Source organism: Neltuma alba, unplaced genomic scaffold, assembly GCF_004799145.2.
Source record: "Neltuma alba isolate B1F8T4 unplaced genomic scaffold, ASM479914v2 tig00005505_pilon, whole genome shotgun sequence".
Taxonomy (NCBI): Eukaryota; Viridiplantae; Streptophyta; class Magnoliopsida; order Fabales; family Fabaceae; genus Neltuma; species Neltuma alba.
The window spans coordinates 74,690-145,152 of NW_021634135.1; the positions used below are offsets into that span (position 1 = coordinate 74,690).

General features: G+C 33.4%; 7 protein-coding genes, 1 long non-coding RNA gene and 1 pseudogene across 11 annotated transcripts; 6 read left to right on the plus strand and 3 right to left on the minus strand.

The window, feature by feature from the left end:
* Positions 1-1,932: 1,932 nt before the first annotated feature.
* Positions 1,933-5,609, minus strand: LOC114747892 (gamma carbonic anhydrase 1, mitochondrial-like). The gene is made up of 5 exons (XM_028936235.1): positions 5,352-5,609; positions 4,091-4,234; positions 3,677-3,802; positions 3,450-3,601; positions 1,933-2,450 (listed from the first exon to the last, which is right to left on the minus strand). The coding sequence occupies exons 1-5, from the start codon at positions 5,464-5,466 to the stop codon at positions 2,172-2,174; spliced, it is 816 nt and encodes a 271-aa protein (XP_028792068.1). The 5' UTR covers positions 5,467-5,609; the 3' UTR covers positions 1,933-2,171.
* Positions 5,610-7,242: 1,633 nt separating this feature from the next.
* On the plus strand, positions 7,243-10,281 carry LOC114747893 (protein RER1B-like). 2 transcript variants are annotated; one of them, XM_028936237.1, is made up of 5 exons: positions 7,243-7,312; positions 7,490-7,593; positions 7,766-8,140; positions 9,938-10,118; positions 10,233-10,281. In XM_028936237.1, the coding sequence occupies exons 3-5, from the start codon at positions 7,791-7,793 to the stop codon at positions 10,251-10,253; spliced, it is 552 nt and encodes a 183-aa protein (XP_028792070.1). In that variant the 5' UTR covers positions 7,243-7,312; positions 7,490-7,593; positions 7,766-7,790; the 3' UTR covers positions 10,254-10,281. The 2 variants fall into 2 exon arrangements, with proteins under 2 accessions (XP_028792070.1, XP_028792069.1); XM_028936236.1 differs by lacking the exon at positions 7,243-7,312 and having other exon boundaries at positions 7,327-7,593.
* A 1,478-nt stretch (positions 10,282-11,759) lies between these two features.
* LOC114747888 (uncharacterized) lies at positions 11,760-12,456 on the plus strand. Its single transcript, XM_028936233.1, has 2 exons — positions 11,760-11,871; positions 11,996-12,456. The coding sequence occupies exons 1-2, from the start codon at positions 11,760-11,762 to the stop codon at positions 12,229-12,231; spliced, it is 348 nt and encodes a 115-aa protein (XP_028792066.1). The 3' UTR covers positions 12,232-12,456.
* A 10,029-nt stretch (positions 12,457-22,485) lies between these two features.
* On the minus strand, positions 22,486-25,932 carry LOC114747896 (uncharacterized). Of its 2 annotated transcripts, XM_028936242.1 has the most exons (8): positions 25,696-25,932; positions 25,228-25,488; positions 24,946-25,119; positions 24,744-24,850; positions 23,820-24,115; positions 23,321-23,442; positions 23,077-23,179; positions 22,486-22,993 (listed from the first exon to the last, which is right to left on the minus strand). In XM_028936242.1, exons 1-8 carry the CDS (start codon positions 25,819-25,821, stop codon positions 22,950-22,952), a joined length of 1,233 nt encoding a protein of 410 aa, XP_028792075.1. In that variant the 5' UTR covers positions 25,822-25,932; the 3' UTR covers positions 22,486-22,949. The 2 variants fall into 2 exon arrangements, with proteins under 2 accessions (XP_028792075.1, XP_028792074.1); XM_028936241.1 differs by having other exon boundaries at positions 22,486-23,179.
* A 109-nt stretch (positions 25,933-26,041) lies between these two features.
* LOC114747889 (ABC transporter E family member 2-like) lies at positions 26,042-38,437 on the plus strand. Its single transcript, XM_028936234.1, has 7 exons — positions 26,042-26,143; positions 36,129-36,430; positions 36,536-36,731; positions 36,811-36,996; positions 37,126-37,392; positions 37,698-37,943; positions 38,311-38,437. The coding sequence occupies exons 1-7, from the start codon at positions 26,042-26,044 to the stop codon at positions 38,428-38,430; spliced, it is 1,419 nt and encodes a 472-aa protein (XP_028792067.1). The 3' UTR covers positions 38,431-38,437.
* A 5,401-nt stretch (positions 38,438-43,838) lies between these two features.
* On the plus strand, positions 43,839-54,339 carry LOC114747890 (aspartyl protease family protein At5g10770-like; annotated as a pseudogene).
* Positions 45,218-47,143, plus strand: LOC114747897 (uncharacterized). The gene is made up of 3 exons (XR_003740419.1): positions 45,218-45,308; positions 46,645-46,741; positions 46,908-47,143. It is a non-coding gene; the product is annotated as an uncharacterized LOC114747897 (long non-coding RNA).
* A 10,383-nt stretch (positions 54,340-64,722) lies between the features above and the next one.
* Positions 64,723-66,697, plus strand: LOC114747880 (aspartyl protease family protein At5g10770). Its single transcript, XM_028936225.1, has 2 exons — positions 64,723-64,952; positions 65,246-66,697. The coding sequence occupies exons 1-2, from the start codon at positions 64,787-64,789 to the stop codon at positions 66,511-66,513; spliced, it is 1,434 nt and encodes a 477-aa protein (XP_028792058.1). The 5' UTR covers positions 64,723-64,786; the 3' UTR covers positions 66,514-66,697.
* Positions 66,698-66,888: 191 nt separating this feature from the next.
* Positions 66,889-69,882, minus strand: LOC114747881 (tubby-like protein 8). 2 transcript variants are annotated; one of them, XM_028936227.1, is made up of 9 exons: positions 69,410-69,882; positions 69,199-69,313; positions 68,515-68,691; positions 68,361-68,416; positions 68,173-68,269; positions 67,980-68,069; positions 67,829-67,894; positions 67,611-67,678; positions 66,889-67,499 (listed from the first exon to the last, which is right to left on the minus strand). In XM_028936227.1, exons 1-9 carry the CDS (start codon positions 69,880-69,882, stop codon positions 67,424-67,426), a joined length of 1,218 nt encoding a protein of 405 aa, XP_028792060.1. In that variant the 3' UTR covers positions 66,889-67,423. The 2 variants fall into 2 exon arrangements, with proteins under 2 accessions (XP_028792060.1, XP_028792059.1); XM_028936226.1 differs by having other exon boundaries at positions 67,802-67,894.
* Positions 69,883-70,463: the final 581 nt, after the last annotated feature.

Sequence of the window (70,463 nt, forward strand, 5' to 3'; positions counted from 1 at the left end):
ATAGTTGTTGAGACAATTGAAAAGGGTATTTACTTGTTCCACGATCCGTTAGCTTTTCCTTGAATCATTGGGTTTAGACATTATTTCGAGGATCTTTAATCATTTCAAAAATGACAGCAACATACCAATTTTTTTATTTCTTTCCATCAAATCCAAGTTCTGAATTCAACTTATATTACAGATGTAATATGTTACATCCAATCCATGCATCCAATCCAAATTCTGAATTCAACACACCGCCTTTTATTTTGGTTTCTAATTCAACACACTACCTGTTATTTTGTTTTCTACACACTCCCCGCTTTGTTTTCTAATTCAACGCACTGCCTTCTTTTTTTTTTTTGTGTCTGTTTTCTACACACTGTTATCCTTAGAAAACAAACAAAATAAAAGGGTTTGTAGATAACAGTGTGTTTGTTTTCTACACACTGTTACCTTTTATTTTGTTTTCTACACACTCCCCGCTTCCCATCGCATCCCATCAGATCTTTTTCTCACAAATAAATAAATTTCCTTTTTGTCTTTCCCTCCTCCTTCTTCTGGAACAAAAGAGTTCTTTTCCCTCTTTTTCCTCCTGGGCTGGAGAACAAAAGACTCCTCTGCTCCAAGGTTCAGGATAACACTTGACACAGATTTTGCAGTGCATGCTACGTTGGTGCTCCGTCGTTTTTTTAAATTTATTATGGTACTTTTTTTTAAAAGTCATCTTAATATAAAAATTATTTTGACATTCAATTTATTGCTAAATATAAAATCTTAATATATCTTCTAAATATAAATGTTAATTAACTAATTTGAATAGATTAAAAAAGTTTGTTAAGTTAGTTATTTGTAATAAATAGGCGTAATCTTTCTTAATTACCTTTGTTAATCATATGTATTAGTTAGAACTATTATTTTATTGAACATTTACTTACACAACTACTACAAGAGTTACTTTAAAGAAAATTAGATAAATAGAAGAGACAAAATGGATTGGAGTCTTATATTTAGGATCAAATTAAAAGTCAAACTAACTTTTATATTAAGTATCGGAAGTAGTATTATTTTAAATTTTAATAATTGCACGTCTATTAACCAAACTTAGGAACACCAGCAGATCGTTCATACGCACATAACTATAGCACAAGTATTGTTATAAAGAAAATGTTCATGCCTTAATATGCCATCAATAAAATTGTACTACCTTCGATTCTTAGTATAAGAGTTAGTTAACTAATTTAAATAGATTAAGAAAATTAGTTAAATTAGTTATTTGTAATAACTAGGTATTGTCTTTGCTAAAATACCCTTACTAATTAAATATCATGAAACATTTAACATATACAACTATTATAAGAACTAACTTTTAAAAAAATAGATAAAGATAAGAGACAACTTAAATTAAAGTTTATATTCAAGACCAAATTAATAGTCAAACTAATTCTTATATTTATATTTAGGATCAGAGCAAGTGTTAACAATTTTACGAACATGACATCAATCAAAGAACGTTAGTGACATTAACAACTTTGAGAACCTAACATCAACTATGGTTTTTTTTTTTTTTTGCACCAGACTGACATCAACTATGGTTAATCGCATCAACGATTTTGATAATTTATCAGTTTCTTCTTTCCCTCTCTCGCTACATCATTTTATTCTTCACAAACTTCTTCATCCCCACTAAGGAATCAATTAGAGATCAGTAGATTGGTTCAAATGTCGTTTATAAGCTCAACCGTTAGCACCTACTCCCTTACTCGTGGTTCTTTTTTTTTGGTCTTTTTTTTTGGGGGGGGTGTTCCAAATGAAAGTCACAAGTACACACGATTAAGATACACCTGCCCTACTGTAGTAAAGTCACTATTATTTCAACGTCACTTTATTTCAACGACAACTTCATAATTTAATAATCACCTGAATCGGATTGCAATAAACATAAAGGACTTCTGTTTCCAAAGTATAAAGTAAAACTGAAATATTAGGGAACCATTTATCCCTAGACTGGGATAGGAGATGCATGTCTAGCCTAATCCACGTCTGATATTATTAAGAATGACAATAATCCCTCTTTCACAAATTCCCAGAGAGCAAAAAAAAAAAAAAAAAAACACAAGAATATCCCTCTTGCTTTGATGCCACTTACAAGATTGTGATTGGAAGAAACATTCTTTGAGGCGAACTCATTTTTAAGAAGCTTTTTGTGCATTATTAGGAAGAACATTATCCGGTAGAGTAAGCTCTGGAGGGACTTCACGAACAACGCCAAGCATTGCATCGTACTCTTCATCTTTGCGTGCAAATTTCTTCCTCAGCACTTTTTCAAACTCAATTTCGTCAAAAGACTTGGCATTTTCAGCTGCATGGACCTGTGCAAGGTTTGTATAATTGGTGGCCGATTGTGAGATAAATGCTATCTCTTCATCGGTGAGCTTCCTCAGGAACTTAGCCGGATTGCCTCCCCACACCTGCACCAAAGGCAAGCTTGTGCTAAAGAAAGAAGCATGACTGAGTATTTCTTTTCATCCCACAACACATATTGACTTCTTTCTTTGACCTAACACAACACATACTGATGACTCTGGTCTAAAAGACCATTGTTTTACAAATAGAATCACAAGCACTTGTTAGGATAACATCATCATGTACTCAAATAGCTTCTATCTTCTACTCTATCCAACCTCGTAATAATGCTGCAGAAGGCATCCAAATGATTTCTACAAAGCTGACAAGAATATGAAAATCTACTTTTAAAATTGAAATCCTTATAGGAAGTTAAATTAGAAACATGACATTGTACCAAACGATATTTCTGAAACCAGACTGATTCTTGAATCGATGAAAGGTCTCCACTTCATAATTTATCGAGCTGAATGTAGTCACAGCACAATTTAACCAATTACGATATATACTTATGTGATACTCCTCCGGTCCTTAATATAAGACCTATTTAACTAATTTGATTAGATTAGGGAAGTTAGGTAAATTAGTTAATTATAAGAAATATGATATATTTTTCTTAAAACACCATAATCATCTCTCTTAATATCCTCACTCCCTCACTTACTTGATTATGGTTGAGGGAGTATCTATAAGGGTAATTTAGAAAAAAATGATAAATATAAGAAATAGGTTTTATATTTAGAATTAAAATTAACTTAACAATTAGGTTCTTCAACCACCAATATCTCTATTCCAACAGCATTTTGACAAATCAATTATGACTTGAGAGTATTACTAAAGATATTAACAAGAGTGTCGCTAACGGATGTACAATTTGTATTATAGAAAAGTTAGCTTCTGGAGGTTATGCTTCACATGGTTAGTATTACGCTGGTCAGCTAGACAATAAACGGGAAAAAATTGTAAGAACAATGAAGCAGAAAGAAGCGTGAGTTCTCTCTCTGTTCCATGAATAGGATATAAGTTTTAGACAAAGGAAACTGATGTGATTACTAAAAGCATACCTCTCCGCAGGGAATCCTAGTATTCTGTCTCACAAGGGCTCCAGCAGCAACCATAGCATTTTTCTCAACAACGACACCATCAAGTAGTGTTGCACCCATACCAACAAAGGCCTCATCCTCAACAGTACAGCCATGTAAAACTGCACTATGACCTACCCAGTGCAAAGCACAAAAGCTGGTTACAATATAGTAGTGTGATTATTCATTACAGAAGAAAAATTACTCACCAACAGTAACATTGTCCCCAATAATAGTTGGCAACACCTTCCCACTTAAATTTGACTTTGCCACATGGACCAAGGAGTTATCCTGTATGTTAGTCCCACTTCCAACACTGATGCTGTTCACATCACCTGCGCATGATGTGAGCATCAAACATTACCACCATGCGTATCTACAAAATATAGACCTGACAGAATTTCATGATTTGATTTTCATTAGATAATCAAAGATACACAGGTTCCCAATATATGAAAGCTGCTGAGCTAAAGCTTTCTTTTCTTTTTTGTTTCTCTCTTTTCAGCAAGGGTACCCCATATAAAGTCGTGCACAACAGGTTATTGAAAAAGATTGTAGAAGCATTTGATGCGTGAAATCTTTAGAATGCTTTTACTTTCCATTGATCAAGCAAACAACCTTACCTCTCAAGACACATCCATACCAAATTGAGGACCCTCTTCCAACTTGAACATCTCCAATGATGGAGGCACTTGGTGCAACAAAGGCCTCCTTATCAACTGCAGGAGCCTTATCAAATATGTTCATCAGAGTTCGATGCCTAGACACTAAACAAAAAAAAAAGAAGAAAGAATAAGATCACTTTACATGTTTCATGGTATAACGAAAAACTGGTGAAGGAAAAAAAAACCATAAACAGAGACCAGAAAAGGAGGTGTTTGTGTGCACACACACATAAAGCAAATCATTTCATTTTCTTCATATATCCTTCAATTTCATGAAGCAAAAATGATTAAAAGAGGAGGAAAAGGTGATCATGCGAACAAAAAAAATGAGGGCAAGTTAACAAATTAAGAAAACTTGAGAGTCTAAGAAAGATAATGCATTGCTGGGTGGTGGTTGATCATAGGAGCAAAAAATCTCGTAATTAGTGTGTCCTAATCTAGCTAATATGTCAGCAGTTGAGTAGTATTCTCTGAGGGTGAAATATACACAAACATTCCAATTTCTGGAGAGAGCAAATCTGGCTTCTTCAATAAAATCAAAATAAGGGCGGTCAAAGATAGTTCCTCTCATGATCAGTTTTAACTGTGAACAGAGTCCGTGAAAACAGTGATATGCCTCAAACCTTTCTCCTCTCATGAGCAAATTTAGTTTTAAAGCACTGTAAGTCTGTGACCACAATTTGATATGTAAAAGAAAGGAATACTAAAACAAGCTATTGTCAATCATCAATATTAATCACATAATCTCATTCAGGGTTGCTGACTGGAAACTTCCGATGCCAGAAACAATCCTTTGATGACTTGATGTGTTCATCGTACTAAATTGTTCGTCTCAGTATTATGGCCCAAAAGCTTTCGGTATGACCGGTCTCTCACTGACGTCTCAATGTGGTCGGAGACAAAGAAAGTAGAAGCACAGACTATTCAACAAAACGACATGAGATAAGGTATTATCTCATATTTAGAATGAACACCCCTCGTCATCCCTGCAAAGTCTATTCAGCAGCGCGATTCCAAATGTGATTCAACTAGCATTGATCTATGACACCAATTACCAACTTTGTAAAACTACGTTGACAAAAAAGAGACAGCACTTTTATAAAATCGACCAAAAACATCTACCTTGAAAGGGGGATTATAGATTTTTCCGATTCACAAACGAACTGAATAGGAAATTGGATCTGCAAGCTCAGAAAGAGAGGATTAAAGAAGGGCTTACGCTGTTCTTGGAAGTAGTAGTTGCCCTGGAGGCGACAACCGAGCCGATCAATAGCCTGCCCAGTCTCACGAATCCAGAATCCTATGGTGTATATTGCTTTCCCTAAAGTTCCCATATGCAATTTCCACTTTTGACTACCAGTGGAGTAGCAAAGAGATACAAGCTTCTGCAAGTTCAAGCTCTGTTTGCGTTCGGCGTGCTCGATGTGTAATCGAAGAAGGAAATGGAGGATAGCGTTAAGAACCAGAAGGCATCCTCCTCCTCGCAGTTCCAGTGGTAGGGTAGTATATTCCGTATAATGGGGAGGGCAAAATGGGGTTTTAAAATTGCTAGGTACATTTCATGAAATTTGAATTAACATTCTGGGTCAATTCTCATGGATTAAAGTGTAAATTTACTTCAAAAATTATAAATTTATTCTAAAAATTTTTACTTACCAATATTAGTTATTCAAAAGCATTTTTTTATACAAACTTATTTTAAAAAATTAAAATGACAATAATATTATTTCTTATATTTTAAAATATTAACTATTAATATAATTATTTTAATATTCACTATTTTAATATTCAGTATAAGTATTTTAACAAGAGGGATAATATTACTACTGTTTTCAACCCTCAGGATAAATTTGCAACTAAATAAAAATATTCAGGACAAATTTCTATATTAATCCTAATAATATTAACTTATTATACTACAAATATAAAAAGGAAAAAAATCAACGTGGTTCAGTGTTCACTAATTATTAAGAGTTTTTTTTTTTTGGGTAAAAAGATACTAAGACTCTTTTAAAAATACTAAAGGATAAATTACGGCAGGTGAATTTTAAAATATCAAATTAGACCCTTTGTACTATTTTGAAATTTTAAAATATTGTGAATTGACAACATTGTCCTCACTTTCAGTGATTACTTTCATATAACTATTAACTACTTTAATTTAATTATTGACTACTTTTGTTTTCAAATGTGATTACTTTTATATAGTTATTGACTATACAAGAACAGTAAATAACTAAACAAAAAGTAGTCACTAGATGTCCAACAACACTTAATGTATTTTTTGAATTTTTGAAACAAAAGTAGTCAATAACGAAATTAGAGTAGTCAATAGTTAAATAAGAATAGTCACCAAAATTTTAAAAATAAAAATAGTCAATCGTAATATTAGAATAGTCAATAACTAAACAAGAGTAGTCATCAGGGTGTTAAAAACAAATATAGTCAATAACTAAAACAAGTAGTTAATATAGAAAAAAAAAAGTCACCAGAGCTCCAGCAACCCGTCACCAAAGTTTCGACGGCCAGAAGTGCTTAGAAATGCTGAGATGACAGTATTTTAAAAGAATTGTAAGAAAAATAATAAAAGTATTTGTGTAATTTTACAAGATTTAAAAAATTTCAAAATGGTCAAGAGGTTTGAATTGAAATTTTGAAATTTACGTACACTGATTTGTCTTTAATAATTTTTAGGGTATTTATTATTATTGTTATTATTTTTTTGGATACAAATTATTAAGACTTTTTAATAGGTAGTATTACCTCTGGTCTTTAATATAAGATCTTATTTGACTTTTATCTTATAAGACCCTAATCCACTTTGTCTCTCATATTTATTATTTTTTCTAATATAATCCTTCTAATAATAGTAATTTTAACTAATAAACTTGATTACCAAGAATATTTAAAAAAAAAACACATATTTATTACAAATAACTAACTTAATTTATTTTTTTAATTTTTTTAAATTAATTAATTAGTTCTTATAATTAAAACAGGAGATAATTTATTTTTTTCCAAAGTCTTGAATCTCAACTGGAAAACGGTTCGTTTCCGTATCCCGAAGGAAGCAGCCCATCAAAATTCTGAAATGGTATGGATTGGTGGAAAACGACCTTTGGTTCATTTATCGAAAGTCCAACAACAACCGACCTTGGTTTGCTTCCAATTTCTTTGAGGGTGAAGCTTTCACTCTGCCATTTATTGATCATTCGATGGACTTCTATTCGGATTTTGTCGAGAATAATCTAAAATCTTACCGAAATCTTATTTGTTTATTTCCCCTGTTGTAAGATGTAAACTTCATCATGATTCGTCTTACCAGTGGATTTGATGAAATTGATTGATTGATTGTAGGGCTTACATAAAATTGAACCCTGTTTCGAACGCAGAAGGCTGTAAACTTGTCGGTGGTGTTCAAGCTTACTCGGCTATACTTCTGGCTGAATCGTTGAGAAAATGTATGGTTTTTTTGTTCGCAGTTTCCCCCCCTCCTTTACTCTTTCTAATTAGGGAGCAAAATTTTTTTTCCCGGGATTGCATTAATATTGCGATTATGATTCACACGCATTGCGAAATATTTTGTCATCCTGGTTTTCTGAGGGCGTTGAAATTTTCTGTGGGACATAACAGCTGGAGCTTACAAGACTAGCTTTTCATGGAAGGAGCTGGAAGCGATATCCCCTCCGTTGTCGCACCTCTTGCTCAATGGAGGAATGATTTTTCTAGGGCGTTTCAGTACTATTTGGATCGTTCGACTCCTCACACAGTTCAGAGGTGGCTGGGAACTCTTGTTGTGGCCGCTATTTATGTATTAAGGGTTTACTACGTTCGGGGGTTCTACATTGTGTCCTATGGCCTAGGCATCTATATACTGAATCTGTTGATTGGTTTTATGTCGCCCAAAGTTGATCCTGAGCTCGAAGTTTTGGACGGGGCTTCATTGCCTACTAAGGACTCAGATGAGTTTAAGCCATTTGTTCGTCGCCTTCCTGAGTTCAAGTTCTGGTAATATCTAATATGACCCTTACTGAAGTTATTATGAAACTTTTAGCTAGCATGGTTCTTTTGTTAATGCTTACGTTGGGGTAGCAAAGTGGGCAGTGAGGATGCTTTAGGATAATGTTGGTTCTGTTAGTTACGTATATGCTGTCCCCATTTCTAGGAACTCTGATGAAGTACCTCAGAATATTGGTGTATTTATTGGTAATTATGTTGTTTAACCAATGAGACTCTTGCAGGATAGTTGAGTTTTTTTTATTATTTAAGCTGATCACATGATGAATCTTTGCAAGGTATGTCAATTTATAAACTTCAGGAAGCTTCATTTAGTTTGCGAGGCCCCGGAGAGTAATCAACTTAAAAATTTGTACAAGGACAATTAGCTCACAAAGAGGCAACCAATAAACATTTGTCATACTCATTGTATGTGCTAACTTCTTTAATCAAAATCGCTGAGGACAGAATGATCTGGGACTTTCTCTGGCTGTAATTGAAATTGAATGCTAGTTGAAGGAGCTGTAAGAGGCTACGGTTTTTTCCACCCTTCCCATTGATGTTGTGATTTTTGAACCTTGGGTTGGGATGCTTCATTTCATGTTGAATCAAATGTGCTAATTTGATCAGAGCATGTTGGCGATGGAAATGAAAATTATTAGAAATTTGTGCTTAGCGTATGCGAAATGCTCAATCCATACCTCCGGGTGGTTATAGGACAATAAATTATTACCATATTGAAAATGAGTTCTCCCTTCACAACCTTCTCCATTGTCTAGAGTAGAGGATTCCTATTATCATAAGGTTTCCCTTTCACTTATTTCTAAAATGTGTGGCATGCAAACTAGCTGTGGAGTTTCTATTTGTAAAGATAACAGAGAAGGCTGGACATGATTAATCATTCATCTTATTATTAGTTATCTACCTATGTAGGCTTGACATATATTCACCCGTGCATGTTGGACATTATTGTCAGTCATTGAGGAGTCTATTTTAAGTTCTGACACACTGAGACGGTCTTGGATGTTCATAAGCATACAGTTTAAAGCAATCACTTCAGATTCTTTGTGCTTATATCTTTTTTCTTAATAAATAGAAGAAACTTTTCGGTACTTGTAATTAGCTTCTTTAGATTCATTTGTCTTTGGTAAACAAGCTTCTAGTTCTCGGACCTAAAGATAAGTTTGCCGACCAAAAGGTTTTTTATACCTATATATTAAAGGTTTCTTTAAGTAATCTTGTTATAAAAGAACGACTAAACTTATTTTCGTGTATGGTATGGAGTCTGAGCAATGTGTTACATGGTCTATGACTTGTGAATAATGCATTAGCCTTTATGTTATATACATAATGATATACTCCTCCGGTCCTTATTATAAGACCCAATTTGACTTTTTATTTGGTCCTAATTATAAGACCCAATCCATTTTGTCTCTTATATTTATGCATTTTTTTCCAAGATAATCCTTCTAATAATGATAGTTTTAGCCAATATACTTAATTAGCAAGGATATTTTAGGAATGACAACACTTATTTATTATAAATAACCAACTTAACTTACTTCCTTAATCTCCTCAAATAAGTCAATTGGGTCTTATAATTAGGACCGGAGGAGTATTTATTTAGAGTTTATTTAGTGGGAAGCTTTTTGGAAGCTTGAGTGGATTCAGTAATTGTCCCCTTGTCACTAGTCTTTTATGGTGGGGGTGATAGGTCACTTGCTTTTATTAAATTGAACTTCTGCAACAATATTTTTGAATGGAAGACTCTGATATGTTGTGTTGATTTTGAATTAATTCATGTACCAGGTATGCCATAACGAAGGCTTTCTGCATTGGCTTTCTTATGACATTCATATCTGTGCTTGATGTCCCTGTTTTCTGGCCCATACTTCTCTGCTATTGGGTTGTCCTCTTCATCCTCACAATGAAGCGCCAAATTATGCACATGATTAAGTACAAGTATGTCCCTTTCAGCATCGGAAAGCAGGTGAGAGCTCTGGCTTTTTGGCATTTTTAACCATAGGCAACCCTGACTTGATTTCTATCTGATCATCTTTAGTCTTCCTAATTGAGTGAATCCTTTTTTGTTTATTCCTGACAGAGGTACTCAGGGAAGAAGTGAGCCATTCCAGGGACTGAAACTTTGAAGCTCCGTATGTCCGGACAGGAAATCAGTTTAGGTTGTGGGTCTTTAGAAGTTTTAGTATATATGTAGGTCAATCATTCGTAAGAAGTAATAGATGGTTTGTTAATTGATGGACTCTGAATTGTGATTCCAAGACTTACTTTTTGAAAGACTTATCTGCCTATGTTTCTTTGTGTGTCCAAATATCCTGGCTGTGTCTTGATTGAGAAGGGAGTTATGAAGTTCAAGCTTTTGGACTTGTATAGGGTTTGGATATTGGAATGTTTACTTGTTTGCTGGCAGGATAAGGTAAAAAGAGGATAGAAGAAATAGAAGTATTCCTCTAAAATGTTCGTGCGATTTGCATGCATCCTGATGCGGTTGACATTGAATTTGGATCTTCAGAAATTAAATATATGGGCCTGATGTTCTAGGTAATGTTGTAACAGTGGAGTTAGATATCAAATTTAACCACACAAAACAAAAGAGGTGGGTAATGAATCAATGTTTTAACCGTTACACTTCTAGTCCGATAGAGATTAAATCTTAAGTCCAAAGTAATTTGGAGAGACTGAGCTTATGCATAATAATAATAATAATAATAATAATAATAATAATAATATACACATACAATAAAATAAACAAAATAATTGACATGAATTTTCAATATATACAGGCAATGTTTTATTTTATTATTGGTTTTTTATTTAAGAATATATAATAAGTATTTAAAGTCTTCCTCCTGAAAATTAGGAAGAAACAAAGAGTCAAAACCCCACATCACTTTTCTATGTCAAAACAGCCTATTTTGTCATCACATACCACCTCCGGCTCTTAATATAAAAATTAATTGACTAATTTAAGTAGATTAAAAAAATTAGTTAAGTTAGTTATTTTTAATAAATAGATTTTATTTTTCTTAAAATATTCTTGCTAATCAAGTGGATTGGTTAGAATTATTATTATTATTACAAGGACTATTTTGAAAAAATAAATAAATATAACAGACAAAGTGGTTTAGGGTTTTACATTTAGGATAAAAATAAAATTAAAATGAGCGCTTATATTAATGATCGGAGTTAGTATTTGAAAACAATGTTTCTTCTTTAGATCTTTTAACCCTAATCGTACTTTTATAAAGTTTGCTTTCTTTTCATTTTTTGGCTGCATGGGGAGATTCTCCGTTGAAGAATTGGTCCAATTAAACCAGCGGTGTCTACTAATAACAAGCACCCCACAACTGCGAAAACAAATGGCCAGCTTTTAGTTGTTAAACCCTGACTCTGCATGTAATAATAATAATAATAATAATTATAATAATAATAATAATTACATAATTATCGAATGGGATACTAAGTTTTACATTGTATTATACAAATGTTGTTTAAACATGGCCAGCTAAGAAAATCATCTTCCCCATCTCTCCTCTCTGCGAACCACCGGATTCTTGTCTTACATGCCCCACAAAGTTCAGTCCTTTACTTCTCATTATTATTCCAACAAATGAGTGAAAGAACCTTAATTCCAATATTCATCTTCTGGGCTTTTCTCACAATCATCACTCCCACACTTGTTCTCTTGTCAGAGAATTCAAAGCCAGACTTTGATTTATATGGTAAACATGTCCACCGGCCTTCAAGAATTTGCTATATTTCTCTTGCAGGCTCACATATATGTCATCCATACCTGAAAGTTTCTTTCTTTCTTCCTCTCTCTCTCTCTCTCTTTCCAATCTGCAGGGAATTCAACGGAGGTGGCACCGCCGTGGACCACGGTTGCAGCAGCGGAGGAGTTAGCCCCTGCACCAGCACAAGCACTAATTGTATCATTACCGACCGGAGCTAACTTGACGGCGGTCGGCGGCCATAATGGAAGTGTTGCAAGCAATAAAAGTGATGATGGACTTGCACAAGTGTTTCCCAGAAAACACCTCAAGCAAATGAAACTCCCATCCACACAGCTGGCTAGCAGCTGATGAGAATGGCTTTGGATCTCAGGCTGACGATCTGATGTGCTCAGGAAGGAAGGAATATTGCAAATTGGTGAGATAAAACGTTAATTTATTGTAGCTTCTTTCTTTGAAGTTTAGACGTTTTATACAGTGGCTTGGCATGGGTTGTTTAGCAAAGCGAGAGAGTTTTTTCGACTATTGGTTTGAAAATGGAAGATGGCAACACAATTAGACAAAAAAGCCTCGGAGTCGGCCAAAGGCCTTGGGGTTAGGGGCATGGATGCTTCAAAAGGAAGACATCGCGGATTCTATTCTTTGTAAAATATTACTCTTCCGGTCCTATTTATAAGATAAAGAAAAAAAATATGTTTTAGTCTTATTAACAGGATATTGAAAGAAATTTTTTATATGGATATATAATTTTACCCTTCATTTATTATTGTGTTAAGTTTGTTTATATGAGATATGATGCATATTACATAGGGTAAATTTGAAAAATTGTTAAATTTTAAATTAGAGTTAATAAAGTTTAAGGTTTTTACATGTTAGAAATGATTTATAAATAGGACCAGAGGAGTAACTTAGTATTTACATCTTGGGTTCAAAAAGTATGGATTAATTTTTTTGATTTTTGAAAGTTTTTTTTTCTTCAGGAAATTACAAACCAGACTAATCAGATCGGGAATTTGAGAACCCATATGGGCGGCTACCCTACCACTTGCACTGCTGCATACCCAAAGGATCAAGCCTGTGACCTTTGGTTAAACTGGAATAACCCCTTACCCGTTGATCCAAGTGCTTGGTGGTTAGTGAAAGTATTTTTTTTAAAAAAATATAGCTGCACAAATAACACTAGGGACAATGACAAAAAAAAAAGCTGAAATTTTATAAATGTCAAATATTCCGTCAATAAAAATTTATTATCATTTGTAAATTCAGACTCATCAATACCGAATAAAGTTGTATTACCTGATTTGGTATTTGTAATTTTCAGTTTTTTTTAGTTATTCTCCCATAACGCTATGCTTATTCAGAAAGAAAAGGTCCATGAAAATCTGATTGGTGTAAATATGTGCTTAATATATTTATTTCATCTTATTAGCCTTTCACAGTTCACCTGACTAGTCACCGGCTTGTAAGTATGAGAGCTTACAACTACTTTATGAGGACATCGTCTCCTTATTACTTGCCCATTTTTTCCATTTCACTCTGTGTTATTCATGCTTCTCTATTTTAGTATGCTAATATGTTAAATGCTTATGTCGTGTGATATAATGGAAGTTGTTTTAATTTTAACAAAAAAATAAACAAATAATTTATTTATTTAATTTACCTCATCTCCCAAAGCCTGTGCCGTGTGGGCTTTTTTTTTTTTTGGGACTTAAACCTCTGCACTTCACCAAATCATATATTTACAGATAAAATTTTTAGCCTTTTTAAAATAAGAAATAATATAATTTTTGGTCCTTTAAATTTTTTTTTATTAGTGTTATCTCTCAAAGTTTTATCATTAATCGTCATAATTCAATTAAAATTTGGACCATTTTGCTTGTTGAAGGATCAAAACCTATGATTTAAAAGTTAAGGGACTAAAACTAAATTGATGACAAACTTGAAGGATTAAAAATTTATATTAACTCTTAAAATAATAATTGTTTACCAATATTGGAAATTAATAATCAAATAAAAATGTATAATATGTTAAAGTCTATAAATTAGATACAATGCGTTTTATGCAAGATAAAGGGAAAGAAGGAAGGAGGTAAAAATGGAAGAAACACAGATGATAAGATGAAAGAACTAATGTGGCACAAATTTATTAAAAATAATAATTTATCAAAAATGTCTATAATTTATAAAGACTTAAGTACGATCATTAAAATAATAATGACTCAAACATAAATAAAATAAAAGCTAAAGTATATTATTTGTCCTTTAACTTTCTATAATATTTTAATTTGATCTTTTAATTTTAAAAAGTATGTTTTTATAATTTAATTTAAAATTTTTTAACAAAAAATGATGATATTGAAATTTTGAATGTTGACAAACCATTCTCAAATACTAATATATCAAGTTTAATTTTCAAAATAACCATAATTATTAAAAGATCAAATTAAAATCTTGTATACAGTTAAGGAATTTAAAGTATACTTTTACCTAAAATAAAACCTAAATGAAAATTAAAATAAAAAACCCTAACTTAAGCTTCAAGTAAACAAGAACATAAAATAGTAAACAATCTATTAAAGCCTCATAGGTCATAGCAAACCATAAAAAAAATAAAAAATAAAAAAAATCATGAAATAAATTTCCTAATTTCCCATCAACAAGTTATCTGGAAACTCTATACATTGCAATCGTCCATCATATCCATTATCATAAATACAAAAATTTTATCAAATTATACTATTCCTAAGTCATTTACAGTTTGACTCACTTCAAATTCATATAATCCATGCAAAAACGTGTGTAGTAAAATATAAACATAAAAAAAAAACAAATGATATATATATCCAAGCGATGAAAAATCTATAAAAAATAAATCTTTATTATATGTGTTATTATATGTGTTTTAAGTTGCCTTATTCAGATGGCCATAAAATTACATTTTTTGTGAATTAATATTTTGTGCTATATAATTTATTTTTGGGTTAACGTGCAAATTTACTCTAAAATTTTTTTATTTTGGAACGCTAGGTTTTGGGAAGCTTTTTTTGTTTGTTATAAAAGTTTAAAATCACAGCAATGTGCCTATAAGCCTCATTGTAAATTTTCAGGATTTATTGACGGTAAAAAAACTTTTTTTTAAGGATTTATTTTTTAATGGAATTTATTTATTTATTTTTTTAGTATGTCATGCACATGTTGCCACGTCATTTGGAGCTCACCTCCCGAAGCGTTACACGCTCTGTAAAACGTGGCGCGATGTGTGAAGCCAGTAGACCCCACATCCAGCCCTTTATGACATTCAAAAAGCCCCAAATATTGCCTTCGCTCTCTTCTTCCTCGGGAGCTGGATTTTCTGCTCCGAGTAGCCTCAGGTGTGGTAACTACTTCTACTTCCTTCTCTTCGATTCCATTGCCTTTCTGTACTCCTTTCTCTTTGTTCTCTTAACGCAAAATTCTCTTCAATTTCAATGTGAGTAGCGTCGTTTTTGGGTTTCTCGGATTATTCCAAGCTCTCACGATTGATTTTTCGCGTCAATACCGACTCCAGTCCGGCATTTCTGTGTTTTGAATTTATCTTTATTTCGTTTCTAATGTCAGCTTCTTCGCATTCTTGGATTTCTTCCCTTATTCTCTTGAGGGTTTTTTGCTTTCTTCTGAATCTTCTAGATCGGGTGTTTCTTGAGTTTCAATCACTTTTTTTGTTTCGTCATGAACCACTTTTCTTTCTTTCTTTTTTTCGCTTCTCGATAATGCGTGCGTTCACACGCATTACCATTGCTCATGCTCTTCAATTTCTGGGTTTTGAACTTTCTTCTTCTCCAATGCATATATCTATATTAGAATGCAACATGGCATGGGGTTGTTTCTTGTGTTCGTTCTTTCTTGCAAGAGTTCGGGCATAGATTTTGTAATGGCAAACTGATGCTTTTATCTCTTAAGTTTCTTTCTCTGCTTTCGGGCGTCCTTGATTGTAGTGGTGAGGATCATACAAAGTTGAAAACATACACTAAGAGTTTTGTGGGTTTAAAATTAAAAAAAAAGTTTCATAATAACTAGATGATTTTTCTGTATGCTTGTAAAGAAGAATAGAAGTATCTTTGCTGATTCTTCAAGCTCGCAACTTGCATTTCGGTGTATAACAGACTTAATAGAGATGTGACTAATTTAATCTTTTTCTGTATTCTTCCAATATCTTTATTGCGCCTCAACATTCGTTGCCTTCAATTTGTTTGAGTTTCATTCTAATGTTTACTTTTTAAAATACTGATGATTTTTTTTTGCAAAAAAAAAAAAAAAACACTGATGATTTTTGTCTCTGTGATGTGTCTTCCTTTTCAAAGCTGAATTGCCCAAGTAATGGCAATGGACAATTTGAACGAGGAGGACAAGCTACAAGCTTCTACTTCTCTGCCACAAAGGAATCCAGAACAAGGGTGTAATTTATTGACCAACGATTCTGCTAACATTGATGGGGTTGGTAGTGACTGTCGACATAATGATAATGTGCCTTCAGTATCTCGGTCTCATAACAGGGAAATAGTGCCAAGTGGGGGAACTTAATGACTAATTCCTCCCAGATCAATAACCCTAGCAATTTTCATATGCATCGTTACCTACATGAAGGAGATCATCAATCACTCTTACATAGACCAAATTCAGGATTTTTATATCAACATGCTCCCTTCAATCTAAATAGTTCTGAGAGGCTTGACAGTGGTAGAAAAGCTGCAATTGTTGGAAATGGTTCAGGTGGAAGACCACAAGTCCTCAAGCCTATTGCAAAATCAATGGATGGTAATATTAGTCAGCCTCCCCTTGGTTTGAATTTTGGAATGCCTATGTTTAGCCCTAACCAAGGTGCAGTTTCATTGAATTCTCCTGAAAAGCTTGAGGAAAGACATACGACTTCTAATTCTAGAAGCAACACTAATGCGGGAATCAATACTAAACTCTTTGGAATCAATCTTGCTGGTGAATCAAAGAGGGGAATTGTTCCTCCATTTAGTACTGATCACTCTAAAATGGATAGCAGAAGATTCCTACACCCTGATTTTGACATGAATGGTGCCTTTTCTGGTTCTCAGAACAACAATGAAGCCATATATGATTTACCTCAGAATGCAGATGCCTGGATGCACAGCACTGATAATTACAATCGTAGACCCGGTGTAAGATTAGGGCCACCATCATTACCATCAGACAGCAATCAGATTATGCAGTGTGACATCAAACAGACCGAAGCTAGTGAATGTACGGTTTTCTCTTCACCTGGGATGGTAAGTAATCTGCCTTTGTCTGGGCAACCACCAGAATTAATTGTAGACCCGGTTGTAAGATTAGGGCCACCATCATTACCATCAGACAGCAATCAGATTATAAAGTGACAATAAACAGAGCACAGCTACTGAACGTACATTTTCTCTTCCCCTGGGATGGCAAGTAACAGGCCTTGTCTGGGCAACTACCAGAATTTAAAGTGAACTCAAGTGGGAAGTTCCCATTACAGTCTTCTACTTCTCCATGGGTGTAGCCATCGGAAGAACTAGTGGGATGGATCCTTCAAGTAAGTGCTGTGATGCTTAACTCCATATTTTCTATTTGTAGGCATTGATATATCTTGCGATTTGCATCTCTATATAATTGACCCCTTTGTTTTCTCATCCAAGCAGGCACCTATTTTATCATATTCAGTTGTTCCATTGTCACCAAATTGAATTTGGCTTTTGACTTGTGCTACTTCATTTTGTATGTTTCAAGAATATACTTTGGATCATCAGAATTTTTTTATTTAGTTTTTATGTATTTAATTCCAGAGAACAGATTTAGTGTATCTCTGAGAAGCCTGCCTCAGTAAAAAAAATAGTTTGTTAAAAGGAGCATGTCATTCATTTCATGCACCTAGGAATACTTTTGCATATATAAAACATGTGATTTTGGCATCATTGAATGATCAAGGTGGGATAATGTGGTTACTAGTTGGTGTTCATAATTAATTTCAGGTGGTTGGCTCAACACAGGAGTCTAACACATTTCTTGGATCTATTCTTACCTCTGTTGAATATCTTAAGCGTATTAATTACAATGGAAAACATATTTAGATTTATGTAATGACAGAAATAAGCTGTAATTATTTCAGATCTAGGAATGCAAACTGGAATGAGGAATATGATTGCTCAAGTTTCTAGGCCATCTGTTAGATCCTCTCTTAAGAGAGGCGCTTCCGAACCACAATCATCCCTTGTGCAGGCTCGTCAGAGGAAGGCTCTAATGAATCATCCAGTCATTCCTCCATCTATTCCAACTTGGACTGGATCGGCTCCTTTAATGCCTAACACAACACAAACAATTTTTCGCTCAAGCCACAAAGCCATACCTCTCACACCTCAAGCCACCGGCTCTACTGTTCACCTGCCCATTTCTACTTGGGTCAATACTGCTTTACCAGCTCCAAACACATCACAGACAATTCCTCCCTTAATCCGTGCAGCTCCATTTCTTCCAGCCCAAGCTTGTGCTGCTATACCACCTCCACACTGTGACAAGAGAATACCATCTGTCCCTTCTAGGTCTCAGATCATATCTCGCCACGCCAACAATTGAGTCGGTCTCTACCCTGCCCACACCAACCACCAATGACTCGGTCTCTACCTCGCCTACGTGGGAGGCCTCCCCCATCATGCCATCTCCACCCAGGGTTGTTCCACCTACACCCAGGGTTCTTCCATCTTCTTTTATCAAACTCAAAGGTACTGTTTTCCTTATTTCTTCTCACAACGTGAGTTTTCATAAATCGAATGATCAATTCCCTTGCATTTTAAATTTCATTTAAGTTTTGGGGAAAATGGATTTCTTTGGTTTGATTCGTTGTATATACTGAACTGCATCATTTTCCTTGCCTATCCAGTTGAGCAGGCGTCAAAACTAACTCATAACAATAATAAAAGAAGGATGCTGATACATGCCACCTTTGTAATGTGAATTTTGCTTTCATGAAAGGCCTTTACAGATTGTTCTTATGCTATATCTCTTACTCCAAAAAAAAGGGGGGAGAACCATTCACTGGTAGAACTACTTGAGCTGAGAGTTTATATTATGTCATGAAAATGTGACATTTTTCATGTCCACTGTAAAAAGTAACAAATAGGTCTTTTAAATTTAGCCAAAAAAGAACCATATTGTTTTTATAATTCAATTATTTAGTATTCCATCCACAATGTCTGAACTCTTGACTTTGTTCAAGGTGAATCCATTTTTTTTATTTCATTCAACCCAACCACCATCAGGGCTTGATAGTCGATACTTATTTTTACTTGATATCCTATCCTTTGAGTTATTGCCCTGGTCATGTTGAAGTGTACTTTGCACATATGAAATGTTGAGTGTATTAATTAAATCTTCTAATATGTATACAACACTAATTTCTAATTGTGAGGAAATTATAAGGTGGTGCAGATGAACCTCCTGGGCCACTTGGATACCAATGCCGCTTGTGCAAGAGGGATCTATCCTTCGCACCAGAAGGACCCATTTCGCAGCCATTTCCGCCACCTGTTTCGGCTGTTCTACCTTGCGGCCACACCTTTCATGATGACTGCTTGGAGAAAATAACTCCTAAAGACCAAGCAAAAGATCCTCCATGCATTCCCTGTGCCCTTGGTGACTAGGAATCCAGTCCTTTTCTTTTTGTTTCAATAAGCAATTGTAACTAGGTATAGAAGGCGAAACATAGAGATATAGAGAATTGGAGTAGAATAGATACAAGTTAATGTCCTGTATGAGGTTGTTATAACTGTCATCTTACATGGAGGGTAGATTGGTGAGGCAAATATAATGCTTGAGTGCCTCGGCCTTTTATATTTTTTCCCAAAAGAAAATATATGAAAACCTCAGTCCATATTGGAATTTGGTCCTTCTGGTTATTTCTACCTCTATAGATGTCTTTGGATCCTTTATAGTTCTAGAGGAGAAAATAACTCAATTTTAATCGATATGACCAATCTTATTTAAGTGGGTTGCTAAATCAGTTATTTTACCACGACATCTGAATTATTCCGATCAAATTTAGATGGCGTAGATTTTATAATATTTTTTATATTTTAAAATTATTTTAATTTTGAAAATGTACAGAATGTAGTGTAAAAGTAACCTCTGGAATGTCAATAGTTAAAAATTAATGATTGATAATAAAAATAGGGTTAATTAATCTACAAGTCCTTATAATTTCAACCAATTTTGAATCAGGTCCCTATAATTTTTTTTCTTTTTATCAAGTCCTTATACTTTTGCCTGTTTTTAATTAGGTCCTTGCATTTATTTTTCTTTTTAGCAAATCCTTATAAGTTTACCTTATTTTTAATTAAGTCCCTGAATTTTTTATTCTTTATTTTATAAATTCTAATAGTACTATTCTATAAACATAAAATAGTATATATTATTTAATATTAGTTTATAAACAATAATATTCTAGAAATAATGAATTATTATAATAATTTTATTTTTTTAACAAAAAAATTAATTGTTCCAAAAAAATTTCCTGAATTAATTATTTATATTACTTATTTTTATTATATAATTATTAATTTAATTTAATTATTAATATTTTATATTTCAGTATTAATCTATTTATTTAAGTTTATGTTTAATTAATAAATAAAAATTAAAACTACATGGACATATTAAAAATTTAGTGAAATTATAAGGACTTAATAAAAAGAGAAATAAATGCAAGGACCTAATTAAAAACAGGTAAAAGTATAAGGATTTAATAAAAAGAAAAAAAACTATAAGGATTTGATTCAAAATTAGTTAAAACTATAAGGACTTGCGGATTAATTAACCCATAAAAATAAAATGAAATAGACAAAAAATCTGGGTTGTAATAAAAAAATAATTCTGTATAGGTATTTAAACAATTAAATGTAATATTATTCAGAAACTGTAGAATAGAATTATTTAAACAATTATATAAATAACTATCATGATACTAGCATGAATAGTAAATATTATGATAGAGATGTGAATTTATATTGTGAACTCAAATGTAAATTTGTAAGAAATTATTTTTATTAATAAATTGATATTACAAGTATATAATTAAATAATTAAAATATAATAAATGACAACAATTTCATTTAAATATATTTTAAATTCAAATGATTAGAATTAAATCCATCAACCTTCATAATGTACCATATTCAATAAAATTTTTTTTATAAAATTAATAGATAAAGTTACTAAATTAAAAAATTTAACATAAATTTAAGAATAAGTTAACATGGTTTTGTAAATTAAAAACGATGAATTTAGTGAGTAAACTCATAAATTCAACTAAGTTTGCAACAAACACAAAGTAAATGGACACAATTTTGTAAAGTGTAAAACAAATAGGAATTTGACAACAACGCTGGCAAGATTTCACATCAGATACTCCCAACGCAGTCTTCTCGTATCATGTAAACTAATGCATAAAAGCATTATGCTTTGCCGTTAGCCATTGTTTTAGAAGAAAACAAAGAGAATAGCTCTGTGGCATATAATATTCTTCTCATTTTAAATATAAAATCAATTTTACTACTTTTGATCATAATTATACAAGTTAGTTGACTAATTTGAGAAAATTAAGGAAATAAATTAGTTATTTAGCATAAATATATATATATGTTGTCTTTCATAAATTATCCTTACTAATCAAGTGTATTAAGTAGAACTACCATTATTAGAAGGATTATCTTGGAAAAAATGTATAAATATGAGAGATAAAGTGGATTGAGTTCTTATATTTAGGATCAAATAAAAGTTAGATAAAATATTATATTAAAAATTAGAGGTAATATAATATAAATTATATTACAAAATGAGTTTTATATTTAGAACCGTAATAAAAAAAAGCATGGTTGGAGCAGGCTGTGGATTGCTATGAAACTGTTCTCAACAAGAATCCATTTGGGCAATTCGTTAACGTGGTGTTGGGGGAATCATGAAAAACGGCTAAGGAAAAAAAAAAAAAAAGTACTTTGACACAAATGTAAATCACATATCCATTCATATTTCTGTCGGCATTCTTCTTAAATGTAAATAAAAATATTTAAGTGAAACTGTGAGTGATGAAATCACACATTTGGCTGAAAATTCTTTTCGTATTAAATATTCTTTTATACATACTAAATAAATGTATTTCTTTTATTGAGAATTGATTTAACTTATTTTTAGAATATGAATCTATTCTAATTTTTCTGAGTAAAAATTTAGAACTTTAGATGGGGATGATTGAAAAATATCGTATTAATTTTTAAAAAATTCTATTTTTAATTTCAGTGGATATTCTGATATTGACAATCTTAATTTATTTTCTAAATTGAAGGTGTAGTTTTAACAGAAAAAAATCAATACTCCTACAAAAAGTTTAAACTATATCAGCGTCTTAGATTCTTTTCCAATTGCAGACATTACTTTGAGAATATTATTATTAACAATACCTATAAAAGTTGCTCCTGCTTGAAGAAGCTTTCCAAAATTAAAATTGATTAACAAGACCTATAAATCATGTTTAACACTAACTGTACTACAAGATAGATTGAACGGACATAAGGGTTTAACAAGACTAACTATTGAACGTGAACTGACAGAATTGTTTATGAGGGTTTAACAAGTAATCTCATTGCTCAAAAAACTCGAAAATAACATTATAATTGACAAGTAATATCACTTTTGCTTGAAAGTTCCTGTTTCGAAATTTTATTAGCCAGTAGGACCTGAATCCAAACACCAATGTTGTCTGTGTGCGATTCGCACACATAGTACCGATGCCTTCTTTTTGCGTATAAAAAGGCATCAAGTTCTCATGCTAGTAAAATTTTTAAACAACCATCTTTTTAACCAATTTTCCCTATCACTTTAGGCCCTTTGGTAATTTTGCCAAGAGCCCAAGAATTCCTGGACAGTGTATGTTGGGATGCTTCTAAGCTTGCTTTGATGGATCATCAATGCATCATCACTATCTAACTTGGTTACTAGAGTCTTCTTCTGAGATGTGAAGCAAAAACTGAGGCAGAGATGCTATTCTTGGAAGATCAAGAAGCTCCCCAACTGATTCCTTCCTGGGAAAGCCATTTCCCTGCTTATGGACAGAAGCATCACTTTGCAAACTACTTTTGCTTTGTGAGGCTAATGTAGAATTCATATCAATTACTTTCTCATCACTATGTGCTTCAAAACCTTTGTTGCTTGGTAATTGGCCTTGTGTTGTTGAAGGATAACTCTGAAGGAGGCTGCAAAATGAGTTGACCCTTGACCTGACCAACTGTTCATCAGGTGATTCAGTAAGTTCACAGTCACTGAACAAATATTGTGGAATTTACATAAAAACTGATCTTCTATTTTGGTTGGGAATGGATTTATTAGATGTCATCTGTTTTGAAATGTGATGTTCAATCTGGCTTACTAGTTCTGTCATGGATATAGATGGTTGAAGTCCAGGCAATTTTACATGGCTCAAATTGCTCAGAAATCTTGACGCATTAGCCTCTCTATTCCAGAATCCATTGGTTTCATGGGTGTTCTTAACTGCAAATGAAATAAAGCAACCTGAGTGCTGTTACACAGGGATATATGTAAGCAAAATTCACAGAAAAGTGAAGAGTAGATAATTGTTTATGTCATTAAGAACTGCATTTCATCTCCTTTTTTTACTCTTCAAAACATAAAGTACGATTGTGAACTAAACTTCACAGATCAGTAACCAGGTCAACTAAGAACTAAAATAAAGGTTCACTCATCATTTTACTTCATCTATCCTTCATTTTACTAACAATTTGCCTAGTAAAAACAAACAGAATTATCTTGACGATTCGAACGCTGTAATCTAAATGATGAAGTATTTTCCTGGATTTTCACTGCAGCAAATAGAAGCACTAAACTTGAAGCCAGGATTATCATCTCACCTGAGCTAGGTGAAGTGTCTGAGGAATTGTTTTCAACAGCTATACCCAGAAGATTATGTTCATATATTGAGGAAGATGAATGAACTGCAGATGCTGATTCTAAATCCTTCAAGCCAAAGAAACCGGCCTGGTCTTCACGTTTTCTATCAAAATCATCTCCAATTCTGGATTCAAAATATGGACAACCCAACACCATATTCGGCTGTTGACTTAAAAAGTTAAGACGATGATCACACTGAATGAGCTTCTCAAAATGCTTGCCTAAGAATCCTTGTGGGCATTGTAGAAAATGTTTCCTACAATAGTAATGATAGTGTATGAGTGTGAATTAAAAAAAAAAATGCGGTAGCAATGATACTCGGGTTGAAATTAAATCAGTTGCCTCTGGAAAAAGGTATGTTCGTTATGCTATGCAAAAGGTTATGTTTACATGTAAGTTCTTGAATCCTCTCTATAAAACCCATAACTACAGAGAGAAATTTCAGTTGAAAGTCACACTGACACAGTTAATTAGAGCCAATGTTAATCAACTAAGGCACACATTATTATATTATAATATAATCTTTCAATCCGTAGCCAGGACAGTGATGTCAAATTTATAGTCTAACAAAGACGACCATAAAGAGAGAGGGAAAAAAACAAAGACCAAAACCATTCTTCTCCGGGTCCATCCATGACAGTTTATCTGTATTTGCTTTCAGAATATTACTATTCATTTCAATGTATGTTTTTCCTTTATAGGTTTATTATGGAGAATATGTCATTTCATTCCGATGCAGCACACTTCTTAATCACACAAGGTAATGGAGTCAAAAGTAAAAATTGACAAGACAGATATCATGAATCTATTTCAATATACTTAATAGAAAATTTAGGAGTGACCAGTGAACCAGCTGGATGCCAATACATGAGTGCGGTTAGTACCTATGTATGCTAGCTTGTCCACCAGTAAAGTCTGATGTTGTCTGCCACAAGGTATGCTTCCTAGGTTGTGGATTGATCTCCTTAAAAAATAGGGGTCTTCTAGCCAGCTACGACAATCAGGAAACCAACTTAGCATGGGAAATTAAATAATAGTGGTGAAATGAAATATATCAGCAAGAGAGGCAGAGCAATGAAACTTTACCACTACTTCCAGTGTTCCGGGCCCATTCTCAGGGTAATTAGCATTAAGAGCCATGATATCAGACCAAGGAATTTCAATCTTACTCTTAAGACCACCATCAAGAACTTCCCATACGAGCTTGTGCTTCGCATAATAGCACTTTGCCACCAAATCTCCTTCATGTCTTGACTTGCACTGCAACCCATATATTTTAACTGAAAAGATAAGATTCTATATATATATATATATATATATATTGATTATGTTTTTGTTCATTATTGTTTCCGGAAGTTTTCATCCTACCTCCCAAGTCCCAATTCTTAAAATGGATGCAGGAAAGTTCGACGCCTTGAGCTTAGCATCCAACGCTGCCGTCGCTTTAATAACCTTGCGATCTTCCTCGTTTACATCCGCTATTCTGGAATTATCTTCTTTGGAGAGTCTCATTTGAATCAAATCCAAAAGCGACGGGCTCTTCCGGAGACGCAAACCCAGCGGGCTTGGCTCGTTGAGCGAATCGCATGAAGTCGGCGGAACCGGAACGAAGTCATGGTTCGAATTCCACTGTCGAAAAAAAGATGAAGAAAAAGGAAACAGAGATCAAGTCACAGTTCATCCCCAGTATAAAACAACTTGAAAATCTCACACACAACAACAATCTCATGAAGTTATGAAAATGACGAGTTTCAGAGAAATAGCATTAAAGCTCAGATTTTAGATTTAAACTCAGAGTATAATAGAAAATTAAAGAAAAATGAACAGAATTCAGACCTCGGGAGAAGAATTTAATTTGGGTCGCTTCCGAAGGGAGCCAAAAAGTTCTTCATTCCCAGAATCGTGAAGCTCCAACTCGAGCTTTTCAAAGGAGTAGTTGCTGGATTTCATGAACTGAACCATGAAGCTGCGCTGAAATTCAAGAAGTCGCAGAGCGAGAAGAACGTGGAAAACTAGCAGAGTTGGATAACGACGGAAAGCATGTATGATGAAACACACATATATACATAAAGAAGCTTTCTGTTGAAGCACTGTGGCTTGCAATGCCAGTGGCGGGCGCTTCAAAATAGAACGAGAGATTCCACGAGTTGTGAGTGCCACGTGGCAGGCGACGTGTCGGGAAATGAGAGTGGGAGGGAAGCCACGTCAGCGAGGACTGACAAATGCGGTCGGAGAGCGAAACGGTGAGGTTTCTGGCGGCGGGGGTGGCGGCATGGATAAAAAGGTGGGGCCCAGTGCATGAACCTCGTGAAGATGTATCTCTGCGCAAAAAGTTGCGTGATTGGCTCGCTTTACACGTGTAACATTTTGCTTATTGGATTAGACACGTAAGCTATTTGGTGGTCCCACGATCACAAGCTAGAAGAAGTGGCTTTGCACTTTACGGATTAAGGGGGCATTTAGAAAACTCTGCGATAATTTTTTTAAAAAAATTAATACTCCTCCGCTCCTTATTATAAGATCCAATTTGACTTTTTATTTGGTCCTAATTATAAGACCCAATCCATTTTCTCTCTTATATTTATACATTTTTTTCCAAGATAATCCTTCTAATAATGATAGTTTTAGCCAATATACTTAATTAGCAAGGATATTTTAGGAATAACAACACTTATTTATTATAAATAACCAACTTAACTTACTTCCTTAATCTCCTCAAATAAGTCAATTGGGTCTTATAATTAGGACCGGAGGAGTATAATTTTTGGTTATTTAAGTTTATCCTAATTTTAGTGTTGATTTTTTAAATTTTGAATCATGGGTTTTAGTTCTAAAAGATAAAATATTTCAAATTTTTATTAGATTATAAAGACTAATATTTTAAATAAAAAATTTGAGGGACTAAGGAATCAAAATTTATATTAACTCTAAAAAATACTTTTATATAACTTAAGATAAAAATATTTTTATATATTTATTTCTTATACTTTTGAAATTCTTTATTTTAAGGGATTTTTAGGATTATCAAACTGTCGTGAGGCCTGCTCGGAATGGTTCAAAACATCTTCCAATCCCTCCATGATGTCGCTGCGACTTTTTATTTTACCTTTTCTCTGTTGTGAACATGTGTGAAACAAAACACATTTTCACGTTATGCCCGTTCTCCTAAATTCTTAAATTGTTTAAATCAAATTCAAGCTGCTAAAATATGAAAAAATTAGGAATAAATCCCTTATTAAAAATTTAATTGGCAAATGGGGATCTAAGATAATTGATTTGCACAGGGAAGATTAGTTGCACACAAAGGATGATAAGTTGCATAAAAGGAAGATAGTTTGTACAAAACATTTTTAGATATAAGGAATTAGTTTGCACATAGGGAGATGACTTGCACATAAGATAATTTCATTTGCATAAAGAAAAATTGAGTTGTACATCACATAGAAGAAGATTATTTCATACAAGAAAAGATACATCGCATACAAGAAAAAATAAGTTATACATAAAAAAATTAGGTTGCACAAAATCTTTAGATCTCATTTGCCGATTAAATTTTTAATAGGAGATTTATCCCCAATTTTCCCCTAAAATATACTACTTTCGGTATTTAATATAAAAATAACTAATTTGAACAAATTAAAAAAATTAATTAAGTTAGTTATTTGTAATAAATATATGTTATTTTTTCTAAAATACTCTAGTTAATCACGTGTATTAAACATTTAACATGTGCATCTATTATGATGACCACCTTAAAAAAATAAATAAATATGAAAAAAAATTAGAGTCTTATATTTAAAATCAAATTTAATATCAAATTAGTTTTATATTAAAAGTAGAAGGTGGTAATATTTTTATAAAAGTATTATTATCAGTCTTAATCGAAATCCAATGGAATTGCTCAACAACTTCTCGTCAAAAAGAAAAAGAAAAAAGAAATGGTCAAGAACCTAAAAGGCTGATCTCACTTAGTGGGAAGACACTTATCTTGTTGGTGGCGGCCGCGGCGGCGTTGATGTTAACAGGATAACGGTGGCGGCGGATCAACAACTTAAAAATGAAGAAAGATAATACAGAATTAAATAGAAATATGAAACCGTGTCATTTAAAATATTTTAAAAAAATTTGTTTAGTACATATAGTCTTTATTCCCTTTCTATCCCATATGGAAAAAAGAATAATGATAATTGTGTAGTAATATATACTTTGGGAGAATTTATTTAAATCCCAGATATGGTACTGAGATTCTCAAATTTCAGTTTACTTATTGAAATGAAAGCCAATTCTCAATGAAAATTTACAAGTCCAAATTTAATAATCTGACAAGTTCGAATAAAAAAAATCACAAGTATTCATAGTTATGTTTATAAATGTACATACGCTTACTTTTTTATAACTAAGCATAGAAAAATAGTATGTATTCACATAAATTATAAGCCCAAATTTACATTCCAACCCAATTCATGTACTTGCAAACTCACACACCCAAATCAACCCCTCATGATTTTTTTTTTTAAATTTTACCTATGATCTTCTTTTATGCAATTTTGCTTTTGATTTTTGGCTGCAATCATTAGTAATATTACACTACTGAAAAATAGGGTACCGGGTGTACATTAAAAATAAGAAAAATTAGTAAAAATTTTCTATTTGAAATTTTAATTGGTCAGAAGGACATGAAATTGTGCAAGTACAAGTATGATCCGTGAGTGCAACATATCATCTATTGTGTGCAACACATCATCCGCTGCGTGTAATTGCACACAGCAGATGATATGTTGCACTCATGGATCATACTTATACTTACACAATTCAAATGCTTCTGGTCAATTAAAATTTTAAATGGGGATTTTTTACCAATTTTTTTTTTCAAAATAAGATAAGGAATAAATTACACATTTACCTTTTTATTTATAAGGCCCAATCTATTCATACAATCTGTTCATAGTAGGAGTGGCAGAGAAAAGACGTTTTGAATTTATTTTTTTTGCCAGAAAAGACGTCTTGATTGAGTAACCATAATTTTCAAATTTCAACCTGACCAGTGGGAATCTAATCAGAGACTAATGGCAATTATCCAATCACGCAACTTGTTCTCTTTTTATATTCTCAAACGTGAGGTGTATCCAACTCAGGGAAATTTTCGGCGCAAATTTGTCATGAATAAATAAAAGATAAGTTCCGTCACCATCTAATTAATCTTGTAGATTATTTATTGATAATATGTATTGATTTTTTTAAAATATATTCTTAAATCATCTTGCTGAAGCTATCTTTGATGATCTTAGAGTATGCTTGGGATGACGGTGGCAAAAGTATTTTTTTTTAATCTGACTTTTACAAAAATGAGATTGAATAAAAACAGCTTTTTTGAGCTTATTATATAAGTCTATTTCGATGACAGAAGTCAGATGTACAAAATGTGAATCCAAACATCATTTTTCAACCTACTTGTTACTTTTCCTGCTGGGATGCACGTTTTGGCCTCCAAACGTGATCCTAAACACGCCTTTAAATGTAAAATTTTAATTCATTTTATTTTTTATATTCCTCAATTTTTTAAATTAATTGATCTAATTTATAAATTCATATAATTTAAGGAAAAATCATTTTGCACTACCTAGAATTTCTTTCAAATTTTAATTTTGTATTTATACATATTTTTCTTGATTAAATCTTTTGACTTAACTCCACTACGAAATAGTGCCGTTAGTCCTTGTCACTTTATTTTATTAGCAGGCATGTGCTCTTTTGGCTTCTTGACCGGAGGTCCGGAGCTTGCAATTCTAGCGCAGTAAAGTTAAAGTATTTAATCAAGTAAAAACACATAGATATCAAATTAGAAATTGAAGCATAGATAACTGCAAAATGGCTTTTTTTTTTTAATGATCTAATATCATATTGGGCATTTTTGGGACATGATGTCAATAACGTTAGAATTAAGAGTAATATTTATCATGTGTTTGCGATATTAATTGATGGAAGAAGATTTTTTGCCAAAAGAATCCAACATCTAAAGCTACACATGAATAATGGGGGATAATTCTATTTTAAATCTTTTCACCAAAAAAAGAAATAATTATTCCAGAAGAAAGGTACTTTAAAGAAAATATTATTCCATTGTTTTTCATCAATGATTTCATTCTTTTTAAAAAGATTTTGACAAAAAATCAATGCTATGAAAGGCACATTTTCAAGGATATTGAATAGAATCCATCATTTTTACTCATTTGATCACGAGAATGGGATAAACTCTAATTTCTTCGATGTATCAATATGATGTTATTATTTAATAGCAAAGATTTATTTCTATTTATTTGTTTTCTATTTTTAAAATTATTTTATTCTGATAGCATGAAGTTTAAATAAGTTGAACTTTTAAAGACCTGTCAGAGGCTTAAGGCCCAACTGTTTTTGTGATAACAGTTATAGAATATATTTATTAGTTACTAATTGTCCACTAGCTAGATTTTTTAATTTGTAACATCCCAAAATTTATACCCAAACATAAACACAACTATTAAGCCAGTCCAGAAATTAATACTTATTATTCCAAAATACGGGAGACTCTAAACCACTAATCTTGCCATTAACTAAGAACTAAGAACTAAGAAAACAATCCTCGATCAAACGTTATTTTTGTTGGGTTGCATTTTTTCATTCTCATTCCTTTTGCAGTTTTTGCAGTTCCCTTCTCTCTATGGGGCATTAAAAGCTTGGATAGATGAAAGATGACCATGTAAGGATAGATGCTACCAGAGGCATTCACAAAAGCCACTTATTTGAAGTTTTTATGAAGTTAACGAATAGATGATCTTGAAATTTTGCTTGTAGATATAATGTCCTTGTTCTCCAAAATTGGTTGCATTATCAAGAAAAGCTTATAATCAGGAGAGTTCTAAAGATAGTTGATTATGCTCAATTCAAAAAGAAGAAGAAGAAAAAGAAGAAAGATAGCTGATTATGCAGTATAACGAATAGAAAATTATAATACCTCCGGTTTTTAATATAAGACTTTGTTTGACTTTTATTTTGATCCTAAATATAAGACCCCAATCCACTTTGTCTCTCATATTTATATATTTTTTCAAGATAGTCTTCCTAATAATGGTAGTTATAGTTAACACACTTAATTAGTAAGGATATTTTAGGAAAGACAACATATATTTATTACAAATAACTAATTTAACTTCTTTCCTTAATCTTCTCAAATTAGTCAACTAGCTCTTATAATTAGGATCGGAGGTAGTATTACTCTTAATTTGCACTATGCAGACAAAGATGTCTTATTTTCATACTTAAAATAGTTATGAGATGTCCTTAACCGTTGGATCTTGTCTTATTTGCTTCCTTTGGCTGTGCCGTAGGTTTGATTAGATTGTCGGCTGTAATTTTGCCAACCTATCAAAATTTTCTGGTGCAAGTAGATCTTATTTTAATGCTTGTATGAAATGATTGCAGTACCAAAAAGTAAGTGGAGGTTATAAGGAGGCTGATCGATGTTTTGTTTGTTTTTAGTTGAGCCATGCAATTTGCATTGGTAGGGAATGCCTCACATGGCAATAGAAATTGAAACCAAAAGTATTAAAATCTGTTCCCCATCTTTCTGGTACTTTTTTTCTTCCTCTTCAAGTCTTGGTAGATCTTTGATTGTTCTGTCATTTTTCTACCATAGTAAACAAGGGTGTGGTTCAGTTCTTTCTACCAACTTGAAGTCAAATTTCTAAGAAATGTTTTATTAGGTATAGAGGGTGTTACAAAGATTCTCTCCCAGTCAGGTTTCATTGTTAAGCTTTATGAGTTGTTTTTTTTTGGGGAAAAAAAGAAAAAAAGAATCAGTTTATGGCTTTTGTGAACTGGGGTTTAGATTAATAATGAAGACATCTTAAGTGCTTTGTTGTTTAATGCCTCTTTGTGGAGTGTTAATTCAAATATCTTTGTATTGCCCATTTGCTTAATGTGTGTTTATTATATGTTATTATTCCATAATTAAGAAGCAGAAAATGGGAAGTAGACAGTTATAATTTATCAACTTCTCAAACATGAATGGCAATGAAGGATGCTCAATTGTAAATGACAAATAAGGGAAAATAGGAAGAAAATCTACTGAATGTATATATATGTAATAATCACTGTTCGGTCAAAGGCTGCTGCGGAGGAAAATTACAGCGATGAAGAAGAATTTAGAGAGAAGGGAAGAAGCTAGTCAAAGAGAGAAGAAAATTTACATAGAAAGAGGAGAGTCATAGCAAGATTCATCGATATCCTACTCAGTTCATAACTTCTCTTTATGTAGCCATCATCCTCCAAGTCTATTTCTTTGGTACAATTATCCTTCAAATCTTGATTCCTTCCCTTACTTCTGGCCTCAACTTTTTGCCCCATTATTTGCAAGCTTCCGTCCATTTCCATATCATTACAGAAAGCACCAGAATCCTAGAATACAATCTAGAACTAATAAAGAAGGTGTGCTAATATTTTCTTTTTGTGGAGAAAAGGCATGCAAATATTTGACTTAAAGATTAATGGAGGGCAATCTTAAGCAAACTCATGCTTGATGGTTTAATGGAAGTTTACACTAGATAATTTTGTTTTTAGAGGCCCTTACATTCTTTCATAGATGTAATATAACGTAATTTAAAACAATAAAGAAATCCATCTGCCATGTTTGTTTTTTAAGTTTGGACTAATTTTAAAAGATTTTAACTACAATTATGTGATAATGATTTTCTTTATTTTAATAAAAATATTATAACTCTTTGTTTATAAGCTCCTCGTGCAATGCTCGGGCAGTAGACCCTAGTTATTGATAAAAATAAGGTGTGAAAATGGAGATAGAAATTGGACAATAATTGTCTTGTCTCCGAATTTGGACTGCACTGAGTCGCTAATGATTGAGGAAGAACATAAAACCTGAAATTTGGCCTCACTTGAGATCAATCACTTATAAGCATATTTTATTATTGAAAAATTGCTTATAAAACATTTCAAACAAAGCCCACAATATGCCCCGAAATTTTTAATCAGCCAATAATTATAAGATCGTTAAAATATTAAGCTAATGACCCATGTCTTATATCATGCTTAAAAATACAACCGATAACACTTCAACTGCAGGAAAAATTATTAATGATATATTTGACAATCATGATTTGCAATAACTAATAGTAAGCATATTAAAAGTAGAACATTATAATATAGGTTAAGGTATAATTTTAAAAACAAAGTTTACTCTAAGAGGCACTGACACCATAAAGTTTACATAGATACAAAAATATACATGAAGTTATCCAAAGGGAGCATTTGGTACCATGCCATTAACTTCTGTTAGTAGGACCTACAAAGTTAGTTTTAAGGTACATTTTTAACAACAAAGTTTACAAACAGCACTAGGTATTATAAAGTTTATCTGGTTGTAAAAATATACATGAACTTTCTAAAAAGGAAAAAAAAACAATTTTTCAACTCTCATAAATGTCAGTTAACTTTATTATTTTAGGTTTCACCAATTGTCACATTTTCTCTCTACTCACTCTCACTTCTCCTGTCCTTAGTATAATGGATTACTTTGAAAAAAATTAAAGAAGTAAAGTAATTACTTAATTATAACATATATTTTATGATTTCTTTAAAATAATTATATATATTATTAAATTGTATATTATTTTATAAACCAAGCAAATTAATTTGAAAAAAAATGATAAATATAATACTTTCAAGTCATTTATTTGATTTCTTCAAATTAGTCAACTCTGTCCTATATTAAGAACCGGAAATAGTACTTGGATGCAAGTAATGAATCTCCTATACTAGAAAGAAAGAGAGTGTGTGTGTTCATCATGATGAGAGAAAAATGAATGGACTGGAAAGTAAGAATGCATGAAAAGAAAATGTGACATTTGTTAAGACCCAAAAGAATAAAATTAATCCATTGTCCCTTAATGTAAACTTCATTATTAAAATTACACCTTAAAATTGATTTTGTAAACCCTACTAATAGTAAACTAACAAACATTTGACGGATATTATTAGCATGACACCAGATGTCCCTTTTTGACAACTTTATTTATATTCTTATATCTAAATAAATTTTATGATGCCCACTATTTTGTAGGGCAAATTTTGTTGTTAAAATTGCATTCTAACTCTTATAATATCTAATACATACAATGTTTACATATATTCAGTAATCACTAGTATCTTGTCTACAATTTTTACGCTTAGACTAGTCATACACAGTTGGCAATAATGATTTCAAATGTTTGGGAAATGCAAACCTTGTGAGTCTTCACAGATGAGGCAAAATATAAGAGCCTATCTTCAAATTGTCGAAAGCAGAAAGCAGAATACAGATAGTTAGATTATACAACTGTTATACTTTTTAACAATAAATGGAAGGAAAAAGTCCTCTGACGCCTTCCAATGTTAGCCCCTTGCATACTTCTGAGTCCAGCTAATGGCAGTGGTCTCATACTCGGCCCTGTCTGTCTTGTAAATATGAGCAACTTCTGGCACCAGTGGATCATCTGGGTTTGGATCCGTCAAGAGAGAGCAGATCGAGAGCAAGACCTGAAAAGAGAAACACAAACCCTTCCCACCCAATTAAAAAACAGCAATAATTCAAGGCAGATGAGGATCGTAGCCATGCATCATGATTCATATGCTTCACAACTATACCCTGACAGGGAGAAAACAATAATCCCCAAAATATATGTGTCTTTTTCTTTCAATATATATATATATATATATATATATATTAGGGGGTTTGAACCTGTGACGTTTATTCACATCCCACCCTACTTTTACTATCTTAGCTAGCCTCAAGTCACTTGCTCACATGGCTCAGATATGTTCCTTTTGAATCTAAACAATGGCAATATGGCAAGGATCACATTAGCACCCAAAAAAAAAAAGAAGAGGAAATCATCAACCGTTAGTCAGATGGCCAGAAGTCAAAGTATAACATTAACTCACACCAGATGCAAACGGAGATGACTCCTAGGTCATTACCAAAATATTGCCGTGTCATTTAAGAATCATGTGTATAGTGGATAAAATTTTCCCAGCATAAGTCGCAAGCACCAATCAATTTATCTTAAAAAGCATGGTGTCAGAACCTTAGATATAGTCAAAGCAGGGCTCCACTCCTCCCTTAAGATATCAAGAAAAATACTGCCATTGCTGTTGATATTCGGGTGAAAAACTTTGGTTCTGAATGTAACCTCCAAGGACAAAAGGAAACAAAAGCAGAAAAAGATGAGTTAAAATTTGAACATGTCCTTTGGGAAAAAAAAAACGGTCACTGAGAATCCAGATCCAATAATGTAAAAGGACGTTGTCAAGAAGCTCTCATGCATTTCCAGACTGCAGAAGAGGTTTCAAGGATAAAGGCTCATGAGAGCTACATTACGAATGAGACATTATAAAGTGTCGACTAATCTGTTGTCTGTGTCGACTAATCTGTTTAAATGGAAGTGTAAAAGGTTGGTTATATGAACTAAGATATTAGACATAAAAATACAAAACCTCAGTTGTCTGTGTCAACTAATCTGTTTAAATGCCAAGAGAAAAGAGCTGGTCATTTGAACTAAGATATTAGACATAAAAATACAAAACTTCAGTTGTCTGTGTCGAGTAATCTGTTGAGCGAGAAATCTTAAAGAATCAAATGTTCATTATTATCTAGGAGTCAGATTCTATTACTGCTTCGGAATCTATTGAATGATATTAGAAGGATTATTTTGCTCTTTTAATTCAAAAGGTGGTATATTTCTGCAAAGATGCCAGCCATTCACATTTTTGTACATTTGTGGGATAACAATTGATAACATTTAAAAAGTAAATAACAACACATTTTTGTAGTCATTCCTGATTTGAGATTTTGAAATTTTAGAGGTATTTTTTTTGGGATTTTCCCATGAATAAATAGGTGGAAGCCTTTTGTGCTTTGTCTGCCTTCTGAAAATAAAAGTGTTTAGGGGCATCCGTAATCCTTAGGAAATTATAGGTGCTTTGGGAATCTAGCACAAGCATGCATCTGAAAGTAAATTGCCGGTTCTGACGTATTGTACAATTTTAAATGACCTTTCTGAGGTTTCCTTTCCTATCTTCAGGTGTTGAATCTTGTAATGGATGTTCGCTTATGTTTCTGATTTTGCATTCATCACGTATATGCTATATTTATCTATTTATTAGATATAGCATTGCTTCCCTAGATTCTAATCGATTACTGATTGTTTTGTACATTTGTGGGAGCGCACGCTTAATAGGCCATTGTAAAGCCTCAACGTGTTGGTTACATTAAAGCTCTATCATGTAATGTGCGGGAGGCCTTGGACCGCAGAAATGAGAGAGATATGAAGCAAGAACTTTGTGATGATCTTGACCTAAACCAGGTTATAGATCGTAAGATTGCTGATCTTTCAGATGGGGAGCTTCAAAGGTTTGCCATTGCCCATGTTGCCAGCCGGAATGCTGAAATTTACATGTTTGATGAGCCTTCTACTTACCTTGACATAAAACAGAGGCTAAAAGCTGCCCAAGTTATTCGATCTTTGCTCAGGCCTAACAGGTCTTGTTTTCTTGTCTCACTTGTTCCTCCTTTAAGCATTGTCTATATAAAAATGTGGACTATTTGGATTTGATGTTGATTTTTCTGCACTCTGCCTTGTTCCAGCTATGTAATTGTTGTGGACCATGATCTTAGCGTCTTGGACTATGTGTCAGACTTTATTTTCCGTTTATATGGCAAATCAGGTGCATATGGGGTTGTAACACTTCCTTTCTCAGTTAGAGAAGGACTTAACATCTTCTTGGCTGGTTTTGTCCCAACTCAAAACCTCAGGTTCCGGGATGATTCTCTCAACTTCAAGGTAAATGTCAACATTTCATTATGCATCACTCCTATGTTTGTACTTTGAATAATTTTCATTGCTTTTGTGATCTGTATAGGTTGTTGAGGCTCCGCAAGAGAGTGACAATGATGCTCAGACATATGCTCCATCCAAATATCCAACAATGACCTCTAATCGAGGAAATTTCAGGCTTCGTGCAGTCGGAGGGGAATTCACTGATTCTCAGATTATGGTGGTGCTAGGTGAGAATGGGACAGGAAAGACGACGTTTATTCGTATGCTGGTATTGCTTTATTCTCTCATATTAGTTCCTTTTGAACTTTGAAACCCCGCGGGTGAAAAAATGTTTCTTCAGCGTCAAGTGTTTATGATTTGTGTTACGTCTGGTCTTCCCGTGCTTTATATTTTGTAGGCTGGTTTATTGGAACCTGACACCATAGAAGGTGGCTCTAGTGCTCAGTTTAGGGTGTCATACAAGCCTCAGAACATTCGCCACTTGAAGTTTGAATCAACAGTCAGACACTTGCTCCACACAAGAATACATGATGCATGCACACACTCGCAGTTTATCTCCAATGTGATGAAGCCACTTCTTATTGAACAGTTAATGGATCGAGAAGCTGTGAATCTTTCTTGGGGGGAGTTGCAAAGAGTTGCATTATGTCTATGTCTTGGAAAGGTAGATATTTTAGCTTCATCCATGGGAAGTTTCTTGCTTTGTTTATGCTTTTTAATCAATGTCTCCTGCCCTTTTTTCCCTTCACATTCTCAACTGCCTTTTTTTCCGATGAAGGTTATGCAAAATGTTGGTTTTTCTTGTGCTACTCATGTCATGAACGTGAATGTGAAGCTAATTTATGAACTGATGGAACTATTTTACAAAACTTTGCTGAGCTTATTTCTGCCTCTAAAATGAATCACTTTGTCTTCAGTTTTGATGAGAATAAAATTATTGTTCCCTGATCCATTGCTATTTAATTACAGCCTGCAGACATCTATTTGATAGATGAGCCTAGTGCGTATCTTGATTCAGAGCAGCGCATTCATGCTTCCAAAGTCATAAAGAGGTTTATCCTTCACGCAAAGAAAACTGCATTTGGGGTCGAGCATGATTTTATCATGGCAACATATCTTGCTGATAGAGTTATTGTTTGTGAGGGGTCTCCTTCAGTTGACTGTATTGCTAATTCGCCACAATCATTGTTGACCGGGATGAACCTATTCTTATCAGTAAGTACGAATCTTCATATAGTTCTTCTCAAAAGCAAAGACTATAATGCTACCTGGTTTTATAATATCTGATATTACTGCTAGATATGGGTAAGTTCAAGAATTTGCATGCATATCGCTCAATACATGTGCAGTATTTGTATCCTAAAAGATTTCACAAATGGGAAATTAGAAAGGTTTGGCTAAAACTAAGATTCCATTATGATGCACTTCGTGTACAGTGCCTTACTGACCCTTGTAATATTTGGCAGAGCAGGCGGTGCTATCAACTGGCTTTCTCTTTGGCTTGGAGTAGAATAGATGTTCTTTTTTATTTAATTTTTTCTTCTCAATTACTTACGTGCTTTTTTCCTGCATAATCTGGCAGCACCTGGATATCACGTTTAGAAGAGATCCAACTAGCTACTGCCCAAGGATTAACAAACTAGATTCAATCGGAGACAGGGAACAGAAAGCAGCTGGCTCGTATTATTACCTTGATGACTAGGTTTATAGTTATGGACAGGTGAGCCCTTTCTACAGATGTATTCTAGAATGCTTTTTATGGGAATTGCTCATCTTGTCAAGTCAGCAAGCGGATTGGATTGCAGTAGCTTGTGAACGATAGTATTCATTATTTTTTTATGCATAATGAATCAGATTGCGATTTATATTGCATCCTTGTGAGTACGCCTATAAAAACTTACTTATGTGAATCAATTTGATAAATCACATTGCATCTTTCTGAGTACTCCTTGTTGTGGGGAGGTTTTCTGTTGTCTGTATGATGTTCATTTATCTGGTTGACTAATTTTGTCTCTATCATCACGGCAAGGGCTCCTCACCTCAGCCACGGCCACAGCTACTATGGTTACTGCGGTCACATGGGCCATGGGAAATTGAGACATGGAAAGTTTGGCAAGGATTGAAAGCTTGGCGAACATGTTTGGGGAAAAGCATTTTTTGAAGTCATCGTACGTGTGTTCGAGTTTCTGAATGCTTGTTCCTAAGTCCTTAAAAATAGACCATGATGTCGATGATTGACTCTGTTTTAACTTTGATGCCGTTAGCTCACAGATTTTTGAAGCACAAACTAGACTCCCATGCGTTACACAGCACCGATAGTAATTAACACATTGCGATAAAATGTTATCTTGTAAACACGCAGTTGTTATAAAAATTTAATAAAGAAGGTGGAAAGTATTACTTAGATGTGTTTGTGAACATTAAACAGAAAATGTTGTGAAGAGTATGTAGGGTATAAATAAAGAGCGTAAACATCAATAAAAGAGCATTAATAAAAGAATAAAAAATGTTATTAAGAGAAAAATGCTTAATATAATACTCCTCCGGTCCTTAATATAAAATCTATTTAATTAATTTGATTAGATTAAGGAAGTTAGGTAAGTTAGTTAATTATAAGAAATGTGACATGTTTTTCCTAAAACATCATAATCATATTTCTTAATACATCCTCTTCCTCTTCTAATTGATTATGGTTGAAGGAGTATCTATAGGAGTAATTTAAAAAAAATTGATAATTATGAGAAATGAGTCTTATATTTAGAATCAAAACCAACTCAACAATTGGGTTCTATATTAAGGACTGGAGGAGTAAATAATGTTAATCCATATCAATAGAATGTACAAGTAGAAAACGTTGTTAGGAGATAAATGCCTGAAATAATGTTCGTCCAACTGTATCAAGCAAACAGGAACTCCGTGATTATTTGGCACCATGTAACAGTCACTGCAAGCTGAGCTGAATGTTTGTATCTTGATCAGGATAGCTTGCAGACAATTTAATTGAGAGGAGAAAGCGGCTGGGTAGAAAACATTTAAGATTTTGTTTACATAAACATAGTAGCCTGTACATTGATCATAGCATCTTATGTTTCTTGGGATCTTTGCGCAAATTTCATGCATGAAAGGCGAGGTCTAGTGCATAAACCTTGTGAAAATGTATCTCTGCGAAAAAAGTTGCATGATTGGCTGGACTTTTACACGTATGTCAATTTGCTAACCGCATTAGACACGCGAGCTATTTGGTAGTCCCAGCTCCCACGGTCACAAAATTTATTTTGCATGTTTATTATTTTTTTAAAATTAATTCTATTGATATTTCCTCAGCAATGATGAAGTAGGAGAGGGAAAGAAGGAATTAAGAAAAATACTTAGAGTGTTTTAAAAAAAATCATATTAATTAATTTAACTAACTTCTTAATCTATTCAAATTAATTAATTATTTCTTATATTAGTGATAGGAGGAGTATAGAAATTACTTCTTCATATTAGGTCTTATATTAGTGATAGGAAAGTTTCACAAAATGAAACTTAAAATTACTAAATCTTCAATGAGGAATTCCTATAAAAAGTTTATGTTATTTGCAAGTTAAGTATTGTCAAAACCTATGAAAAGTGTGAGAAATAAACCTGTTTTGATTTTTTTTTTTTGGCTGGCAATTTGATTTGAGGTTTAGTTATTTCAAGCATTTTTTTAATGAAATTATTCCTAATTAAATTCACATTTTTCCAATAAATAGTTTTTATTTAAATAATTTTAACACCCCTCCTATGCAGGAGGCATCCACACACCAGCACCCATGTTAACAAGAGATATACAACACAACCCTTTTTAACCACAGGAGATATGGGACGTCATGTGAAGGCTACGCTTAGCTAAATAATACTACCTCTAGTTCTTAATATAAAGACTATCTAAATAATTTAAAGTGATTAAGAGAATTAATTAAATTAGTTATATATAATAAATACAAGTTATTTTTTTAAAATACTCTTTTTAATCATGACTATCATTGGATAAAAATCTCCTTAGTATGTATAATCAACAGAGATGCTCTAGAGAATGAATTATAAATTTGAGAGACAAAATGAATTGAAATATTTTATTTTGGACTAAATCAAATTCTCTTCTAGATCTTATATTAAAGACTGAAGGTAGTATAAGGTTAGTTATATATTCAATTTTGTCCTGAATATAAAATCTCAATCCATTTGTTCACCCCAAAAAAAATCTCAATCTATTTTGTTTCTATATTTATTTATATTTTTCAAAGTAGTCCTATAATAGTTATACATGTTAAATGTTTAATAAAAAGTTAGGTCAATAAACATAATTGTGTATTGAACTAATTTGATCTTCCTTAATGATATTAGCTTTTCTAGTCAAAAAAATACATTACACATGATCAGCGAGGTTATTTTAAGGAAAAGAAGACATGTTTGTTATAGATAACTTTCTTTTTTGATAAATTCATTACAAATAATTAATTAAATTAAGTTTTTTAATATCTGTAAATTAATTATCTAGTTTTTATATTAAGAATAAGATAGTAGTATCTTTTAGGAGTAGAGTGATATTAAGGGAAACATTCTCTTCGTTCTCTTATAAAGTGCACAACCAATTTTCAAATTTCTGGTAGTATAGATGTCTATATATTTAGTGGCCATCGTGCTTTAAACAGGATTATTTTTATTAAAAATTATATCTGCGAGCAATAAAGAAGTATAACATATTTTAATAGTCAGCCTTTTTATGTGAGTGCCTGGTAGATCACTTGGAATCTCAATACAATATGTCTCCCTCTAATTTCATTTTCTGACAAATACTATACAAGAAGGTCATTGGAGAAAGAAGAGGTTTAAAATGGCTATATATTTTTATGGATCCTGTTCAGGAATTTTCAAATGTTTGCTTTCACGGATTTTAACAAATGGTTATTTGTTTTCTCTATGCTCAGGAGGGTTTTGCTTTTCCTTCACTGCATGACATCTTTTATTCACATATGTTTTCTCACAGACTTCATCTCTTATACTATCTCTGTTCCTAAAAATAAGATCTCGTTTGTAATCTACAAATTAGATATTAAAATTAGGACCGGAGATACTTTCTTCTTCCTATAATTACCAGCATGCACTATTTGTGATGGCTCCAAGTTGTTTCATTTAAAAAGACTCTTGATTGCATTGCAAAATACTTTCTTCGCATTAAAATATAAGTATCAAATAATTAAATCATGCAATTCAAAAAATTAGTTAAAAATAAATATATAACAAGTGCTACTTAACACCCTTGTTTATGAGGAGGGTAAAAGAGAGAGAATGGATGGAAAATAGATGAGAGAGAATGAGCAAAAAAAAGCAACGAGAGAGACACATAATTAATTAGGAATAAAAAAATATATATATATTAAATAATCAGATAAATTCAAATTGATGCTTATAGAAAAATAAACTTTTTAAAAGATTTGATACTTATATTTTGAACTAAGAGAAGTAGTTTTGCTTTTGAGATTTGCTCAAATTTAGATTTTTGTTTTCTTACCATGTTGCTTTTTGTGCTTTTCCATGATATGTCCTTGATTTTTTTTCTCGAATTCTCCTATTAAACTTATGTTTTAAACATTTTATTTTTTATTTTATAATGTAATTGTGTTTTATGACAAGAAATGAAGTATCATTGCAAACTCTACCATACTACAAAAATTTTCTCGTTTTTCTTCTAATGTTCAAAACTCTTAATTTTTCATTAGCCGATCATCTTTAAACACACATTAAGCTTCCTAGATAAGTTTTAATCACATGGGAGACTCCTTTCCTCATAACATGCATTTTCGTAAAACACAAGCCATTTTTTTCAAAGTAATAGAGTAAGCACTAACATGCTAAAGTTGATATTGAATCCATCACCTCTTACTTATAGAGTCATTGACACAAGTCATGTTTATAACAATCCAACCAATTTTTATGAGCATCTATTTTTTTTTTATATAGAATGAAAAATTTTCATCTTCCTCCATATGTTTAATCAGTACATTTTCAATAATTTGGAATTCATAATATGGGATGTTTAGAAAGGAGGGGGGCATTAACAAAAAAGGATATACTCAAATACAATCACTGCACTCACCAAAAGTGGTAGGCATGCTCATAACTCACTATTCTGGCTTTCACAACACTCAATGGTCCGGCTTCATATATAATATTGAAGCAACCGTTCCAACTTTTTGTACTTCACAATTCCTACAACCATCAATAATTTACTACTCCTCTCGTTATTAATATAAAACATATTTAACTAATTTGATTAAATTAAGAAAGAAAAATTAGTTAATTATAAAAATAAAACTTTTTTTTTAAAATAATATAATTATCTTTCTTAATATCATTTCTCCCTCTTCTACTTGATTATAACTGAGGAAATGTCCATAGGACTAATTTAGAAAACACTGATAAAATATAAGAAATAGATTTTATATTTAGGACCAAAATCAACTCAACAACTAGGTCTTATATTAAAAACCGGAGGAGTATTATGTTCCCTTACACAAATCTTTGATTTGATTAAATTATTAATAAACGTTTTAGGAAAAAATGTACACACAGATCTTATTGATTAAAAAATAAATAAATCAAACCAATAATATATATACCTTTAAATAAGATCTATACAACACATTAATATTTGTTTTTATAAGTTTATATTAAAGTATACTACTTCTGATTCTAAATATAAGACCTTCTTTATATATTTGGGACCGGAGGTAGTAGTTCCGTGGTCTTATTGTTGTTGTTAATAAGAAATTTTATATTGTAAAATATTATTTAAATGTAGCAATTATGAACAGATTTGGATTGCGCATGGAAGAGTAAAATAAAGATATTACCATACCAATTCAAACAAAGTTTATAGATCTGATTGCAAACTAATAAGCCAATCAATAAAGACACTAACATGGCAGTCACCTCATTGTTCTTGAGATTTCTGATGAAAAGCTCCTATTTAAACAGACACACAAAGATGTGTAAGCAATTTTTACCCACTTATTATTATTATTACTACTGCATCTGATATGGCTCATTGACTTTTAACATCAAAAAGAGAAATTGCTAATCATGATTTGTGTTTCCCACACTCCCCCAGGCAATGGCTTTTTCACCATTCTTTCTTTTCCTTGTTCCTCTCTATCTATCATTGCAAATGGGGTTCACTCTTTTGGAGAGAAGAAGACTTTCAAAATGCAAAACTTGCGGGCGAAACCACAACTTGGTCCCCTGGGTCCTCCCAGAATCAAGCAAGTTAAATGACAGAAAATGGGAAGCACAAATTAAAGATGTTATCTGTACTTTGGGATCTCCCATTATTTTATCAAAACTGTTCTGCACTTTACCTTTAGGATCTAAGACTGTGCTTTTCTTGAAGAAATACGCTCTTCATCGTTCTCTCTCGGTTAAAAGAATGAATTGGTTTATATGTTCTCTTGATTGAACCGCGTTCTATTATTGATTTGATTCCTCTGATTTGAATTCTATATCTATTTTCCTTGTGAGTTCTGAAGTAGACTCCACTTGAACTCGAATTCTCAGGAAGGGCGAATGGTGCTATTGTCATGGAAATGAAGGACAGGGATCATTGTTCAACGAAGAAACATGATTGGAATAGGAGGCTTCAGAAACAACTGGTTTTTGATAATCTTCGTGTACGTTGGATGCAAAACCAAATCAGAAAAATTGGTCGCTGGTTGTATTGAGGATGTTTCAGAAACCCAAGTTTCATTAACTGCCGGTATAGTTCTCCAAACTCTAAACTACATTGTCACAATGGGATTGGGTAGCCAGAACATGACAGTGGTTGTTGACACTGGAAGCGACCTGACATGGGTCCAATGTGAGCCTTGCAAGGCATGTTATGATCAACAAGGACCTTTGTTCAAGCCTTCTACATCCCCATCCGATCAATCAGTTCTTTGTAACTCAACAACCTGTCAATCTCTTCTTTCTGCTGCTGGAAATTCAGAAACATGTGAAAATAACGCATCGCCTTGCAGTTACATCAATATATCTTATAATACTCTTCCACCAAGCCATATCTTCAAACGGCTTATCTGTGGCTCTTGACACAAGCCACGTTAGTTAAATAAACATAATTTTCGGGCTGCTATCAAGCCAAGTACAAGCATTTATGATGTGTTTGTGGCTTGGGCAGATAATTTTTGGGTTTCGTGTTGTTCAACCTGATTTTACAAACTCAAACGTTGCTCCTCGCTGCATCTCGTCTCCCTCGCCCTCCCTCAAGCATTCATCAATTTATGATTCCTACCCCCTTTCTCTCTCCCTCTCTCTCTGGATTTTTCTTCTCCAGAGCATTCATCTTCAAGCACAATTAGTGCTCCTTTATGCATTCAGCTGAGCATCTCTATCTTCCCTCTCTTTCTCTTCATCTTCTTCGGCTTTCCCTCTGCTGAAATTTTTTTTTTGTTGTTGCAGGAAATCTAAGCTATATCGATTTGTGATCGATGGGAATCAAAGGAAGGTTCGTTGCGCGGCTACTGTGAAGTTCGTGAAGCGCAATGGGATAGGCATCTGGTTAGGCTTCCTTCACGATTTGTGTTCTTATTTTTCTTCATCTATACCCATGTTTCCTCGTCTTCTCTTTGTTTCTGTTCTCTCCTCTTCTTCCTTTTCCTATTTTCTAAAGCATAAGGATCCAAGAAGGTCATGCTTGCTTCATGTTTTGATTTCTTTTCTTCTCCAAAACTTCTTACAGGTGCATTTACATATTGTAGACTTTCTTTTCTTCTCATGCAGGTTCTTTCAAGATTGATTATTCAGATTGGATTTTAGCTATGAGCTGTAAAATACTCTCTTGTATATTAATAAGAGACAAGACAATGTCCCCGCGATTGCCTTTTCTAATCAATCTCCAGGTTTGGTTTGTCAATGATGAAAAAAGAGAGGAATGCACATTGGGAAAATTTATACTCTCCATTTTTTTTCTTTGATTCAGATTTCTCTTTTCCTAATTTATGAACTATATCATTGAGCTAGGTTGATTCTAGTCTTATTTTTTTAATATATGATTTAAAAGAGGATTTAACTATTTCAAAGAAGCATAATTGAAAAAAGAAGCCTACGTTTGTGCTACTGTATTGGAACTTTATTAAGCTATTTTTTTAGTATGTTGTTATGTTGTTGCATACAACACCTAGACTCAATATGGCTCCCCGAGTGTCATGATGAAACTATTTGTTAGTGTGTTGTTCGCTATGTCATTCAGCTGGGTTGATTCTGGTCTTATTATTTTTTATATATGATTTAAAAGAGGATTTAACTATTTCAATCAGATTATTATTTTTGAAATGTATATTAACCATCAAGCATGGTGAGGGAATGTTGGTAAATAGTGGTCTCTTATGTAATAAGGAACGTGAGGGAATGCAGTAATTATTAATCACAATTGTTGTGTTGTTTCAAACATTTGAATGTCTGGATAGTTGAATATTCATGTGATTTGTATGGTTTTTTTGTCTAACTATCTGTTTTAGTTGAAGTATATGGATGTGTGAATGTTTCTGAAATTGCTTGAATGTTACAAGTGGTTTGATGAAGTTTTGAAGCAACATAATTGAAAAAAGAAGCATGTGTTTGTGCCATTGTATTGGAACTTTATTAAACTATTTTTTAGTGTGTTGTTATGTTGTTGCTTACAACACCTTGACTCAATACGGCTTCCCAAGTGCCATGATGAAACTATTTGTTAGGGTGCTGTTCACTATGTCATTTTGGGTTAGAATTCCTGGTTTATGAATGATGTGACTTCAGGCGAGCTCTTTAGTAGTGGTGATTTACATTGGTAGCAGTTATTATTTTTGTATGCCTTGATGTTTATTTTTCTTATTTTTCTTTCTGTGTTTTTCACTAGGTAAACTGGTATGGGAATAAATTTTGTCCAACTTTATAAATCTGTTTTTGAGAAGTTTCATTCCATGATGGTGTAGTTTCTGCAGCCAATATGCAAGGTAATGTTAATTAATGTACTTTGGATATAGCTACTGTTTTTGTCTGTATCTGATAGTGGTATTTGAAGCATTTAATGATGTTTGAGTGCATCCTTTAATAGTATTGAAGACTTAAAGCTCGGCTAACCTAATATCATTTGCATGAAAGATTCTGTTTTAATTGCAGGTTATAGGAGACAGTGAAAGCATGAAGAAAAAAGCATTTAGTTCTTGATATGGTATTGAGTTAAATATTGTATCTCTGCAAGGAAGAAAAAGCCATATGATCATGCACAGTAATAGTAGCAGACCTAAAAGAAGACAAAACAGAGCAGTGCTTGACTTCTTAGGGATAGAGTGAGAGAGAAATGGTGCTAATAAATTAATGTCAAGTAAGGTTTGCAGTGTTTGATTAAGTAGAATGCAAAATTGGGGAAGTTTTTGTCTCTCATATCATTTAAAGCAGAAGAGGGTTATTATGAATATAGACAAAACTCTATAAGAGGTTGGTTTACCAAAAGATTGATTTCATTGCCTCTGCGTCATCTAATTTTGTGGTATGTATTGTTTTATCTTCAACTTTATCATGGGCTGAAGGTATGATAAAACAATATGAAGACTCTTCAAATGTTGAGTGAGCTTGCTTAAAACAGGGGCATGTAATTGTTGCTCAATTTTGATAAAGACACAGGGAAGTGAGTTTTAATGATATGACACGGGGAAGTGAGCTTTAGGGTCTGTTTGGTTGGGCTTCTGAGGAGCTTATAAGCAGCTTAAAGTCAGCATAAGCCCGATTGGAATTCAGATGCTGTTTGGATGGGCTTGGAAAAAAAAGTGGCTTATGAATTTTAAGCTCCTCAACGCACGTTCTGGCCCAAGCCAATTTTTATGGCTTATTGAATCATAAGCTCTTACTTTTTACCGTTGGATCCTATCAGCCGGTCCTCAATTTTTTTTCCTCAAGTCTTCGGTCTTTCTTCGTCTCCTGGAGCCTTCGTTCTTTCTTTTCTTCTTTCCCATCTGCTCTCCCTTCTACCCGACCGGCGACCCTCATCCTGCCTCCTCCGTCGCCTTGTCGTCCGACCACCGAGAGTTGCCGTGAGCTGCGCCGCGTCTCCGCCGTGAGGTCCTCGTGTTGGGTGTGGCTTCGAGTGACCGAAAGCCTGGTCCTTCACGCGAGCTGCCTCCCCTCATCGTCCGTCCCCAGAACCACCGAGAGTTGCCGTGAGCTGCGTCGCGTCTCCGCCGTGAGGTCCTCGTGTTGGGTGTGGCTTCGAGTGACCGAAAGGCTGGTCCTTCACGCGAGCTGCCTCCCCTCATCCTCCGTCCCCAGAACCACCGACACTTGCCGTGAACTCCGTTGCCGCCGTCAGCTGGTCCATCTCAGGTGTGCGTCGAAGATCTGAGCCTGATCTACCTCTGCCAAACTTCGATTGATCTGCTCTGAGCCAGGTTGACCGATTCGTGTTGTATTGCTTTTCGGTGAATGTAGAATACGGTATTAATCAAAGCATGTGGAGGGTGTGTGTTTGTTGATCTGGTGTGAGCTAATAGATTGACTGATCGAACCACCGTGCTGTGTTATTTTTTTCTTCTTGGCCTGGTTTTGTGGTGTGTTTCGGTGATGAATAATTTTTTGTGATGAATGCTTGACATTTGTTGATTTTTAGATCTGAGTTTTGGGCTAAATCTGGCACAGATGTAATTGCTACCTGCAAATGAGTGTTGTAGGCGACAGGAAGAATGAGCCAAAATACATTCCATATCAATTAATGTTGTCAAATGATCCGGTTCTTATTAGTTTATGATAAGTTTTCTTCTAATTTACACATCAATAAAACATTTTTAACCAATTTAAGTAATTTGACCTAAGTATTCTTTTTTTTTTTTTGCCTTCAATTATTACCTATCATATTCTTATCAATTAGATTATTAAGGGTGAAGGATATTTTAGGGAAAAATTATTGATTACTCTTATACGTTTATAAGGAGAATATAAGGATTATATGCAATGATTATATGCACAGATCTAATGTCTTGGGATTTCTTATTAATTTTAGATGAGAAGAATATGCAAGAACAATTTTTTTTATCTGGGTAGAACTTATTTCTTACATAATGTAGCTTGAATTTGAACATTTTTTGTGCTTTGTTTGGTTCTGTTAGTCTGATCTATATTATTTTCCACTTAGAAATGGATAACGATAAAGAAAAAGCGAGTTGGGATTCGTATACGACGAAAATTCTAATCGATGTTTGTGTTGAGCAAATTGTGCACAAAGAACGTCAAGGAACATCATTTACAAGGCCGGGTTGGAACAAAATTACAAAGAGTTTTCAGGAAAGAAGTGGGAAAATGTATGATAGGAAGCAACTTAAGAATAGATTTGACATTTTGAGAAAGGATTGGAAGTTGTGGGACAAACTTATGTCTGGGGAGACTGGCATTGGTTATGATGCAGCAACAAATAGGGTGTTGGCCTCCGATGAATGGTGGCAACGGAAATTAAGGGTAACTATTTGTGTTGGTTGAGTTTTAGTTTTAAATATTAGTTTCTTCATCGCTGACACTTGCCTAATTACGTTAATGTAGGTGGATCCCAATTTCAGGAAATTTAGACATCAGGGGTTGATGTTTGCATCAGACCTAATGAGGATATTCAAAGATGTTGTGGCTTCGGGAGACTTTATGTATGCACCATCAGCCTCACAACCTCAGCCAGCATTCACTCCACAGGCTGACACAGAAGAGGAGGATGTTTATAGAGTCGGGCTCGACCAACAGGAAGGGTCGGGGGACAGTGAGGATGAAAATTTTGGTGTTGACCCAACAGCCACCGCAGGGATCTCAGATGATTTTGCCGGTTGCAACTTAAACAACCCTTCGAGTACTGGACCAAGTGACTCAGGAAGCTATGGAAAGAGAAAGAGGGGTGAGACGTCTAATGCGAAGAAGAAGAAAAAAGTTGCTGCGACTACAAAAATTTCTGATAGCCTGAGTGTTATAGCAGCTGCTTCTGAAAAGCGAGCATCAGCATTGGTTGAAGATCCCCAACAAGTTGAGAAGATTTGGGGACACCTGGCTAGCCTTGAGGAGCTTAATGGTAACCCTCAACTATATTATGCATGTGCGAAGATGCTTACGCGGCTGAAATGGGCTAGGAGAGCCTATTTGGGGTTTATGCCTGATAAAAGCAAGTTGGGAGTGGTTGATACCGGCAGCACTAGACCCAGACACATGGAAGGGACCTGTAGATTAGGATTTAGTTTAGGACTTTGTGTTCACTGTTGTTACTGCATTTATAACGTGAACTAATTGCTGTTTGAACCTAAACTTATGTGACTTGTTGTAGAAGGGACCTGTAGAAATCTTAGTAATGACTATGTAATATTTATGCTAATTTCTACTTATCATATATGTGTTTGGTTTTGCTGTGTTTGGTTTTTCTATTTGCAGTATGATAATTATTTACACCTTGTTTAGGGTAATCCTTATAATGCTTACACTTTGTTGTCATCATAGTTACAGGGTTAACTCCAGAAATGGCTTCTTGGAATGAAGATACTTTGAAGGATTGGAATGATGATTCACCATTGAATGAAGATACTTTGAAGGATTGGAATGATGATTCACAGTGCAATGAAGATGACCGTTCAAGACAGATTAATGAGGAATTAACACAATATGAAGCAGTAGGTGCATGGTTGGTCATTACTGTGAAATGTATATGTTTAAACAACCCTGCAGAACTAGTGAGCAGACAGGAAATTTATGGGTGCAAGGTATTATGAATGGCCATGATGATCGATGTCCTGAAATGTTTAGAGTGGATAAATATGTTTTCCACCTCTTATGTACCAAATTGGAGGAACACGGTTTACGAAAGTCTAAATACGTAGGAATTGAAGAAATGGTCGCGATGTTTTTAAACACGGTTGCACATGGACAATGCAACAGGATGATTCAAGGAACGGTTTCAACGTTCAGGGGAAACTGTAAGTAGGCACTTTCATAATGTACTGCAAGCTTGCCTTAGCCTATCGAGTGAACTTATTCGACCCATAGATCCTACATTTCGTGGAACTCATAGAAAAATTGAGACCGATCCACGTTATTATCCATTTTTCAAGGACGCAATCGGAGCAATTGATGGCACTCATATTCAGTGTGTTGTCCCTGCTGCAGAAAAAGAGACAAATTTATTGGCAGAAAGGGAAATCCATCACAAAATGTCATGGCTGTATGTGATTGGGATATGTGTTTCACTTTTGTCTTGGCGGGATGGGAGGGATCTGCACATGATGCTCGTATATTTGACAGTGCTATTACAAATTCATCTCTTAATTTCCCTCATCCACCTCCAGGTATATGTTTATAAGTTGCAATCACGCATGTTTTTTTAATTATTTCATTTTTTTTCTTTTCACAATCTCTCTAATTGTTTCATGAATCATTAGGGAAAATATTACTTGGTTGATGCGGGATATCCAACACCAAATGGATATCTAGGTCCATACAGATCTGAGCGCTACCACCTTCCGGACTTCCGACGACAAGTAGGATTTCGAAATATCAATGAAGCCTTCAATTACTATCATTCCAGTTTAAGGTGCACAATAGAAAGAACTTTTGGTGTTTGGAAGAATAGATTTCACATCTTACGAAACATGCGTAGTTACGACTTCCAAACACAAGTATACTTAGTTTGTGCAACAATGGCCATTCATAACCTTATAAGGAGGCATTCAAGCTCCGACTCCCTTTTTGAACAAGCTGAAAATGATAATATAGTGGCCGAACATGATCAGGCTGAAGCTAGTCAACCATCGCCTTCAAACGTTACATCACAGTCTTCATCGCATATGAATCGTCGTGTTCGTGATGCAATCAGAGACCAAATCGTTCATAGTTTATCAAATAATTAATTATGTAATATTATTTTATTTTATTTTGTCAATTGGAGTTCAAAACTTTGTTATCCATTTAAATTATGTTTAGTTGACTTCTTCGTATTAAATTAATTTAAATTTATTGTATTATGTTTTTTTATCATGTTGCACTTTGTTTCTTAAATATTTTTTATGATTTCTCTACAGTTCGTAATTCTAATTCACTAAATAAATTTTACTTCATCATTATATTATCTCTATTCAATTTTTTCCTTCTTTCACTTTATATTTAAAATAATTTTTTAGATTACTCTAAATTTTAAAAATTTAATTCACTTATTCATATTAAATTATTTTAATTCCATTGTATTATGTGAAATTATTTTTTTCCTATTTTTTACTATTTATTAAAACTCATACCTATTTTAGTCATTTTACAACCAAACTTACTTTTACTCAACCATAATCCAAACAGCTTTTTATCCATTTCACTTTTGCAAACGGGCTTTTCTGAACTCCAATCCAAACACAATTCAGCTTATTCAATTTAGCTTATATCCCATTTCACTTATCCATAAGCTGCTTTTCCAATAAGCAGCTTTTCCAATCGCTCATCCAAACGGGCCCTTAGTAGAGAGCTTAAAGGCATAGGGAAGTGAGCTAACGTCAGTGTTCAACTTTTTTTCTGGTTTGTATAAGAAATTTGTCTGTCGTATCTTTGAAATGATTGAACTATTAATTAGTTATTGAGACAAAAATTTGATTTTGATTGGTTCTCAGTTTTCTAATGTTGATATTGTTTTCCAGAAATGGTTAAAATAATATGGGATAGAGTTTTAAGTAAAATCTGGTTTATGTTTTTGGTGGGGGAGAGCGGTCACCAAATATGTGGCTGAGAGGGGAAATGTGATAAAGAAGTAAAAGGGTATGTACATGGCCTTGTCTAACGATTGTTTTAATATTGTTTTGGCATGTCCATGACAATCATTCCCTATCACTCTTTAATATTAAAGAGCTTTTGCTGGTCAAAAAAAGGAATATTAAAGACCTTTGATTTCGGTTAAGCGCTATAAATTGCTTTAATATTGTACAGTTTGATATTTGATGAATTCAAAATCAACCTATGTGAATATGAAAGTTAAATTGCTTTGATTATTTGACTTAAAATCCTTGTGGGTGGAAATATGAAATCTTCAAGTGAAAGAACAGAGATTAGGATTTAATGTGGCCTTGTAAAAATTAACCTAGACTGAGAATGAATGTAGATTTTCTTTTTAATTCAAAACAAATAAAACTTGATCCACATTTTTAGTAATTTAGTAAAACTTATTTAAATTTTTCGATATATATATGTATCATTTCTTTGATCATTATACGTGATATTTATGTAGACAAGAAGAGATGATGTTTTTTCTTTTAAGTTATTGAGACTTTTTTTTATTTAAAAAATATAGACTTCTGTGATTATTTTTTGCAAGATTAAAATTTGAATCATATTTTTTTTATGGGGATAGAAATATCACCATAAACACTATTTTAAATTTTAGTATTTTAGCAGACCATAGTGAAGGAATAAATGAGGAATGTGTGATGGCAAAGTTACATTAATATATTAATATCATTACAAATAATATACTTATTCATTCAAATGAAAATAACTAATGTTGTTTATCAGAAAATATTTAGAAATCTGGGTGCATAAATTTAGGGTTTAACCCTAAACCCTAAGAAGAAATTATCATGTTGATTGAAATGAATCCATGAGATGTTTTTATTTTAACATTAATTTTTGGCTTGAAACCAGTGAATTATTTTCTTAATTGCAATTAAAATAAAATAATTTCATATTAACCATTTTTCCGCGCATCGCGCGGGAAGTACATGCTAGTTGTTAACTATGGTGATGGGTCCTATAGTAATGGTGAACTAGGTATGGAGAACCTTAGTTTTGGAGGTATACCAAAAAAACAATTGTATTTGGTTGTGGTAAGAATAACAAAGGTCTGTTTGGAGGAACCTCAGGCCTGATGGGTTTAGGAAGAAGTAAACTCTCAGTGATCTCAGAAACTGATTCTATATTTGGAGGGGTTTTCTCTTACTGCTTACCAACAACAGATGATGGAGCTTCTGGGTCATTAGTTATGGGTAATGAATCTTCGGTTTTCAAGAATGTTACTCCCATTGCTTACACCAGAATGATTCCTAATCCACAGTTATCTACCTTTTATGTTCTGAATCTTACCGGCATTAATGTTGGCGGTGTTGCTCTTCAAGCTTCAAGTTTTGGCAATCATGGGGTAATAATTGATTCTGGAACTGTGATCACAAGGCTTGTTCCATCTGTTTACAAGGCTTTGAAGGCAGAGTTCTCCAAACAGTTCACTGGTTTCCCTTCAGCACCAGGATTTTCAATTTTGGATACTTGTTATAACCTTACTGGGTATCAAGATGTAAACATACCCACCATAAGAATATATTTGAGGATAATGCTAAGCTGAATGTGGATGTAACTGGCATACTCTATGTGGGAAAAGAGGATGCTTCAAAAGGTTGTTTGGCACTGGCAAGTCTTTCCGATGAATATGAAATGCGCATTATTGGGAATTATCAGCAGAGGAACCAGAGGATAGCATATGATATGAAACAGTCTAAAGTGGGATTTGGAGGGGAGCCTTGTGGTTTCTCATGAATGGAGAACATTTACCAAAGAATATGTCTTAAGGGGGATATAGTTCTCTTAATGCAAAACTTAAGGAATGCTTGATATGAGAAGAGAAACATAATTCATTTCTCTGACACAAAAAAGCAAAAAGTAGTATTATTATGTTATTGTTACCTTTACCCAGCAATTGTCCTTTATTATTATAATGATTTTAAGACAACAGGTATTAGTAGTTTATATAATGACTTGTTATTTATTGTTTAATTGCTTTCACCGTACGAGCCATACAACTTTTAAGCAGTTAAGATATTGTGAAAGGATTGAAATGGGGGAAAGGAATCAACACATATATGCAGCTTCAGTCATTATAAAATGCTTGCAACAAAAATAGGATATCTTTGTACACTAAAGGGGTTAGTAAGGGCGCTTTGCAATTTGCATTGAAGATCTCGACAGAATAAAAGCATTGTGCTTCAAAATTTAATTATGCAAAGTGAAAATTACCCATTCTTTTGGCAAAGATAGAGCCTAACTTCACCACAAGAAGGCTTACATACAACAAGGCTTCTGAACTGAAACAAGCAATATAATGATAGAACTCTAACTTCACCATATCATGAAAACAGTGGATTTTTCATAGTCTGGGAACAAAACTTGACTTTCTACCTAATTGTCTAAATCTTCAAAACTTCTTAATGAGAGGTCCAAATGCTACTTGAACTCTTTCAAAATATTCATTTTCTTTAGAACTATGATGCAATTCAAGTAGGAAGCATAATTTCTCCGGACATCGATTTCCATTTTCTGTTCTTACCCTCAAGATGGGGGCAAAAGGAGAGAGCAAGAGTCCCGGTCTGTTCAGAGGTTGAACTAAATATTGAGTTTACTCCACTCAATCTATTCATACAGTTTGTTCATAGTAGGAGTGGCAAAGAAAAGACGTTTTGATTGAGTCCCCATAATTTTCAACCCAACAAGTGGGAATCTAATCAGAGACTAATGGCAATTAGCCAATCACCCAACTTGTTCCTTTTTATATTCTCAAACGTGAGGTGTATCCAACTCATGGAAATTTTCGGCTCAAATTTGTCATGAATAAATAAAAACTGAGTTCCGTCACCATCTAATTAATCTTGCAGACTGAAAAATTAGTTAAATTAATTATTTATTAATAATAGTATTGGTTTTTTTAAAATATCTTCTTAAATATAATCATTCATATTGCAATCAATAGGAATAGTTTTGGAAAATAATGAGATATATATATAAAGGACAAAGTGAATTGATATATTATATTTAAAATCAAATTTAACCCTCAGCTAATTATTGTATTAAGAAAAAGAGGATAAGGTATTGATATCTCAAAATGTGAATCTAGTATATGTTATGCTGCTCTGAGTTATAAATATGAAAATTAATTATAGAGTTGATTTTGATCTTAAATATAAAATTTTAATGTATTTTATTTTTTATATTTCGTAATTTTTTTTTTAAAATTAATTGATCTAATTTATAAATTCATATAACTTAAGGAAAAATCATTTTGCACTACCTAGAATTTCTTTCAAATTTTAATTTAATATTTACATATTTTTTTCTTGATTAAATCTTTTAACTTAGCTCCACTAGGAACTTGTACCGTTAGTCCTTGTCACTTTATTATTATTGGCACCACATATGCTCTTTTGGCTTCTTGAGCAGAGGTCCGAGCTAACAATTCTAGCGGAGTAAAATTAAAGTATTTAATCAAGTAAAAACATATAGATATCAAATTAGAGATTGAAACATAAATATCTGCAAAATGGTCTTTTTTATGATCTAATATCGTATTGGGCATTTTGGGACATGATGTCAATAATGTTAGAATTAAGAATAATATTTATCATGTGCTTGCGATATTAATGACGGAAGAAGATTGTTTTTTGGGGGAAAAAAAATCCAATATCGTCTATGATCAATCACAGATTGAGAGATAAACATGCTAAAGGGACACATGACTAATGGGGGCTATATTCCAGGGAAAATCCCTTAAAAAGACGGTTTAATAACCCAAATTTTATTTGGGCTATTAAATTTTATTAATTCCTAATTAGGTTGCATAACCCAAATAGGGATTTAAAAATTTAATAAAATTACTGTAATGTCCTTTTATTATAAACCTAAAGAGATGGATATTATTTATCACTCCCGCCTAACATGAGAGTTATGAAGGAGCAAAACTTGGCGTCTATCATTCAAAAGTCAAAAAATAAAACAAGAAAGTAAAGGTAAGTTAGTTTTTTTGTATTAAATCTTTCCATCTTAATCCTGATAATTTTATCACGCTATCTTGGTCCTTCCTTTTCTTAGTGTGGATTGTGGGTGATGGGGCTTTTGTTGGGGAGGAAGGAAAATTTGCCGTACAATAAGAAGTGCATCATGAAAATAGCTAAATAAGAGTATGGAGTGTTTCTTTTAGGATGAGTAGAAAGGTTGATGTATCTGTGTGATGCGGCATTTACAATGAATAAATATGCATGATAACTGATTATATTTGCTTGATCATAAAGGTTTAATAGGAAAAATGCTATGAGAGTTGTGTATGTTGTTAATAGCTAAGTATAACGTGTCAAAACATGATTTGAAGTGTTAAAATTTGAAGGTGGATTATGTTATGTTATTGTAAGAAGTGATCATGATCATAACTATAAGGCCATATTTTATGTTAATAGGTAAGTGAAATGTGTTAAAATCTAAGTTGAAGTTAATAAATTTTGAAGGTAGCTTCTGTTATATTAATTGTAAAAAGTGGCCATTATCATGGTTATGAGAGCCACATTTATTGTTAATAGCTAAGTGGAACATGTTAAGACCTAAGTAAAAGTTGTTAATTTTAAAAGCTATATCCTATTTTATTGATTGAAAAAAATTTATATTCTATTTCGTTGATTGAAAAAATTGATAATGGTTATGACTAATTAGTAGTCCCTTTTTTATTGCAGGTTGGCATATAAAATGGTATATACTTCAGAATTAACATTAGCAAAAAGATTATTTTGTTATTTTCATGTTGATGGACAATTTATTAAGAATCTTGAAGGTGAAATTCAATATGATAGGGGGAGTGTTAGGGTAAGAAACATAAGAGATGGTATGACACTTGAAGAAATGAAAGCAATGATATATTCATGGATTGGAAATGACACTAATAATAGTGAGATGAAATACACAGTGTCATTTGATAAGAAGAATCTAATAGATCTTGTTGATGATGAGGAACTTGCAAACATTTTTCAATATAATGAGAGGAGTGGCTGTGTCTATATAGCATGTAAAAAGAATGGCAATGTAGAAGAAGTAAGTGGTGATCCATAAATGTAAGTTAGTTGTTTTTCCCAAAAATAAATTGTTATTTGTTAGAATATTCTTGTTAATAAAATAACAAATGTTGTGGTCATATAATGCAGCATGCATACAAGTGTGAGGCAGTTAGAACAAAGCTCTTTATCTCCAAGAAATTTCAATAATGAATTTGAACTTGCATCTCATCAAAATGGTGTTACTTATGAAAGTTGTGGGGCACCTAGTAGCATACCATGTAGAGTACAAAGTGCACCCACACCTTTTCCTGAGTTGAACTCATTGAAATGGAAAGAGATATTTTTAGGATTATCACAAATCTTTTTGAATGCTGATGTTTTCAAACAGCTGCTACATAAGTATAGTATTGCTAACAAGTTTCAATACAAGTTTGTGAGGAACAACAAAGAAAGAATATCTGTGAAATATAAAATTAAAAGATGTCCTTGAAGATAACTGCAAATGCAATAGGAAAGAATACCCCTTTCCTTCGTGGGACACAATTCAATAATAGGCACATTCACCATGCACAAAATTGTTTTCAAGTAAACCATGGTGGAAGAGCTGCTCTAACATCATCTATTATTATTGAAGATGTAAGATCACACATAGACAAGCGTCCTAGTGAAATTATGAAAACATTGCAGAGAGAATATGGAGTAAATCTAACACATAAACAAGCATATGCTACTAAATTAAAAGCAATGGAGGATATTCAAGGTAGGGAAGGAAGGAGTGAAGAACTGAACATAAGTAGCTCTTCTATATGTCTAAAACTTTTAACATTTATTGCAACATACGAAGATAAATACCCATCTTATGAATGTGGGGGAGGACAGGAAATAATGCAAAATTATAGCAAAACTTTTGTAAGTCATTCTGTTGTATATTTTCAATATGTTATAGTCACTGGTGTTGTTGAAGATTGACTAACATCACAACTTGAATAAAATTAATAATTTCAGTGGTGTGAAAAAATAAAAGCTTTGCATAAGGTTTTCTTTGAATTCTCATATAATATCAGTTAGAAACTTTGAATGCTTACCAATAGTAATGATAACCTTACTCCCAAACTAAAAAACAGAGAGAAAAACAGCAATAAAGGTTTGAATATTTGGCATATAATTAATCAATTATATTATTAGAAAATACAGCTTTATGTACCACTGGTGAAAATTTTTCTCAAACTTCAAATATAACTCCTATATTCAATAGAAGCCAAAAAAAATGTAAGGCATACCGTGTTGCCTATTTGCCTTACCAGGTAAGAGAAAGCAATAGAGAAGGTCTGTAAACACTATAACTTGCACGGTTCATAGAATCTTTATAACAGGGAGGCTTATCATAATTATTGACTGGAAAATATTTTGAACCAAGGCAAATAAACTTAATTGCAAAAACAATCAGGTGGATACAAGACATTCAAATTTTGATATGTATGTTACCAAAACAACTCAAAACAAAGTCAGAAATTAGCTCTAACATTCATGTGTTTGAGAGAGTAAGAGTGAAACAAAATTAAAGGTTGGAGGTAAAACAAAAGGGAAGCTTGAAGCTAAGAGTCTGAATCTCAAACTTCTGACAAGTGTTTGAAATTTTGAATTTTCTTTTTGCTTTTCTCCTTCAGTAAGATCTGAGAGATAAAGAGAAACATCAAATAATTCAAACATTGAGTTTTGAAGCCTTACCCTCTTTGCTAAAATTTTCACGCTGAAGTGGCCACTCAAGTTTTAAAGCTCCTCTCTATGTTGCGTCTTCTGATTTCTAATGGCAGCAACGATGGTGACTCCTCAAAGCTACGTCGTGACTTGCAGATTCAGACGGTGGCTATGGTGGCTACTCAAGGCTGCGTTGCATTTTCAGACTCAGTCGATGACCTCTCCCTTGCTTTGCCTTTTCTATTAGGTTTAATAAAAGGCATTACAGTACTTTCATTAAATTTTAAAATTCTTATTTGGGTTATGCAACCTGATTGGAAATTAGGAAAATTTAATGACCCAAATATGAATTTAGGTTATTAAACCGTCTTTTTAAGGGATTTTTCTTATATTCTATTTTAAATCTTTTCACCAACCAAAATAAAAATAATTACTCCACAACAAAGATATTTAAAGAAAATATTATTACATTGTTTTCATCAATGATTTAATTCTTTTGATTTTGACAAAAAATTAATGCCTTCGTTTTTCAAGGATTGAAATGGAATCCATCGTTTTTCCTCATTGGACCACGAGAATGGGATAAACTCTGATGTCTTCGATGTATCATTATGACGTTTTATTTAATAGCAAAGATTTATTTCTATTTATTTGTTATCTATTTTTAAAAATTATTTTATTCTGATAGCATAAAGTTTAAATAAGTGGAATTTTTAAAGACTTGTTCAGGGCTTAAGGACCAAGTGTTTTTGTGATAACAGTTATAGAATATATTTATTAATTACTAACTATACACTAACGAGATTTTTAATTTGTAACATCTCAAAATTTATACCCAAACATAAACACAATTATTAAGCCAGTCCAGAAATGACTACTTGTTCAATTTCGAAACTAGGAATATCATCAATATATAGCCTTCTATGTAAGCTTTCCGATAAGTAGAAGGTGGTAAGTTTAATTTCAATTTATAATCTAAAGCATATATTATCTTCCCTTTTAATTCAAAGGCAAAGAAAAGGAGCTAAAAATCTCCCAAACACACAACAATTATCCCAAAATACTATTATCTTCTGTCCTAAATATAATATCTAGTTTATAATGTAAATTACATTATAAGCTAGATTTGATATTTGGGACAGGGCTGTTACTTAGCAAAATACATATGCACAATGCACAACTTCACTTTGCCCCAAAATATACCAAGGAGCGATGAGATTATTTATGCTCGAGATACATATAAATACCCAACACTTTGGTTGCTACTTTTGATTCAACCTTTGCTTGAAGAATATGAAATCGTGGGTCTGAGATAAAAATCCAAGCAACTAATAAGGGCAAAATTAAGCACAACAATTTATACAACTTGATGGGAATTACTAGGACAAATCATAAATACTGTACTATTTATATCTTTAGTGTATTGTTCAAAGGGAAGATTAATCTCTTAAATTTTTGTAGTTTTAACTAGGTTGTAACTCTATTTTTAAATTATAACTCTATACCATTGATAACATATTGAGAAGTGTTCAATGTGGCAGTTTTAAAGCCTAAAACGCACCCATTCAGTTAGAGGCTCAACAAATCCTCCAACACTATAAATTCAGTTTTAACTAGGTATGACTGCAGCTAATCGCAATGCTATGCTGCAATGGACGGAAAGCTATGAACATGTTAGCAACTTACAAGGTTTATTATCTCTTTGTGAAGAGCCCGATTTGTTATGTTTTCTAGATCGATCTGCTCCCAATTGTTGCACTCAATACAATGATTTTGGTGCATTTAAGCTTTGCATAAAGGGTCTCGTGTCCCCATGTTCACATGTAGCGAATCACCATAGCACCCATAACCTCGCATATGTACCATCATTGCATGGCATCTTTTATTGGTACGTCTTAGATACGCTCTCTCGTAAACTTTATCTTACACTCTTCCACCTATAATCACTGGGACACAGTATTTGTGTGATGGCTCCTGGAGTTTTTTTCAAGATATTTCCTTATTTGTAAAGAGTTCTCTAGAGAAAAAAGACACAAAAATAACATTTAAATTTAAAAATCTTAAATAAAATTTCAATTTAGGCATAAGTGATCAATTTGGGATTTACAAATTTGTTGACATGATCATATTGCCCTTTATTTTTTATTGTTTTTAAAAAAATCAAATACCCTCACTAGTTGGCCGATTGCAGGAGTTCCGGCGGCCGGTAACTATTTTTTTGAAAATTTTTACAACTTCAGTAACATAGTTAACAAGTTTTTTAATGCTATTAACATGTTTAGTGTAGCATTTAACAACAGGTTTTTCAAAAAATTTAAAAAGTAATATTTTTACAGTTTCAGCAATGCCGTTAACAAGTTCCACAACTCTAATAACAAGTTCGGTATTACAATTAACAACAAGTTTCTTACAAAATTCAAAAGGTGGCATTTTTACAACTTTAGTAACACGATTAACAAGTCATGTAACGATATTAACAACTCTCACAGAGGTTGATTTTTTTAATATTAGCTCCCTATGAAGATTGTACAACAAAATTTTTTCACTTGTAAATATCATTATATGACTTGTTAACCGTGTTAATGAAATTGTAAAAATACTACTTTTTGAATTTTTTAGAAAATTTATTGTTAAATGCTATGCCGAACTTGTTAATAGAGTTACGAAACTTGTTAACGGTATTACTAAAGTTGTAAAAATACTACTTTTTGAATTTTTCTCGAAAACCTGTTGTTAACTGTTATATTAAATTTGTTAATAGTATTACAAAACTTGTTAATTGTGCTACTGAAATTATAAAAATTTTCAAAAAAAAAAAAAAGTTGCCGGCAGCCGAAGCTCCCACGACCAATTGTCAGCCAACTGTTGGAGCTCTGGTGACAGCGGACACCTGAGCTCTGGCAGCCGCCGTAGGCTAGCGAGGGTATTTGATTGTTTTAAAAATAATTAAAAAATAAAGGGCAATATGGTTTTTTTAGCAAATTTGTAAATTCCAAATTGGTCACTTATACCTAAATTGGGATTTTGCTTATTCAAGTGACTATTTTGGGATTTCTAAGTTTAAATGTCATTTTTGTGTCTTTTTCCTTTCTCTAGAACTTTGCGGTTGAATTTTATTTTTAATATCTTATCTTCTATTTTATAATAAAATTATTTTTTTATTTGAAAAATGAAGTACCATTGCAAACTTTAGCATACTAAGAATTCTTTTTTTTCTCGTATTTATTCTAACATTCAAAACTACTAAAAATTTTCATTAGCCAATCATCCTTAAACACACATTGAACTTCCTAAATAAGTTTTACTCACATGGGAGATTCCGATCCTCATGCTTAAACATACATTTTCGTGAATAATAAGCCATATTTTTTAAATTAAAAAGCCAAGCACTAATGACAAGAAGTTATAAAATAAGATTGGATTTACAACCTTTCACTTATAAAGAATTTCATTGCCCCTAGATTATAAGGCCATTGACATATAAATTAAAAAAAAAAAAAGGCCATTGACATAAGTCATATTGATAACAACTGAACCAATTTGTATAGGCATTTATTTTTTTTCACATACAATGAAGGATTTTCATTTTCTTACATATGTTTTATCAATGCATTTTCAAGATTTTGGAATTCATAATATGGGATGTTTGCAAAGGAGGGACACCAATCTATTACTCAACTAAGGATGTACTCAAGTACAATCACTACACTTACCAAAAGTGGTAGGCATGCTCATAAGTCATAACTCAATATTCTGGCTTTGACGACACTCAATGGTACAACCTCTTATATAATATTGAAGCAACCATTCCAGCTTTCTTTTGTACTTCCAATTCCTACAGGCATCATTAATTTGCTATTGTATATGTTCCCCTGCGCAATGCTTGATTTGACTAAATTATTATGAATATTTTTAGGAAAACATGTACCTATATTAAATAAATAAATAAATAAATCAAAGCAGTAAAAGAATATATGTATATGTGTATGTAATAAGCTTTTCTTTGAACAGGATCTATATATGATATTTATGTTGTTTATAATCCAAAAAATTAATTGTTTGGTCCTTGTATTTTTTTTTTTTACTCGGATGCAATTTTGTCTGATTTTAAATTCAATACAATTCAATTCTAATAGTTGACTCCATTGAAACCCTTCTAAACTTTGTCTCCGCATAACCCAACCGCTTAAAATGTTAGTCCTCCTTTTTAGAAAATAAAACTATAAATTCATATAATTTTAACCCTCCTTTTAGAAGATAGAATTATAAGGATTAAAATTATTTTTAACTGAGGAACTAATATCATAAATGACTGAACTATATATATTAAATTATATCAAGTCAAAATTTAAGATATGAATTTTGAGCTAGTAAAAACTATAAGAATTGAGTTGAATTGAAATTTAAGCACTTAGTTACAATTCATAGAGTAAATGATTAATTTTTCATATACATAATTTTATATTAAAATATAATTCAGTGGTGGTGCTCCCAAGTCCCACGTCCTTGTCAATTAGGAATTTTATACTGTAGAATATTATTTAAATGGAGTAATCATGAACAGATTTGGGTAAAATAAAGATATTACCATACCAATTCAGACGATGTTTATAGATCTGATTACAAATTAATAAGCCAATCAGTAACGACAGTACGACACTAACAGGGCAGTCACCTCAATGTTTTTGAGATTTCTGATGAAAACCTCCTATTTACGCAGACACGCAAAGATCTGTTAGCAATTTTTACCCAGTTATTATTACTACTACTACTGCATCTGATATGACTCATTGACTTTTAACATCAAAAAGAGAAATTGCTAATCATGATATGTGTTTCCCACACTCCCCCAAGAATCTTTCAATAATCTAACCAAGTAACCTACCAACCCATTATAAAATTACTTTAAACACTTTGGTAGAAATAAAAACCGCCATACTTAAGAAAGGAGAAAGGCATGAAGCTACAAGAGAACATACTTGGAGTATGATTGCTTTGAGTATCTCTTTATATTAATACAATGATCAAATTCGAATCCATGCTCATATTTAGCTTCTTAAACTGATTTTCAATGAGACCATACCAACAAAAGAATTGCGCTAGTGATTTTTAGTGGGTTCTAGCTCGCATATTGTGTATGTGGGGAAGTTGTGACAGTTGACTCCATGAGAGTACTTAGGTCTTATCTTAAATGGGTTTTCAGCAGACCAATAAGATGATTGAAAATCCAAATTCCCTCGACCCACCACACCACCAACAAACAGAAGCACTTGTTTTCTTTTCTCAATATGTGCACGTGAAACCCCAATAATTTCTCATGCACTAGTGGGGTCTCTAAAGCCAGCCCTTCCTCTTTTGTTTTCATGCCAAAATCCATCCCTCAGAATCTCCCCCATTACCTTCCTCTCTCTCTCTCTCTCTCCCCCCCCCCTCGCTCCCCTTCTTATTCTCTCTCTCAATGTTTCTTCTCCCTTGTCTTCCTTAATATCTTCGACCATTCATTACCAGTCTCCAACAATGGCAAGGGCAATGGCTTTTTCACCATTCTTTCTTTTCCTTGTTTCTCTTTATCTCATCATTGCAAATGGGGTTCACTCTTTTGGAGAGAAGAAGACTTTCAAAGTGCAAAACTTGCAGGCGAAACCACAACTTGCTCCCCTGGGTTGTCTCCTCCCAGAATCAAGTAAGTTAAATAACAGAAAATGGGAAGCGCAAATTAAAGATGTTATCTTTGCTTTACTTTAGGATCTCCCATTATTTTATCAAAACTGTTCTGCACTTTACTTTTAGGATCTAGGACTGTGCTTTCCTTCAAGAAATACCCTCTTCATCGTTCTCAGTTAAAAGAATGAATTGGTTTATATGTTCTCTTGATTGAACCGTGTTGTATTATTGATTTGATTCCTCTGATTTGAATTCTATATCTATTTTCTTTGTGAGTTCTGAAGCAGACTTCATTTGAACTTGAATTCTCAGGAAGGGAGAAAGGCGCTGTTGTGATGGAAATGAAGGACAGGGATCATTGTTCAACGAAGAAACATGATTGGAATAGGAGGCTTCAGAAACAACTGGTGTTTGATAATCTTCGTGTACGTTGGATGCAAAACCGAATCAGAAAATTGGTCTCTGGTCGTATTGAGGATGTTTCAGAAACCCAAGTTCCATTAACTTCTGGTATAGTTCTCCAAACTCTAAACTACATTGTCACAATGGGATTGGGTAGCCAGAACATGACAGTGATTGTTGACACTGGAAGCGACCTGACATGGGTCCAATGTGAGCCTTGCAAGGCATGTTATGATCAACAAGGACCTTTGTTCAAGCCTTCTACATCCCCTTCCTATCAATCAGTTCTTTGTGACTCAACAACCTGTCAATCTCTTCTTTCTGCTACTGGAAATTCAGAAACATGTGAAAATAACGCATCGCCTTGCAGTTACATTGTTAACTATGGTGATGGGTCCTATAGTAATGGTGAACTAGGTATGGAGAACCTTAGTTTTGGAGGTATACCAATAAACAACTTTGTATTTGGTTGTGGTAAGAATAACAAAGGTCTGTTTGGAGGAACCTCAGGCCTGATGGGTTTAGGAAGAAGTAAACTCTCAGTGATCTCACAAACGGATTCTATATTTGGAGGAGTTTTCTCTTACTGTTTACCAACAACGGATGACGGAGCTTCTGGGTCATTAGTTATGGGTAATGAATCTTCGGTTTTCAAGAATGTTACTCCCATTGCTTACACCAGAATGATTCCTAATCCACAGCTATCTACCTTTTATGTTCTGAATCTTACCGGCATTAATGTTGGCGGTGTTGCTCTTCAAGCTTCAAGTTTTGGCAATCATGGGGTAATAATTGATTCTGGAACTGTGATCACAAGGCTTGTTCCATCTGTTTACAAGGCTTTGCAGGCAGAGTTCTCAAAACAGTTCACTGGTTTCCTTTCAGCACCAGGGTTTTCAATTTTGGATACTTGTTATAACCTTACTGGGTATCAAGATGTAAACATACCCACCATAAGAATGTATTTTGAGGATAATGCTGAGCTGAATGTGGATGTAACTGGCATACTCTATGTGGTAAAAGAGGATGCTTCGCAAGTTTGTTTGGCACTGGCAAGTCTTTCCGATGAATATGAAATGAGCATTATTGGGAATTATCAGCAGAGGAACCAGAGGATAGTATATGATATCAAACAGTCTAAAGTGGGATTTGGAGGGGAGCCTTGTGGTTTCTCATGAATGGAGAACATTTACCAAAGAATATGTCTTAAGGAGGATATAGTTCTTTGATGCAAAACTTAAGGAATGTTTGATATGAGAAGAGAAACATAATTCGTTTCTCTGACACAAAAAAACAAAAAGTAATATTATTATGTTATTGTTATCTTTACCCAGCAATTGTCCTTTATTATTATAATGATTTTTTTTTTTTAACCAGCAATTATAATGATTTTAAAACAACAGGTATTAGTAGTATATATAATGACTTGTTATTTATTGTTTAATTGCTTTCACTCTACGAGCCAGACAAATTTTAAGCAATTAAGATATTGTGAAAGGATTGAAATGGGGGAAGGAATCAACCCAAATATGCAGTTTCAATCATTATAAAACGCTTGCAACAAAAATAGGATATCTTTGTACACTAAAAGGGTCTAAAGGAGGGGCGCTTTGCAATTTGCATTGAAGATCTCAACAGAATAAAAGCATTGTGCTTCAAAATTTAATTATGCAAAGTGAAAATCCCCCATTTTCTTTTGGCAAAGATAGAGCCTAACTTCACCACAAGTAGGCTACATAAAACAAGGCTTCTGAACTGAAACAACTGAAAAACGCAATATAATGATAGAACTCTAACTTCACCACATCTTGAAAACAGTGGATTTTTCACATTCTTGCAGCAAAACTTGACTTTCTACCTAATTGTCTAAATCTTCAAAACTTCTTAATGAGAGATCCAAATGCCACTTGAACTCTTCCAAAATATTCATTTTCTTTAGAACTATGATGCATTCAATTAGGAGGCATAATTTGTCCGGACATCGATTTCCATTTTCTGTTCTTACCCTCAAGAAGGGGGCAAAAGGAGAGAGCAAGAAGCCACTGTCTGTTCAGAGGTTGAACTAAACATTGTGGCAGAGAATTCTCACTACACAGAGCAACAGAGCTTGGTATCAATGGAAGCTAAACTTAAGCAGAACGCCTGGTAACCCGTCAAAGGATATCTGCAGACTCACAGAGGAGAATAAAATTGCTGTTAAACCAAGTTTCGTGTTTATTTCAAACTTTGAGGTCTAAACTTTGGGCTCAACTAAGCTACCATTTAAAGTTGATACCTGTAATCCATAACAAATTTTGATTTTCCTACTCTACCCAGTTGAAGAATTGTCTGCTTCCCATTCTCCTTTATTGAACAAACAAGTCAGTTAAGCAGAGACTCAATAGGTTATTTTGTGAACATGAACAAATATCATATTCTCAGTAGGCAACCCCTTCAGAGCTTAGTTAAACATGTAAACAAACGTACCTCCAAAGTCAGTTGGAAATTTTTTACCGATCTTTGGATTCTAAGTTCTGCTCTTCCTTTATCTTTAAAGTCAAGTTCAAACTGCTTTGAAGTCTGCAGGAAAGGGGTAAATAAGTGAAGTCCAGATATGTCGTTTTAGATGAAACTTTAAAAGCAAGCATCCCATTTAGGTTCTTACCTTGTTGTAAAGTGGAACCCTTGAGAACAGTTGATGGACTTTGTCGAACTTTCTCTCCCAATCTATGGGCAGTCCTTTGATATGTTGTACCTGGAAGACATAGAAATCAAAAGCAAACAACCCCACATTTTATCAATCAGGAAAGTTGAACATCAAGTAATGGAAGACATAGTTCAATTCAGATATGGTATACCTGGGTAATGTTCTTTAGTGACATAGATTGATGCTTGGGTACATATGCTCTCATGCTTCTGTAGCTTCCTGTACATGTTGCTGCTGTAGGTATAAACCTGCAAAAAGAAATAAATTCTGAGATGGGTAGAAGACAATATCACTCACTCACTCAGTGGGGAATTGAGGAAGATTGAAATATTGACTTACATCACAACAGCAAGAGGCGGTTTTGGCTGTTTATCATGTGAATTATGACGATATCCCTACTTCCAAGCAAAACATAATGGAATTAATGGTACGTGAAATTTTCACTAGACAATCCGAAGGAATACTGTGAATGTAGATGGGCAAAAATCTGAACCTGATCCCAAATATGGTATTTAGAACCCATGAGGTTAGCCGTTACTGTTCCAAGGAAACTATCGTCTGAATTGGACAAGAGACCTTTTACATTCTGAGCTACAATGAACTGAGACCTCCCATTCCGCCTCTTGTGGTAAGCAACAGCTAGTTTCCTATTCTGGCGACCCTGACCTTCCTGTAATTCAAGACTCCATGAAGTTAAGGTTTTTTTTTTCACTCAAAAAAACAAAAAAAACAAACCAAGGCATTAAAAGTGATCATGATTATAACTCCTTGACTAATAACTTCATTTGACATAACAAATCAAGTTAGTGATATTGTTGACGCAGATATCCAAATGTAATGACCACGTACATCCATATGTATCGGTCTTAAGAATGTATGCATTCAAATCCTATTTTTTTAAGTTTTAGCGAAGTTCTCGGTCCTTGTTACTGTATCAAAGGATGGCAAGGCATGCAAATGTAACAGCAGCCACCTAAATCCATGAATATCAGCTTATGAGGGAGGAGAAAATAGAATTATCCTTGAATACGAGGCTGATTCGTTTTTTGTGTTCACCCCTCAAAGCTAAATTCGCACTAAAACATACACCCTGTTGTGCAATTTTTCAAAAGTAGAATGATGTAAAAGAGTAAGTTAATCTAACTTGTTTCAAAAATCACAGAAATCTTAATCTTACATAAGTATAAAGCGAATACATTGCGCCCCCAGATAGTCCTTCTGGCTTTGCTTCCTTTACAACGATGCAAGAACACCTCCCAATATCTATGGGCAACGGTCTACAGATCAAAGACCTGAACCAACAATTTAACACATCTTAATCAGCTTCATACTGGAAATGAAAATTTACAGTGTAAGACATTCATTAGAAGAAGAAGAATTTTACTCACTTATTGGGCAAGGTTGACCAGGAGGAAGCTGGGGCTGCCTCTGAACCAGAGAAATCCCAAATCTTTAAAGAGCTCGAATTCTCAGAACATAAATTATCCCATATCTTGCACCCAAAAGCCTTTTCAGGTTCGTTCATTCGCATACAGAACTGAAGCGAGTTTGGCTTCAAAATCCTATCTGTGGATAAAGACTTGGACTTTGAGAAGTGTTTAGGCAAAGAATATGACCCATTTGCAGGCACTGAATTTTCCTTGTCACAAAAGCGAGTTACATCTTTCTTCTTGGGCGTGACATTCTCTTTATTATCAGTTGAGACTTCTCTGGGCGTGAAATCTTCACATTTGTCACATTTGGAAGCTAAGCTGCCACTGTCGCTGCAGCTACGGCTGTGCCTGAGTTCAGTAAGAGGATTGACGTAGAGAGAATTGTATGACTGACCCAAAATGGAGGATCTTCTGCAAGCATCCGTCATGGGTGATAAAGAAAGGAACAAACTTTGGAGGATGCGGCAAGAAAGAAATCTCAGTTTTTAGATAAGAAGCTGGGTCTAGGTGGTTTTGGGAAAGAGTTAATATGGCTACGATTTGAATTTAAAGGTTTGAACTTTGAAAGAATTAATATGTCGTCCTGCTCTTGAGCAATTGTGCAGCGGTACGGTGTGCATAGGAGACTTGGCGGTGGTTTCAATCTCAGAGACTCATCAATGAGTGGGGTCCAGTTTGAGATTGAAATCTTAGCCGTTGTTGGGCTTTCTTATGCTGAGATGGAGCTCACTGAATACTCTGATACTATGTGTGCGATTTATAGGATCAAAAAGATGTTTGAATTTGAAAATGTTTGGGGAAACGGACAAGTGTTCTGGACTTCTGGGGTCGGTTATCGGTTGGACTGTAGTGGGAAATTGCATATTTGGGTTTTGTACGGACTAACGGTAACTATTCGAAAAAGAAAAATAATCTCTCCAAATGACGCAATTTTCAAAAGGATATGTGTTGCGATGCTCATGCGAATATTAAATATGGATTTTACCAAAAAAAAAAGGTCTGGTTTTAT

What these genes read in the sequence shown, in the direction of transcription:
- LOC114747880 (XM_028936225.1), top strand. Translation starts at nt 64,787, where the DNA reads ATGGCAAGGGCAATGGCTTTTTCACCATTCTTTCTTTTCCTTGTTTCT. An exon ending in TTGTCTCCTCCCAGAATCAA is followed by an intron (nt 64,953 to 65,245) that starts GTAAGTTAAATA and finishes TTGAATTCTCAG; the next exon opens with GAAGGGAGAAAGGCGCTGTT.
- LOC114747881 (XM_028936226.1), bottom strand. Translation starts at nt 69,882, where the DNA reads ATGACGGATGCTTGCAGAAGATCCTCCATTTTGGGTCAGTCATACAAT. An exon ending in CACTAAAGAACATTACCCAG is followed by an intron (nt 68,070 to 68,172) that starts GTATACCATATC and finishes TATGTCTTCCAG; the next exon opens with GTACAACATATCAAAGGACT. An exon ending in ATTTCCAACTGACTTTGGAG is followed by an intron (nt 67,679 to 67,801) that starts GTACGTTTGTTT and finishes TGTTCAATAAAG; the next exon opens with GAGAATGGGAAGCAGACAAT.
- LOC114747888 (XM_028936233.1), top strand. Translation starts at nt 11,760, where the DNA reads ATGAGTGAAAGAACCTTAATTCCAATATTCATCTTCTGGGCTTTTCTC. An exon ending in GCCAGACTTTGATTTATATG is followed by an intron (nt 11,872 to 11,995) that starts GTAAACATGTCC and finishes TCCAATCTGCAG; the next exon opens with GGAATTCAACGGAGGTGGCA.
- LOC114747896 (XM_028936241.1), bottom strand. Translation starts at nt 25,821, where the DNA reads ATGGTTCAGTTCATGAAATCCAGCAACTACTCCTTTGAAAAGCTCGAG. An exon ending in TAAGAATTGGGACTTGGGAG is followed by an intron (nt 25,120 to 25,227) that starts GTAGGATGAAAA and finishes TATGGGTTGCAG; the next exon opens with TGCAAGTCAAGACATGAAGG. An exon ending in AGACACTTCACCTAGCTCAG is followed by an intron (nt 23,443 to 23,819) that starts GTGAGATGATAA and finishes TTTCATTTGCAG; the next exon opens with TTAAGAACACCCATGAAACC.
- LOC114747892 (XM_028936235.1), bottom strand. Translation starts at nt 5,466, where the DNA reads ATGGGAACTTTAGGGAAAGCAATATACACCATAGGATTCTGGATTCGT. An exon ending in GTATGGATGTGTCTTGAGAG is followed by an intron (nt 3,803 to 4,090) that starts GTAAGGTTGTTT and finishes CATCATGCGCAG; the next exon opens with GTGATGTGAACAGCATCAGT. An exon ending in CTAGGATTCCCTGCGGAGAG is followed by an intron (nt 2,451 to 3,449) that starts GTATGCTTTTAG and finishes CCTTTGGTGCAG; the next exon opens with GTGTGGGGAGGCAATCCGGC.
- LOC114747893 (XM_028936237.1), top strand. Translation starts at nt 7,791, where the DNA reads ATGGAAGGAGCTGGAAGCGATATCCCCTCCGTTGTCGCACCTCTTGCT. An exon ending in CTTCCTGAGTTCAAGTTCTG is followed by an intron (nt 8,141 to 9,937) that starts GTAATATCTAAT and finishes TTCATGTACCAG; the next exon opens with GTATGCCATAACGAAGGCTT. An exon ending in CTTTCAGCATCGGAAAGCAG is followed by an intron (nt 10,119 to 10,232) that starts GTGAGAGCTCTG and finishes TATTCCTGACAG; the next exon opens with AGGTACTCAGGGAAGAAGTG.
- LOC114747889 (XM_028936234.1), top strand. Translation starts at nt 26,042, where the DNA reads ATGAGAGTGGGAGGGAAGCCACGTCAGCGAGGACTGACAAATGCGGTC. An exon ending in ATGATTCTCTCAACTTCAAG is followed by an intron (nt 36,732 to 36,810) that starts GTAAATGTCAAC and finishes TGATCTGTATAG; the next exon opens with GTTGTTGAGGCTCCGCAAGA. An exon ending in CGACGTTTATTCGTATGCTG is followed by an intron (nt 36,997 to 37,125) that starts GTATTGCTTTAT and finishes TATATTTTGTAG; the next exon opens with GCTGGTTTATTGGAACCTGA.